Source organism: Ambystoma mexicanum, chromosome 1p (assembly GCF_040938575.1).
Source record: "Ambystoma mexicanum isolate Mex_15411 chromosome 1p, UKY_AmexF1_1, whole genome shotgun sequence".
NCBI classification, from domain to species: Eukaryota; Metazoa; Chordata; class Amphibia; order Caudata; family Ambystomatidae; genus Ambystoma; species Ambystoma mexicanum.
This window is the reverse complement of record NC_090921.1, coordinates 945,313,108-945,385,196: the sequence shown is the minus strand read 5'-3', so window position 1 is coordinate 945,385,196 and position 72,089 is coordinate 945,313,108.

Below are 72,089 nucleotides of genomic sequence, written 5' to 3'. Positions count from 1 at the left end.
GAAGTATTTTAGAGGGCAAGACGAGTCTTAAAGAGAAGATGGTAGAAGATTTTTTTTTTTTAATTGAACTTGATGGTTGTTTTTTAGCAAAATTAAAGTAAAAATTGTGATTGATGGGATTGGAGCTTGCGACAATTGGTGCTCGCTCATATTGTATTATTTTTTTAAACATACCTTTTCAATCTGTAATTAAAAACAAGCGAGTGTCAAACAGGTTGAGAGTAGATGAGTTGAGAATGGAGGATATTACTCCACTTATGCATCTCTGCAAGTAGTTGCCGAAACATGCACCTAAAATTAGACAGTACAGTGCGGAATGGGTCACAGGAACCGCAGATAAAATGTTTATGCTGTGGCTGCAAGGAGGGTCACTATCGGAGGCAGTCCTGCAGCATATGACGACATATTTGCAGGCAGCATACACAGGGAAAAAGCTAGACAAGTGCCTAGTGAGCTCAGAGCTCTGGAAAATGTACCAGGAGCAGCAAGATGAACTGCCTCCTGTAGATTGGATACTTAATGTATGCAAAGAGGGGGGTGAGGAGCCCTCTGCTCCCCCTGCCCTAGTTGAAATAGAAGACGAGAGAGCTTAAGGCAGCGACAGGGTATAGCAACCTGGCATATGAGTCACCTATGCAAAGCAGTGACATGGGTCCAGATAAAAATACTGAGAGAGATGTAATCTATAAAGTCCCAAGGGACAAGGAGAGATGCGATAAAGAGAGAAGTGATCGAGCAAGTACATCTGTAGATATAGGAAGAGAAATAAAGAGATGGAAGGGAGAAAGAGACAAAGCTGATGAGATACCGCTCTTACAGAACAAATGGCTGGGTGGTAAGATTTTGCTCAAACTTGATGGTAAAAGCATCGAGGACGTAAAACAAAGGGAAGACCAAAGCGAGCAAGATCAAAGAGATAAAGAAAGGGAGGAACGATTGAAAGACGAAGGAGCGAAAAGGAAGGATAGTCAAAGACGAGAGCAGTTATATCCAGAGGAGCAGTCAAGAAAACAAAATAGAGCAGAAGAGCAAAGAAAATGTGAAAACAGACAAAGAGAGATCGATGAGCAGGAAAGGCTAGAACAAAAAAGAATAGAAGAGGAGGAACAGAAGTTAATGGATAAGAGAATACAGAGACAGAAGGATGAGGAGATACGCAGGGTGAACGAGAGAAGGGATATGAAGAAAAATGAGGAAGACAGAGTCAGAGAGGAAGCAAGGCAACTAAGAGAATTTGACGATATGGAACGTAAAAGAAGGCAGAGAGCACATGATCTTGATTGCCTGGAAAAGGAGATAAGGGGCCCTGAACCACAAGTAGCATGAGAGGACATAGAGGAGTTCTTCCCAGAATACGAGTCATTACCAGGCTCGTCAAGAGCAAACCTAGAAGACGAATTTGACTCAAGGAGCATTGGGGAAGCGATCAATAAAGTATATTATGACATGAAAGCTCAGAAAGAGTTAAAGGGGAAGGGAAAGAATGATTGACTTGAGAGCACTCAGCTGTATGACACAGAGCCTCATGTAGTATGAGGCAAAAGTAGTTGTCTCTAGATAGACTGACTCTAAACAAAGATGATGAGGAGAGAAGTTGCACGAGTTGGGCACAAAAAATGTCAGACGAAGACAGAGATACCTTTCATAGTGTGGAGCGGGGGTTGAGGTGTCACCCACTCCCCATGTTCAGTATTTTGGTCTTGGGGATTGCATGGGTGTCCCCCGCTTCCTCAAAATTGGTGGTGGGGGACGAAAACAAAAACAAAAAAAACTAAAAAGGGACCCTGCAGCATCGGATCCGTCCTGCGTTAGAGTTGTAGGAGAAGCGGCAGCGACCAAGCAGTTAAGTAGGGGAGACAATTTGCACTACAGCTCAGCCCCATGGAAATGCGCAGGTCACCTTTCAGAATAAGGTGGCCTACTCATTTCCAAAAATGGGTTATCTAAAAATAGCATATCCTCAGCTTAAATTCCCTATTTTTTGAGGATCATGGTCAAAATCTACATTTTTCAAAAATGGTCACACTATGAAAGGGAAAGGAGAGAGAGGAAGAGTGATGGGTGAGATGTGTGATGTGATAGGCAAGAAAGCAGAGGGAGAGCAGTGGGCCAGAGGAGGAAGCAGTGCACAAGAGAGCAGAAGAAGCAGTAATGCGGTGGGCCAGAATTCAGAGACCGAGCGGAGGTACAGAAAGTAGAGCGAGCGTGTGGTCAGGGGGAGCAGTGAGCCAGAAAGCAGAGAGGAAGCGGTTGGCCAGAAAGAGGCAGTGAGCTGTAGCTGTGGAAAAAAGATGAGTGAAGAGTGCAATAGAATGGGAGAAAGGATGTGTGATGTAGCCGAGGAAGATCAGCTAGTTCAGAGACAATTGAATAATTAAAAGCAAATTAAATAATTAAATCCTTGAGTGAGCTGATGGAGTGATGTCATAGTGAGACTTGAAGGGAGGGCCTTCATTCTTCAAGACATGAGCTTAGACCAATGAGAGGTCACCTCTACGGACGTCGTCTCTGTAGGCCCCGCCCCCGCAACGGTGGGGGCTGGATTGAAGCTCTGCGGCTCCTCTCAGCTGGTCTTCACAGCTCCGATGGCCTGTGCTGCATCAGTTTCTTCGTCTGACGGAGGTGCCCGGATAAAAGAGTTGAGAATGAAGGTGCTTTTCTTTAATACTGGACTTTGATTTATGAGTGGGCCTATTGATAAAAGCTGAACCGAGAGATAGGCAGAGGTTCGCTCCTGTTGAGCACCTTGCGAAGATAAAGTTAATGTTGTTCGAGTTGAATTAAAAGTTGTTCTGAAGAGTCCAGTACAGAGGGGCCAGGAAGCCTTCAGAGGGTTAGGCGACTGGTGACAGATCCTGCCGGCAGTCAACGTGAAATGTACAACCCGACTCCAACTGTCGAAGGTTGTCAGATCAGTTGGGAGGTCTGGCAGAGCCCTGTATCCGGGCCCCTCCGTCAGACGAAGAAACTGATGCAGCACAGGCCATTGGAGCTGTGAAGACCAGCTGAGAGGAGCCGCGGAGCTTCAATCCAGCCCCCACCGTTGCGGGGGCGGGGCCTACAGAGACGACGTCCGTAGAGCCAGTGTAAGTGTGTCAACGAGGAGCCAATCCAGGCTCAGACCGGCGAGGGAAGCAAAATGCCGGGGAACAGCTGCTATAGTGGATGAGAGGAGGGGTTGACGCTCCACGGAAGCCGTCGCTGGGTCCAGGGAGCAAACAAAAGGGTGAGAAGAGACTTTATTTTCCTCAATGAAGATTTTGTTGGGAAGCTTAGACGCACAAAGACGATGCTGAGCGGGGTTGAGTGAAAATGAAAAGAGTGTATTACAAATAACTTCACCTTTGCTGCTTACGGCTGAGAACATTAAGAGCAGGTGAACTGGACGGCAAACATTTTAACCCCTCAGGTGCCATCTCTTTTAACATAAAATCCTGAAAAGGAGAAAATAATTGTACAAGAGAGGAAAAGTCAATATGTAGGCCCAAATTAACCGTGAAAGAACTGGAAGGGCGAAGATAGAGACTTTAAGAGTACTTCTTCCGCATCAAGCTTCCCACTCCTCAGCCATCCCCAAGTTAGAGAAAGACTGATGCTTAAACTACGAAGACAACGAGAGTCAAAGCTTTGTTAAGCAGCTGGTTATTGAGTTTCGACACAAAGTTTAATAAAGAAAGTTTAAGCCTAATTGAGTACTGAGTATTCTATTTCCATCTGCTCTATCACAGGATGCAAGATGCAGAAGCAGCACAAAAGAATGAAGGACTGTATATTGCGGGAGGAATTGTAGAGTGTAACGTGTGAGTTGGGAGTATGATTTGGAGTTTGGCAGGGGCGGGGGAGTGCAAATTGTGACTTGACAGTGTGACATAGCATGTTTATGTTTATGTTTATTATTTGATAATGCGCACAAAAAACCCAGGGGTAGCCAGGCGCAGCAGGTACAAGGTTACTTAAGCTTGGGTTGCATACAGGGAGAAGAAGCATGTCAATACAGTACATACATGTCAATACAAACAATTGGAGATGAATAGCTAACATGTTACAGTGTTGAAGGAGTATACAAAAAGGTAAAAGGGCAGAAAAGTCATGGACTAGGTTTCAGGAGTATCATGGTCGTATTAGTTGTCGTTGGACCAGAGCCCGTTTTTTACCTGTTAGTAGTTAGTATTTGTATGACATAGTGAGAGGTTCAGGAATGCAAGTTGTAATAGGGAGTTGGAGAGCCCTGTGATGTGTGTTGTTGAGAGAGGTGTGTGGGTGTTTGGAGGCTTGGAGAACATAGAAGGGGAAAAGTTTCAGCAGTACAGCTGATAATGATCAATTTAGTTAATACTATTAAATTAAAACAAAAATGTAGCCAAAACAAAAACTGTTCTGCCAAGCCAGAGACATCCGGGATTCTTCCTATTAAATTAATACAAAAGATACATAATAATGACACCCTGACTCTCTTGTAGCCTTGCATTCTGCCTCTTTCCTACAATGTGGCAATCTTACACCCTCCAGATAATACAAAATGTCCCACAAAAATGCGGCAATAAATAAAGGTTTGTGCTGCAAAATTTGCCATTTCATGCCGCAAAATTTGCCATTTCATGCCGCAATATCTTGGAAGGTCTGATATATTGTGCCAAGTGCTGCCAGACCCTGTACAGAAGCAGCTCAAGAGGTAAGTGGGTATAGAAGCCAAACCATGGACAGAGATTCGGCTGACCATGGTGCATTATTATAGACTCTTGCCGGAAAAGAATCACAAGAAAGACGATGCTCTGAAAAGCAAAGAGGCAAAGTTAGTGCATAAGAAATTATCTAAATATGCCACTGAAGGGGCAATGCTGACTAGTGTAGATGGATCGAATTCACAGCAAATGGCAAATATGTCACAGGTAAATAACCAAAGGCAGTTTGATCAGGGTAATTATGGGTTTACTCTGGGAGGAAGCGGAGGATTTCGAGGAAGAGGTTTTCAGAATAATCAAGGGAATTGGCAGAATAATCAGGGAAGCTTTCAGAACAATCAAGGTGGGTTTCAAAATATGCAGGATGACGGTCAAAACATGGAGGATGGGCAGATTAGGGGGCCACCTACATGTTGGACATGCAGGATGACAGGGCATTTTGCTCGTATGTGTAGAAGTCAAGGGTTTGTGCAAGACAGCCAGTTTCTAAGAGGGAGGACTTCAAACCCACCTGCGTATTCACAGCAGAGTGGTGACGGATTGCAGGCAGCAGTGGCACCGCCACAAGGGAAGTCACAGCACTCGCCCATGCAGATTCAGCAGAGTATAAGTACAGGACAGTTAATGACTCCTAGAATAGGGGTTGTCACTGTCGATGGAGGGAATCCTTTTACAGGTAACAGAATGAGGCTGTACCCACAATAGGACAGCTTACTGGGAGACTTGATGTGTTCAGTACTATCTGTGATGCCAAATCCTCATGAGGAACCGAGGGTAGACGGCAATACAGGAGGCAAAGGTTTTTCGTTTTTAGTAGACACAGGTGCAACACGCTCATGTATACGAGAGGGAAAGTTTTCAATATCTGGCAATGCCATGAATACTTAAGGTTGTTTTTCAGGAGCTACAAGTTGAGTTCCTTTTACTAATGAATTACCAGTCTCTACAGGAGAATGTGACATGAAAGTGCCTTTGCTATATTCAAGACAGACACCTGTCAATATATTGGGTCGAGATTTAATGACAAAGTTGAATATGACAATCTCGTTTACCGATGAAGGCATAGTGTATCCAACACCAGGAATGCATTATTTAAACGTGACCAAATTTATTATGGCATTTTCAGGACAGATCGCCATGAGAGCAACGCCTTTAGAACCAGAGGTTTTTCATTATGGAGTACGCATTCTATTGACATGGCTGCCAGGCCTAGTAGGCAGAACAATGAGAATACCTGATGAATTTCTGTTTAGGTCAAAGATACCTACGAGTGAAGAAAAGGGACAAGTTTTTCCCTTAGAACTGCATCCAGCCATAGTGCGAGGTGAAATGGCTTTGCTTGATGGGAATGATGACAAGGGAAGACGATGGTGTGCAGTAATTGCCATCGGGGAAGGTTATAGATTGACTGACATCACTGATTACGATCTATTTGGAGATCATCCATCTGATGACAAAGTGATATTTGACATGAGTATTACTTACTGGGTGAGAGCAATCAAACGAGAAGTGCCTCAGAAAATGATGTTAGCACAAAACCGTCCTGAGTATTTTGATGAATACATGGCAAAAGTGCCAACCTCTTTATGGACTACAGGTCCCTATGATGTAGGCCTGTTGAAGGGGGTCGGAGAAGTGAAAATAACATTCAAACCAGGAGCAATTTTACCTCTAGCACGACAGTATCCCATGTCTCGAGAGGTAGATGAAGGTATTTTTAAGACGATTTCTGCCATAATGGATCAGGGTATCTTAGTGACGTCAGAGTCACTGTGTAATACCGCAGTGTACCCTATCAAAAAATCTAAGGGGGGTTCTTGGAGACTAATTTAAGATTTAAGGCAGATCAAACAGATTGTAGAGGCCATGTTCCCTCTAGTTCCTAATCTGGCTACAATCTTATGTAATATACCTGTTACAGCACTATATTTCACTGTGATCGATTTGAAAAATGCATTTTTCTCAACCCCATTGCGCAAAGAGTTGAAAAGCATGAGTTTGCCTCAAGGGTTAGTCTCCATCAATTTTCAATAGAGTCCTGTAGATGGACTAGAGCAATATTGCTTTAGAAAGTGTTGTGTTGCAATATGTAATGGTATTTTAGTATACAGCACCTCAGAGGAAGAGTGCAGACGCGATTCTGTTCAGCTGATGATTACACTTGCTGACAAAGGATATAAAATTGACAAAGAGAAGTTACAGTATTGTCAACAAGAAATGTTGTACATTGGCCAATTGATTTCACATGAAGGAAAGAAGGTTACTGCTGAGAGAGTTGAGGCTATTTTAAAAACTACAAAGCCGCAGACGATAAAGCACATGCAGAGATTTCTGGGATTGTGTAACTATGTCAGAGCATGGGTCTTTGACTATAGCTCATATATAAGGCCTTTATTACAGGCTTTAAAGAAAGCACAAGCAAAGCAGGAAAAGAAACACGTGGACTGAGGAAATGGAAGGAGCATTTGACAAGTTGAAAAAAGCAATTTGCACAGCTACAGTTTTAGGGATTTCTAATAATGCTGAGAAATTATTTTTATTCTTGCATATAGATGGCACTGTTAAGACAGCAGTCTTTAAACAGAGAACTACATTGGGGTACAAGCCCCTTACATATTACAGTGGAATCTTAGACCCAGTAATGAGGTCATTTTCCATGCCAACAGTCTTTAGCTGCCGCCGCGTTTGCCATAGAGAAGGCTGCAAGCATAGTGATGAGATGTTCCATGACATTATTTGTTGAGCACGCACTATTTGCCATTTTAGAGAAACCAAAAATTATGTTGACTTCTCAAAGGGCTTCTGCCTACGAGGTAGTCATATCAAATCCGGCGATCAGAATAGTTTGATGCAAAATAGTGAATCTTGCCATGTTTGAAGCTGAACCACTGCCAGAGGATGAGCATGTGCATGATTGTTCAAATTATGAAGAGTTGCATGAAAAAATCCCTAGAATAAAAGAAAATGCCTTGACAGGTGGAGAAATTGTTTTTATTGCCGGTTCTTCAAGAATAGATCAAAACGATGGACAGATATACACAGGAACCGCTCTGGTAAAGCACACAGCCAATGGGGAGTTTCAGACATTGGTAAGTGCACGACTCCCGTCTCATTTTTCAGCACAGACTACACAGTTAGTGGCGTTGATAGTCGCGCTCGAGAATCATGCAGACCAGGAAGTAACAGTGTACAGCGACTCCGCCTATGTAACGTCAACGGTGCACACAGGGTTAGCACGTTGGAAAAGGAGGGGCTACCTCCGAGCGGATGGCACGCCAGTGCAGCACGCCACCTTATTGGACAAGCTTATTAAGGCACTGCAACTCCCAGTGGCCATTGCGGTCGTTAAATGCGCAGCACATACTAAAAGGGCAGACTTTATCTCACGTGGACTCCAAGCAGAAAACGATAAAGTGAAACTCACTGCATGTTCAGAAAATGCAATGACCTTTGAAACGCCTGAGGTAAATGAGAAAATAGTTGTGATGATGAATGTGTTTGAAAAATATAGTGTTTTGTCCAAAGCGCAGCTAATAGAGGTTCAGGGGAAGCACCTCCAGATGAGAAGGATTTTTAGATACGAAGAGGGTGCTCTTTAAACCCCTCTGAGACATTGTAGCGACGAAACAGCACTGGTAAACCGGTAATGCCTGTAGCCTTATTAAGGGTGTTGCTGGAACAGCTACACTACCCTGCGCACACAACTAGAGAGAACCTTGCTGCAACTATTGCAGAGGATTGGTTTGTACCAAATTTGTTAGAGCATGTTGCGTTCTATGTAGTGAATTGCATCGTGTGTCAAAAATATACGGCTGGACATACACTGCGCGCAGTTAGGGGAGTAATTCCGAGACCCACTGGCCCCTTTAAGCATTTGCATATCGACTATGTCGACATGCTGCAAGTATGTAACGGATATAGATACATGATTGTTGTAGTTTGTGCTTTTTCAAGATGGATTGAGGCTGGTCCGTGTACACACCCAGACTCTACCTGTGCAGCCAAATTCTTAGTGTGGGAAGTGTTTCTCAGATGGGGAGTATGTGACGTAATGAGGTCAGATAATGGCCGACATTTTGTCAATCAAAAGTTTGAGCAGATCAGCTTGTTGCTTGGTACAAAGCACAAGTTTTCTTCGGCCTGTCATCCACAAGTAAACGGGATCTGTGAACGGCACAACGGCTTGCTTAAAGAGAGGATAGCCAAGTTGAAGCTTACCTTGAAGAAAGGGTGGTTGCATTGCCTACCACTGGCATTATATGCATTGAGGAACCAACCAGGTTCGGACAACCATCTCACTCCCCATGAGATAGTGACAGGGAGGCGGATGAGGACACCCCTAACGCATCCATTCAGAGTTAGAAGTGATGCTCAGCCTACCGCAGAACGGTTAGGAATGGAGCTACGTGAGTATTTCATGTATATGACTCAAGTATCTCTGTCATTTCAGGTCAGCTATGGCGAAAAGGGTGTGGGGCAGTACAGAACACAGAAGGAGATGCTTCAACAAGTAGAGTTCAAAAACTTTGTGTACCCCAACTATTCCCTGGAGAAGCAGTCTTAATCCGTAACCCCAAAAGGAAGATGTGGGATGAACCCCGCTTCAACAGCCCTTTAATTGTGGAAGACGTCACGCCATCTGCAGTCAGAGTGCAAGGCAGATACGCTTGGACTTTCCTAGGCGACGTCATACTTTACACTGGAGAAACCCCTCTGCCCACACCCCCAACAGAAGCAAGCATCAGGGAGGAACCTCAGCAAATGCAGACAAGGTCCATGACAGGGAAGAAGGACACAGAGGCTGTTGAGTAAAAATAAATGATTTTATTGGACTGTGGCTTGGTTTGGGAAACTCTTTTAGCCATCTCTGAAAGGGTTAGGGGAAGCTGAGGCGAACACTCTGTGCTGGCATTTAAGGGTGAAAGAAAAATATTGTGTGCATTAAAGCCACAGGAGCTTGTTAAACTTTGGACTGAGGCATATTATAAGCCTTGATAAGAAGAGAAATATGGCAAATTCACAGTGCATTTTTGACAATTGGAAGAGGGTGCATTATCCAGATTCATTCCTCACTGAGTTCCTGTTCGGATGTTCCCATGGTGTTATCCAATGACAACGTTTCAAGGATCGTATTTGAAGTTCTTCTCTTTGTTCTGCGCTCTTATCCGGCTATTGTGGGGAGAACTTATGATATTCATGTTTTCCGGCAAGATCCTAAAAATGGTCCCATTGTTAGGAGACTACTCGCAGCAATCATCGAGCAAGTTTGCAGCTGCCAGAGTATAGTGGGGAAAGGACAAATGCCTGTATCCGCTGATGATGCTCACAGACTTGCCAGTAGGGTTTTCTATCGTCTGATTGAAGAGTGCCCGCAACTTGTTGAAAGACACACTGATGTGCACACGTTCCTAAGGGATCCGAGGAACAGTGCAGCGCTAAATGAAATCCTGAGAGGCGTCATACTGCAAGTGAAGGCTGATTCAGCGAGAAATCCGAGATCAGATTAAAACTTTCCTTCGAGGGACAGATCGAGAGGTTACTGATAAAGAAAGACTCTTGTTTCATGCTGAAATCATGTCATCATGTCGTTTGGTCTAAGGCAGATTCGAGGAGTAGACTGGGAACTGGTGTATGTCGTTGAGCTTATCTAGACATATTGAGAGCTGTTTTCTTCTTGCTGGAGAGGCACTTACATTTCGTCTGGTTAAGAACTGGTTCCAGGGAGACATCAAGAGTTTGTTCTTATTCTCCAGAGAGCAGACAGCAAATCGAGGACAAAATTTGTTGAGTCCAGACAGCAGCTTGCAGAAGCACTACATAATGCTGATGTATTAAAGATTACTTTTTCCTTCCTTAGGCAATAAAAATGGGTAGTGTCAACAGTAATATAATAATGCCAGATGCAGGGAGACGTCCACGTTATCCACGAAGTAGATGCTGTAAATTGACATAGCTTTGTGTTATTTACGCTTGCATTGTGTTCATAATCAAAATGCTTTCACTGACAGTACGGACATTGTAATACCTTCATGTACATGAAGCTAGGACTCCTGTGAATCTTCCTGAGAAGAAGGAAGGTGTAATTGTGGCAACTACTAGGCAGCCAAGACCCTATGTAGTCATTCCTGTTGCAAAGAAAGCAGCTGAGATAAGTGTCACTAATAATCATTCGCATGCAAAAAGTGTCTTAGAAACTCTGTTTGGACACAAGAAACAAGCTTGGCAAGACAGACAGAACAAGAGGTTGTTAGACGGTGAGCCTATACAAGTAATGAATGCAAGCACACCTGTTCCTGTGATAAATGACCCAAAGATGATCCCTAGAAGACAGATACACATGGAGATTTTGCAAGACGTTTTCACACCTAAATGGTATGTTGAGAGGATGAAACTTGCTGAACTTTCTCCTACTCAGGAAGCACTGATAGATGTTCCTGTAATAGATCCAGTCGGAAGGAGCTATGCTAACACACTCCATGATATGATCATAGACGGTCATATGAAGAGAATGAGACCTAAAAGAAGTACTAAAGAGGACGATTACAAATTTAATTATTACCTGGACAGTACAGCTCACCTGGGAAACAACATATGGTATCAGCATATGAAAGAAGTAGGAAGAAGTACGTCGAAGGAGGAATGCTTCGTATGTGCACTTCTGCCATACAGCATGGGGAAATCTAAGATTTTTATAGCCATTGAAATAGGTGTTCTGACTGCACACTGCATATTACATCTAGCATTCTGTAGCAGGAGAGGCCAGTTCATGAGTTGAGCAGCCTATCTCAAAAGGCCAACTGAATGGACAGATCCAGATGAAGATGACTATATCCAGGACACAAAGACAAGAAACAAAGCCCATACTAAGAATCATGTGATCAGATACGAAAAACCTGGGGTAAAAGGAGCTGGAATCAGATGGGAAGTAAATCAAAAACTGGAAGTTCCAGGAAAAACTGCAGAAGATATTTGTCAATGAAAGAACAGAGGCCAGATGCAGATTTGGGGAACTGTGTTATCACAAGATGGCTGGGAAGAGGGTGCAGAGACTGGGTGATAATGGGTCCCTACCAACCAACTATTGAGAATGCACAGATGTTGTATAAACCTCTATGGTCAAAACTTGCTAAGCTACTGACATGGGTCGAAGACAGAGGAGGACCCTTGTTTCAGAAACAATGGTACAAGAAAAGTTGGAGCGAACCAGAACTGCGGAAGAATATTTGAAGATCCAGGAATGAAAATTGGGACAGCAGTGAGCATGGACCATTATTGGGCTTGTGGATCAAAAGCATACATGAAGTTACCTAAGGATTGGGGAGGGATATGCACAGTGGTGATTACAAAGAGTGATCTAAGCCTTGACAGTTTTCCAAAAGCAGATGCTCACCCGAGGAAGAAGAGATCTGTAGAGCTGATAAAGAGGATAAAGAGGGAGAACTATTTCTCAGCCAAATCCATAGGGGCTTTTGACTCTATTTCTTATGAGCACAGGCTGTTCAGTCAGTGTTCACGTTGATCTTTATGCCGAGAATCCATGTTGGAGCAAATACAAAATGGCTTCAAATCACCAGATGGGAATTGCTACAGACAATTAACACAACTATAAAGGGATTTGTAGTATGGGTCTGTGAGCACGTGTCATACAACACGAGCAGTGACAACCCGTGCCTGGAATGCAGGTTATGAAAAGCTGGAACACAGAGGAATCCAGAGACGTTTGGCGGAGAGAGCAGGAGAAGGAGCCGTGCCGTGGGGCTTGATGTTTCTTACTTCTTTATATATGTATTGAACTATAATAGCAATAGCAGTGACACTAAAGCACACTTTGTACTTACACCCGCTGCCTCCTCAATCTTTTCAGGATTCAATGCTATCAGAGAAGAGATGAGAGCCATAAGATTGATGACTCTTCAGAACAGATATGTCAAGGACATGATTACAGCAATGGATGGAGGTGTTTGTGCAAAAATCGGAGAATCGTGTTGCACATTTATACCTTCTCATGATGACGAGAATGGCACCTTGACAGAGGCCATAGACATGCTGACAAAACTCCATGGTCAGATGATAGACGAAGTAGAAGACTTTGCTGATGACAGCTGGTTTGGAACACTCTTCTCTTGGGTTCCACAATGGATGGCAGATATGTTCAAGTTTCTTGGATCCCTGATCGTGTTGGTGTTGCTTGGATTCTGTGTGATCAGGATAATACTGTCACAATGTAAGAAGACAGCAAAGAAAGCCATAGGGATGAAAATCATGATCCATGTCAAATCAGGATGGAGGCTTGACAGATGAAGAAATCAGAGACTTTGTGAAGGCCACTATCCAAGCACCGGAGGGGGCGAAGTTCCTGTATCCAAAGAATCACAAGAAGTATGTAGGAAGATGGATCTACTGCAGTCCAAGTGGGCAATGTAGTCTCATGACATGGAACAAAGACGAGCATGTTAAATCAGCTGGATGCTTGAATGGAGTCATAAAGATATGGGTCCCTAACAAGCTCTTTTTCAGAAGAGGATGTCTAGATGTGAAGGATGATGAGAGAGTGGGCGATAAATCGCCCAGAGGGGGGAGTGTAGAGGAGGTGCCAAGTACCCCTACCTCAACCGTCCCGCCCCTTTTACCTGTATGCTGGAAACCAGAGTATGTGACAGAACAGTTGAATCGACAAAGGGCAAAGTATGGACTCTATGAAGTACCAGTGAAAGTACCAATACCTAAGAGAATCTGGGAGGCAAGGTACCATTGAGAAAACCATACCCACATACAAGAAAATATGATGACCATTTGAATGAAATCCCTGAAGAAGCAGAGCCAATAAATGGCAAGGATGAATGGTAAAGACGCCAACCGTTGCCAGTACACGTCATGCAGAGATGAGATGACGTACATAGAAGAGATGCAGAAAAGGCATCACAAAAGTATCAAGGATAAGTGACATCTTGGGATCAAGGTGAAGAAGCTTATGCCACAGAAACAGATGAAGACATCAAGTCATTTTATACATGTACAGATGCAAAAGAAACGCAAGCAGACAAAGTAACCTTAAGGCTGGCTTTATAGTGAATAGATTGTGGCAAGCGCCAATATATATATATGCATATGGACAAGTGAAGGATGGATGTTTCCACTACGCATTATAGCAGTACTGGACAGTAGCAAGAAGGCCTCATTTCGAGTGTGTCGAAGTTAAAAAGCAAACTGAATTACAAAGTGAATCTCAGCAGACGAGGCTGGACGAGTCAAGAAGCCAAGGTCTTATCATACTGGAGTGAACTGACATTGGATACAAAATCGTGTGAAAGAACAAAACTCCTGTTCAGAAGGCATGAACATAACAAAGAAGACATCAGAGGTTTATTAAAAAATAGTATTAAATGCACGAAAAGGCTTGATTCCATGTTCTCCAGTCACATGTAAGCATGAAGTTGAACGAACGAGATGGTCTCACCTACGCACAAGGGCAGACCATGCTTCTCACTCCCTAAATTTCTCAGAACACTTTCAAGGCCGAGCTTCAAAGGCCTAATTGACAGTAGACCACTGAGGTGATGATAGATTGATATGCTAATTGGTGGGAAGATAATGTTAAAGCGACCTCACCAGCACCTGGACGGCCAGCCTGCATGCTGCTAGACGTAGGTGGAAAAGTACTGATGGAGCTTAGAGTGGCAACCAATTGTAGACGACCGTGTAATTAGGGGTCCTATAGTTGTGTAAACCAATGGGACATTGTGTATTTAGTGACGTGCATAGTGGTCCTTTTTAGGGGAGGGATGAGTTGCCCCACCTGATGTTAAGCAACCAATCACATAGTCACACTTTTTTAGACTAGTATGGATCATATACTTAGATGTTCACTCAGAGCCAATCACCCATGAACATAGGTTTTTGTAGTTTACCACGTAGGATTACGTTAGTACACACGTAGGTTAATGTCATTGATGACGAGTATTGCTTATAAGATCTCAGTTTTTACTAAGTATGTTTGAGTAAGAGTATCGAGCGAGTTTGTTGATGTTCATTATGCTCCCTGTTTTAGATACTTGATATTAAAGCAGTCTTCCTTTTGCCAACTTCCTGAGTCGTCTCTATTATTGATGTATGTATAAAATCTGCATCCACATCCATCTCCAGGGTAATCGCTACTCATCAAAGGGGCTGGGATATCCAGTTCAGTTGGCTTAAACAGAAACTGCACATTTACAACAGTGAGAATAATCTAATTCGAGTATGCATGAAGGCAAACAGTGGCCCATATATCCAATACTATATGCTTTGGCTCTCTAGACGGAATTACATCTTGGCATACCCAGACAGTGGAGTCATTAGTCAATACTTACTGCTCAAATTTAATATTAGTGAAGTGCTGGAGTGTAGAGATGCAAAAATTGGTATCAATCGAGCGAACCATCTGTGTCGATTGTGCGGCAAAAATGTATTGGAAACACGGAAAAACATATTGGTCAACTGTAAAAGTCTGAACAAGATTAGATCTAATCATTTGAAAGCATATAACAAAGTAACTGACTGTGATGACAGCCCATTTGTATTGTCCAGATTCATGGAAGGGCATGACCTACATTTTATATATTTTATGGTAACATTTTATCTGAAATGTAGAGAAATGTTATATGACCTGTCCAAAGGAATTTTAGATTAATTGATTATACTAATGTTTTTATTTAGAATTAAACTGTAATTCTAATTTTAGAACTCATTTTTAACCATAGGTAGTATATTGCAACTTTGATCTTGGAGGGTGGATGTGTTGACATTGGAGAAGTTTGTATATTTTGTGTATTCATATATTGTTGTTTTTAATGTATATGCAAAGCCATATTGGCTATATATATTAAATAAATAAAATAATTAGGAAAGAAACAATTAGGTTAGCAACGACCATCACTACCTATGGCTGTACTTACCATTAAGACGAATACATTGAGACTACTATGAACAAGGAGCCAGGTTACAGGCTTCCATTGTGGTCTCAAGGGCCACAAAACACCATCAGGGACTCTCTTGGAGCCAGTCCTGGAGCCTTTGGCGCCAGGCTCATACTGTTATGTGAAGGACAACATTTGGATTGGGACTTCAGTTAAGATGGAGGCACTCACATAGCTCAGTTCAAAAGAACTGAGCTATGCGGTCTAGTGTTTCGGGTGTGGCCGGGCCTGGGACTACTTTACCTGGAACTACTTTACCTGGGCTAAGTAAGCCACACCCAAACAGCAGCACATGCTTCGCGTTTTTCTGCAGTTAGCAGTGTAACCCTCACCCTGTCCAGTTCTGATCTCCAGTGTTTCTTGCATCTTGCCACATGCTGAATCCTGTATCTGGAAGAACAACAACACCATTTTTCAGCGCTTACCTTTAAGTAGCAGCCTGGCTTTGGTCTTGAATCTTCCATCTTCAAACTACCACCAGCTGTTCACCTGAATACATGCGATCCGGGGATTCTTCATCACGACGCATCATCCATCTTCAGAACGCTGCAGCAACCTGAAAAAGACAAAAAGAGACATTATTAGTGAGCGCTCGCTTACGGCCATGCAAGGACACCGAAAACCACTTACCAGCTACAGTCTCTCCTTGATCGTCATCAAAGCGGCCCGGAACAACATAACGACCTGCAAAGGAAGCGGCGCAGGCACAGCTTAGCAAAAGAAAAGGCAAGAAAGCGCTGTGCACCGCGCATTCACTTACCTTGCTGGGATTCTCATCCTATACAGCACGGCAACGCCAAAACTCTCCAACTCATCTGAGGGAAAGAAACTAGAGACATTAATAACAACAAAAAGGCAAAAGAGGAAAAGGGGAAGATAAAAGACTGTAAAATAGTAGTACCTACCTCATCAAGCAAATCAGAGTCACAGCAGGCCTGGACCTGAACACGGGGCAATGCACCAGTGAAGCAACTAGGTCGCCAAACGCCCACACCTCTAACGCGCCCCTGCACAGAGACGCAGGACGGAAAGCACACCATACCTAAAATTAAGGTGAGGAGAGAGACTAGACTTAAGGGAGGAATTCGAGGCTGAGGGAGGTGGGAATCAAGCGAAGAGAGACATTTAAGCCTTATACCCAGTTCTCCTGTATTACAGGTGCTATCCACGTCCAACACACTATCAAGGGAGAGGGTTCGAGAGTGCTAATCTTCCAGCCAGGGCTGAGTGGCGTCCCCGTGTATATCAGGTGAGCGTAACAGAACGTGAAGCCTCATCTAACTATCCACCTGGATGTCATGGAAACATCAGAAACCGCCCAGTTATTGGGGCAGCTACGTGCTGAAGTACATTCAGCCAGGCAAGAAACCAATGCCCTTAGGAGAGAAATGATAGTTACTAAAGATCATACTGAGGAATTGAGTAGACAATTACTCCAATCACAGGCAGGACAGGCCCCCTTACATGGAAGCATTCCGCCAGTGACAACACCAGCCAGTCCGGTACAAATAACTCTTCCTGGGACAATTCCTTTAGCTCCACCAGAACGGTTTGGGGGGATCCAACGAAGAATGCAACGTTCATGAACCAATGTAGTCTTCATTTCCTCTGTAGACCCAAAGCTTTTCCTAACGACCAGTCATGAGTTGCTTTTGTTTTATCATATCTGAGTGGCAGTGCTGCAGATTGGTCTGTACCATTAGTAAGTCAGGATGATCCACTGCTACGTGACTTTAGAGGTTTTCAGCAGGAAATGGAAACTGTTTGCTCGACATACCCAAGGACAAGCATTGGATAATGAACTTTTGTCCCTCCATCAAGGAAACCAAGACTGGCTATCGTATATAGCGACCTTCAATAGGTTAGTTGTTGAAACGGGATGGTCTGAAGATGAAACGACCACATTATTCCACCGGGGTCTATGGGGAGAATTAAAGGACGTCCTAGCACAAGTGGTTAATCCACCAAGAGACTGTGCATAGTTCATCAATCTTGTTGTTCAGTTAGATCATAGGCTACAGGACCGAAAAGCTGATCGGATGAGATTGGACACACATGCCATGTATGTCCGGTCAAAGGACAATGTCTCACGTTCAGCGGAGAACACTGTAGAACCCATGCAAATCGGAGGGGTACGGGCTCCCTTAACTAAGGCTGAAAGAGACAAAAGAAGGCAACAGCTATTATGTCTATACTGCGGAAAGTCAGGCCATTTCCTCAAAGAACGTCCAATAAAGCCTCAGAGGAGAACTGTTGGAGCTACAGAAAAGGAAGACGACAACAAGGAGATGGAAAACTACCAAGCCCGGCAAGCGTAGAGGTCTGTTTGTCGAGCGAGGAGAATGAGCCACAGACCTCACACTTTGCATTACCTGTGATTTTGATCCATCAGCAACAACCATCACGGATGAATGCCGTAGAAGCATACATAGACAGCGGGGCAGTTGGAAACTACATAGACCAAGATCTGGCAGCAGAGATAGGGCTTCCCCATGCAAAAAGCCGACTACTGAAAAGGTCACCACTGTTGACGGTACTGAAATAGCTTCTGGTCCAGTAATCCAACGTACAGCAGTATTAACCCTTCTGTGCCAGGATGGACACTGATAATCTATTGCATTCAACCTCATCAAGGCTCCTCAGTTCCGGTTGATTTTAGGGATGCCATGGTTAGTAGCTCACGATCCTCAAATAGACTGGCGTGCAATGAAGTTGGCCTTTTCTGACGACTGTGCTCTCTCCTGCTACCACAGAGAATAGCAGAAAACTGATTCACAGACATCTGTTCGGGGAACAGCAACAGTAGTACTGGGGGTTACAGCTACTCTACCAAGCGAATACCAAGATTTTCAAGACTTTTTCAGAAAGACCAAGCCAATACCCTGCCGCCGCATAGGCCTTATGATTGTCAGATCGATCTCATACCCAGTGCACAAGTTCCTTGTGGTCGAATCTATGCACTCACGGAACCAGAAAACCTCCATTTGAAATCTTTTCTAGATCAGTACCTAGCTAATGGGATTATCCGCCCGTCCAAATCACCGGCAGCCAGTCCCTTATTCTTCATTCCAAAGAAGGAAGGGGACTTGAGAACTTGCATCGACTATCGCGCACTGAACCAAATCACTGTAAAGAAATCGCTATCCACTGCCTCTAATTCCGGAACTGCTAGATCAAGTTAAGGATGCCCAGATCTACACTAAATTGGACCGTAGGGGAGCATACCATCTCATTCGTGTTAAGGAAGGAGACGAATGGAAAACTGCCTTTCGTACCAAGTGTGGCCTGTATGAATATCAGGTAATGCCCTTTGGACTTTGCAATGCTCCCGCTGCATTCCAGTATGTTATGAATGATGTCTTACGGGAACTAATCGACGTGTGCGCTTTAGTTTATATTGATGATATCTTATTATACTTCTCTTCAAAACAAGATCATGTCAAACATGTTCGTTCAGTTCTGGCAAAACTCTGTCCACATCAACTGTATGCTAAACTTGAAAAATGTTCATTTCATGTTACCAAAGTTGAATTCCTCGGTTTTATCCACACTCCAAAAGGAATCAGGATGGATAAGCACAAAGTAGATGCCATTCTCAATTGGCCATCGCCAACTTCGTTCAAAGGAATCCATAACATGCTGGGCTTTGCAAACTTTTATCGCTGATTCATCCCAGGCTTTTCTCAGACAGTGCACCCAATCACGTCATTGTTACAAAAAAACAATGCCAATGGACAGAAGAAGCAGAAAGTGCTTTTCTAGAACTCAAGAAAAGATTTACTTCCTCCCCAATTCCCCGACACCCTCGCCCAGATCTCCCTTATGTGGTGGAAACGGACGACTCTAGCATGGCAATGGGAGCAGTTCTTTCACAAAGGGATCCCGATACCGGCCAGCTGCATCCTGTGGCCTTCTGGTCACGCAAATTCACGCCTCCAGAACTCAATTATGCTATCACGGACAAAGAACCTCTAGCTATCAAATCAGCTTTTAAGGCTTGGCAACATTATCTCCTAGGTGCCATACCATCACTGTGATTACTGATCATCGAAATCTTCAATACTTAAAAACTGCAAAAGCTCAATCTTCACGTCAGCTGCGATGGCCACTTTTCTTTGAAGAATATGACTACGTGATCACATATCGGCTGGGAGTCCGAAACGGAAAAGCTGACGCTTTACCCCGCATGGGTATTGATGAAAAAGTATACACAACCTCAGATCCAGTAGCTATCATTCCGAATGACAAATTATTAGGCCTGACAACAACACTAACCCAAAGTGAACTCCATAACAAGATCCAACTCTTAATGAATCTCGAGACCTTACAAAAATAGAGTACTCAAAACGAACATCACATAATTAAGGATCAACTACCATATTTCAAAGATCGTTTACATCTGCCAAGTAAAGAATTACAAGAGCAAGTCATCTCCGGTTATCATGACTGTTTGATGGAAGGTCATCCAGGAATTACCAAAACCTTAGCCAAAGTAAAAAGAAACTATTGGTGGCCAACATGGTGCAAAGACATTATTCACTTCATCCTTTCCTGTGGTGTGTGCGCATAAAATAAATCTCAAAAGCAAAAGCCAGCTGGTCTCCTACAACCCTTGGAAATTCTACCCGCACCTTGGCATACACTTTCTCTCGATTTCATCACAGATTTACCTCCCAGTCAAGGATTCAACACCATCCTAGTGGTTGTAGATTTATTTTCTAATATGGCACACTTCATTCCATTTAAAGGTCTTCCAAATGCATCCAGTCTGGGGAAGGTGTTTCTGGAACATATAGTACAAATACACGGTTTTCCTTCTGTCCTGATTTTAGATCGAGGTAGTCAATTTGTATCTAGCTTCTGGAAGAAGTGCTGTTCAATGGCCCAAATCGATATTCGATTATCCACCAGCCATCATCCCCAGACGGATGGCCAAATGGAAAGGACAAACCAGACACTCAAACAATACCTACGTTGTATGTTACACCAAGTTGAAGAAGGTTGGAAGGATTTACTATGGATAGCAGAATATGCCTATAATAATTCCCTGTATACCAGCACGGGACAAATTCCTTTCTAAACCCTATATGGTAGGCATCCACGCACCTCTGAATTAGATGCTCCCAGGGCTCTGGAGATGCCAGCGGTGAAAACCTTACATACAGCCATTCAACCATTACTCAAGCCTTCAAAGAGGCAACTGGACATTTACTTCAAGCTAAAGAAAGACAAAAGAAATTCTCTGATCAACATCCCAGAAAGGCTCCTGATTACCGAGTTGGACACGAAGTCTGCTTAGCGCCAAAACATGTGCCAATAAAAGGAACCCGGACCTTTCGTCCACGATATCATATCTAGGACCTTTCACCATTGAATCTATAATAAACCCAATAGCTGTTAAACTAACCCTGCCACCAAACATGAAGATCCATCCTGTATTCCATGCATCACTCCTAAAACCTGTGCAACCTGGAACTCGAGTTACAATACCACCAAAACCAGTACTGAAAGACGGAGAACCGGAGTTTGAAGTTAAAGACATCCTGGATTCAAAATACACTAGATCTAAACTATATTATTTAGTAGATTGGAAAAGATATGGCCCTCAGGACAGAACATGGGAACCAAGTGAGAACATCCACGCACCACGCTTGGTAAAACGTTTCCATCAAAATCATCCAACTAAACCAGGGCCAGGCAGAAGAACTACCGTGAGAGGGGCCTTGGGGGAGGAGTGCTGTCATGATTCATGCCCCTGGTCATCATGGCCAAACCAGCCTTTCGGCTGGAGCCAGGTTACAGGCTTCCATTGTGGCCTCAAAGGCCACAAAACACCATCAGGGACTCTCTTGGAGCCAGTCCTGGCGCCTTTGGCGCCAGGCTCAAACTGTTATGTGAAGGACAACATTTGGATTGGGACTTCAGTTAAGATGGAGGCACTCACATAGCTCAGTTCCCGAGAACTGAGCTATGCGGTCTAGTGTTTCGGGTGTGGCCGGGCCTGGGACTACTTTACCTGGAACTACTTTACCTGGGCTATATAAACCACACCCAAACAGCAGCATATGCTTTGCGTTATTCTGCAGTTAGCAGCGTAACGCTCACCGTGTCCAGTTCTGATCTCCAGTGTTTCTTGCATCCTGCCACATGCTGAATCCTGTATCTAGAAGACGAAGAAGAACACCATTATTCAGCGCTTACCTGTAAGTAGCAGCCTAGCTTTGGTCTTGAATCTTCCATCTTCAAACTACCACCAGCTGCTCACTTGAATACACACGATCCGGGGATTCTTCATCACAATGCCGCATCCATCTTCAGAACGCTGCAGCAACCTGAAAAAGACAAAGACATTATTAGTGAGCACTCACTCACGGCAATGCAAGGACACCGAAAACCTCTTACCAGGTACAGTCTCTCCTTGATCTCGGAACATCACAGCGTCCCGGTACATCATAACGCCCTTCAAAGGAAGCAGCGCAGGCACAGCTTAGCAAAAGAAAAGGCAAGAAAGCGCTGCGCACTGCGCGTTCACTTACCTTGCTGGGATTCTCATCCTATACAGCACGGCAACGCCAAAACTCTCCAACTCATCTAAGGGAAAGAAACTAGAGACATTAACAACATCAAAAAGGCAAAAGAGAAAAAGGGGAAGATAAAAGACTGTAAAATAGTAGTACCTACCTCATCAAGCTAATCGGAGTCACAGCAGGCCTGGACCCGAACATGGGGCAACGCACCAGTGAAGCAACTAGGTTGCCGAACGCCCACACCTCCAATGCGCCCCTGCACAGAGACGCAGGACGGAGAGCACACCATACCTAATATTAAGCTGAGGAGAGAGACTAGACTTAAGGGAGGAATTCGAGACTGAGGGAGGTGGGAATCAATCCAAGAGAGACATTTAAGCCTTATATCCAGTTCTCCTGTATTGCAGGCGCTATCCACGTCCAACACACTATCAAAGGAGACTGTTCGAGAGTGCTAATCTTCCAGCCAGGGCTGAGTGGCGTCCCAGTGGATATCAGGTGAGCGTAACACCCCCACATTTTTGTCTGTCTCTATAGGGGGAAGCAGCTGCACCCTTGAGAAGAAATTGGGCTAAACTAAGTACCCAGACTGGAAACAACCACCACAAAAAATCCCTATGGTACCTGCCCTATTTAAAGGTAGCACGTTTTAACTGCTAATCGGGCATTATGCCTATCATGATGATATTGTTTAGAAGAGTGATGTTTGATCATGTTTCGAAACTGATGTAATATTTCGTACTATAGAAAATGCGAGTAGTGGGGTTTTCAACTGACTCACCCTGAAATAGAATTATATGTATGTCCTGAAGATGGCTCTAACAACTGACTACGTGAACACGTGGGCACAAGTGTATCACAAGTAAAAGAGCCAAAACACGTGTCCACTTGAGAGAAAAACCTAACACTAAGGGCCTCATTACACGGAAGGCGGTAAGGGTTAACGGTCACCGGTAATGGTACCGGTGACCGTAAACCCTTACCGCCTTACTACGAGATCCCTTAGCAGGTTGGTACTTTAACGTCTGCTTTTAGCAGGCATTAAAAACCAACCCGCTAAGGGACCTTGGTGCTAATTACGGCACCGCAAATTTGCGGTACCGTAATTAGCACCTTCCCCATTCCCATTATGCCCTATGGGGCAAAAATGGGAATGGGGAAGGGCAATGGTGGAAGGGGGAATTACCGCCCCGCCAACCTTGGAATAGGGCGGTAATTCCCCTTTCCACCAAAGCGGTGCCAGTATTTTACCGCCATGGACCAAGGTGCTGTTAGCAACTTGGTCCACCGCCTACCGTGTAATGAGGCCCTATGTATTTTTTGGTGTTCCCACAAAGAATAAAGACACTGAACAAATAGTTAAGCCACTTAGACTTGCAAAAACAAAAAAACTGTTGCAGAGTCAATCGAATCAATGCAAAATAAACACTGCAGCATAGACTTTTTTTCCATTTAGTTTTTATTGAACATTTTGATAAAGACCAAACAGATGATTACATTACAAAATCAAAAATCAACCACGAAAACCCCTACAACCCCCAACCTCCCCTGCACAAATACTACCTGGTCGGAAATGGGATCATGAAAACAAAGGGAACAACATGAATAACAGGCAGGTCGAGGATCAGACGTTGGCTGACCCTCTGGGTCCAGAGATGAAATTCACTTAAAGGTGGTGGTCACAGGCGCAAATCCTGGGAGCACAGAGAGGAGGGGGGACACCCATGAAGGGAAACTGATCAAAGTCTCAACGCACCACAGCATAGACTTTTTTGTTCTCCTATTTCAGTGCTCTGTTACATGTCCAAAAGTATCGTGCAAAGTCACTGTACACTTACCCCCAGTCACATTTCATTGACCAAAGTGTTTTTGTAAAGAATTTTGTTTTGTATACTATGGTTTGTGATATAATTACTGTATATCTATGTGTTTTGGTTTGCTGACTAGCGGTTTTTAATTTTGTACGCTGAACAACAATCTTTCTGAATAAACGAGTAACATTAGATATTTTTTAATATTCTTTCTCTCTTTGGCTGTTGTGCAAATAGCGGCAAAAACAGCTGTGTAATTAAGACGGTGTAGGCTAACTAGTGCAGTTTGTAACTAAGGAAGGGGTAACTATTCTCCCACAGATAGATAGATGTTTATTCTCTTCCACATTTGAGTTTGGTCCCCTCTTAACAAAAAAAAAACAGTTTAAGTACCCAACAGAGTGACAGTTTGAAGCACCAAGCCAATGGGAAGGGGGAGAAACCACCAAAACAAGAGAACAAAGATATAAAAAGCCAGCAAGCAGCAGACAGAGGGAAAGGTGTTTGGTTAAGTTCAGGAGATTTTGTGATGGACCGAGAGACCAGGGAAAAGCAGAAGGTGAAACAAAGCACTAAGACGTTTGTGGAGCTATTGGATCCAAGTGCAGCTGAGGTATTAGATGTGCGAGAGAGTCGTACCTGGTGTGAAAGTTTACAATTGCGTTTGCAAGAGTGTATGTTAGAGTCGGTGGAAGTAGAGAGAGGGTGACAGAGATAGGAGAGGGTAAGAGCAGTTTGAGGAAGGTGAGATTTGCAGAGAGACAGAGAAGGAGTAAAAGGGAGGGAGGACGTGTGAGTGAAAGAGACGAGAGATAGGTGTACAGCATGGATATATATAAGGGAATAGAGGGGCAGAACAGAATTCTCCAATTTTGTAAATCTCTCAAAACATGTTTTTTTCAACAGCTGCTGGCCAAGGACTAATTCCAATGGATGCACAGACCGACGCACACACCACAACTCACTACTGTTAAAAGATACCAGCCTAAACACTGGCTACCCACACTCTGTATAGCATTTTTCGGCTCTTGAGCTAGATTTGCACTTCAAACAACAAATACATCCAATAAATACAGAGAGACAGAGAGAGACGGGGTAGTGGAACGAGGGAGAGAGAGAAAAAGAGAGAGGGAGACAGAGAGAGAGTGTGTATGAGAGAGGGAAAGGGTACTGTAATGCGACCAGACGGAGAGATGTGGACAGACGTGGAAGACAGGAAGGGTAGTAGGAGGGGGGAGTGTAGAGAGAGGGGGAAGAAGACCAGAGGGACAGAGCAGGAGGGAGATAGTAGAGAATAGTAGTTGGGAGAGTGGAGAAAAAGAAGAGGTAAGAGAGAGACAGGAAGGAGTGCGAGAGAAAGGCAGTAACAGGAGAGATAAGAAGAGAGAAGGAAGAACTAAGAAGTTTGCAAGTGGGGAAGGAGGAGAGAATAGAAGGAGAACAGAGGGGAGACATAAGAAAGGCAAGAGCAGGATCAGGAGGGAGAGAGAGAATGGGAGAGTGTGAGGGGGCAGGCACCCTCTTGAAAATCATTGATCACATCATGGGGAATTAGAAGTTTAGGGAACCCTTAGAAATCCCCAAAGGGGGAATGGCAGGTGAGCAAACATGGCAGCCACATGTTGAAAATGCACCATGGGGCTTCCTCTATTCCATGGATTAGACTAACCTTTCCATGACCGGTTTCATCTGTCATGGACAGACAGAGCGTGAGAACAGACCGTAAATCTAGGCATGAGCAAATATGTTGGGAAAGGCCAACGTGCAATCCGCCAAAGAAAGAATTGGCATGGTTGCAACCGACAGCCTTGGAAAGGCAAAGGGCTGTTTGAGCAGTGTTTTCAACCATTTATTCTCAATATCATCGATTTGTTTATGATATCTAGTGGCCCAAATTTTAGTTCTGTGTGTAATTTTTGGGAGGATCTTCGCATGATAAATTCTAATGATGGTATTAACTGTACACCCCCCCATTTTTGTAAGAGAAAGCTCTGGGCACACACATTAACTGTAGAGCTTTAAACTGTGTGTTTTGAAGTTGTGAGTGCCAATTTAGCCTATTATCAATTATTAGCACTAGATATTTAGGATCTATGTCATTACTGCGACCCCCAGAAGTCCGACGGTCGAAAATGCTGACTTTTAATTTTTTCCCCAAACCCCTTTACACCACACAGGGGGAGACCCCCACATTCCCCCCATACTTGTATTATATCCCATACCCCTCTCCCAGATATATATATGGTGTAAGGGGGGTCAAAAAAGAAAACCAAATCTGAATTTTCAGCAGTCGGAATTCCAGAGGTGACATTTTGGTATATTTTCGATATTTATATTCTTAGATAATTTCGACAGTGCTCTTGTTGAGAATCCACTTGAAACCTTTAAAGTTACAGTTACTGAGCGGAAAAATCATGATCTTAGATTTGTTTATAATATGTTTTAGCCCATTATGTAGCACATATCTGCTCAGTAGATCAGGTTAGGCTTGCAGACCATTTGTAGTATAATCCATGATTACAATGTCATCTGCATTACACCACCATTGTACTACAATTACACCTATTTTTGGGTGCAAGCTTTATTCAAGACAAGTGCAGCAGTGAGGTCTGCAAAATAAAGGTTGTAAAGAGTGGGGGCTAAATGCAACCCTGCTTTAATCCTGTGCATGTCTGCACCCAGTTGGTTCAAATGTATTCCAACTGTAATATTAGAGTGAAGGTCATGGTGAGCAAAACCCTAGGAATATTCCAGTTGTGCAATTTGGTCCACAGTTTGATCCTGACTACCGGATCAAATGCAGAACTGAAATCAATAAATACTGTATAAATGGGCTGATTGCAGATTTTCCATGCAGTCTCAACAACGGTTACCAAGGCTAACACATTATCAAGAGTGCTGGAGTTCTTGCGAAAGCCAGTTTGATTGTAGGGAATAATGCTCGATGCCTCAATCCAATTACTGAATTTGTTCGGAAGTACTTGTGCGTAGAATTTAGTGGCCACGATCAACATTGCAAGAATTCCATAATTACAGGGTTTGTATTTTTTATTTATTGTGTATTTATAATGAGTCTATACAAAATGGGTTTCGAGGCACAACAAGACAAGAGGGTGGGGGAACAGGGAGGACAAAAACAAAACACTATCCTACTAGGTCTTGTGACATTCGGATCATGCAAGTGCAGTAAAGACAAGTGCAGGGTAGAGAAGGGGAGGGGGAGTGCCAGTCAGGGCATCAGGTCCAGTGAGAAAAGCAAGTGCCAGGAGAGGCCAGGTGGACAGAGCCAGGGGAAAGCAGAGAGTGCAGGGGAAGAAAAGTCAACGAGCTAAGAGCGAGGTAAGGGGTTAGGTTGCAAGGGTGCAGATCCAGCCAGGCTAGGGCGGGGGAGAGGCCCAGAAGGGCAAGTGCAGGCTGGGTGGGGTGTGGGGGGGGTCAGGGGAGACCATGTGCAGGAGTACACTGGATTAGGGGACCTGGTGCTCTGTAAGACTCTGAAGGAACCAGGCAGCCAGTGAAGAAGGGTTGATTTTAGGGACCCTTTTAATAAACCAGCGCAATAGTACTTTCTGTCCAAGATCTAGGAAATATTCCTGTGTGACTAATCGATACAAATAGTCAATGTAAGGTATGCACCCATAACAGATTGCAAATACGACCAGGGACGTTAGCCTGGGATGGTTTGCAGCTTTTGAAAATAAGTTCAAGTTTGTCTACAGACATCAGGTAGTCCCATTTATAGTTATTTGTAGCAAAATAGCAATTTTCGCTGTTCTTTAGACATATTGTGCTGTTTATGTGGGTTATCCAGCTGGCCTGCTAGACCTCCCTAATTATAGTACTGCTGGTTTGATTGTTATTTATGATTGTCCAAAAGGCCCGATCATTTTCAAGTTTGCGCATGTTGCAAGGGAATGTCACAAATCTAAGTTGAGTTGGCGCAAATTAGCTCTCATCCCTTTCTGATATAAGGCTCTCCTGGACAGCATTTTCTGTGTGATTTCAGAGGCAGGCAATATGCCAGAGATAGTTCGTAAAATTGCCCATCAGATTTTGTTTTGCTAAATGTATACCCTTGTCAAACATGCGCATATGGCTAAGATTGCAGTTAGTAATGGGACGCCCGTTCCTCCTTTTCAGTTTGATTACGGAGTAGCTTGAAATCTGTGTGAATTCCTTTTCTCCTAGAATGGAATCAATGTTAGAAAATATTTGATGGCTATTTAAAATAAGTGCACCCAAACCCATTACAGTGCCGGTGTTTGCCCTATCCAGGTTATTATGGTTCCGGCCAATGCGGTTTAACCACATGCTAATAGTGACTGGTCCCTATCTCTGTATTCTGGGTACGGGAGTGTCCAGATGAAAGATTGCGTGGAGAGGAAAGTTGGCACTTTCCTCTCTGAACTGAACTGTCATATCCGCAATCAAGGGACGCGGGGTAGCACTTACAAAGACATAATCAATGGTTGAGGCCTGCTACTCTGGGTTAACTACTAGGGTAATCTCTGGTGCATTGACCATTTCAACATGGTAAACCCATGAAGATAAAGTTGATTGGCCCACTGTTGTTCTTTTTTGTGACAAGAGCACCCTGCAGGAGTGGATGTAATGCCACTTGGCAAGAAAAAGCATGATCTGTGGGTATTCTGGCATTAGAATTGCCACATAGCTACATTGGTGTTAGGTGGTAAAGATGAACAAGTTACTTACCAACTGTAAGGTTCTTTCGATTGGATGTTCCTCCCACGTATTCCTCCTCTTATGATAATTCGTATCCGAGCTTTGCTGCTTCGGAAAAAAAAATTCACCAGAGTGCACTGTGTTCGAGGCCGCGGAGTCGAAGTCCCTCGAGGGCCACCGTCGAGCGTTGACGTCCTCTGCTGTATGAAGGGCTCGAGCAGCGCCCGTTACCACAGTTCTGTTTTTACGGTGTTCATGGTCGCATCAGCTGATCAGGTCTTTAAGTCCTTAGGCTCTTAAGGAAGTTAGAGTGCAACTGGCGTAAACTGTACGGAGGGGTAGGTTGGGAGGGTCGATGAGGAATACGTGGGAGGAACATCCAATCGAAAGAACGTTACAGTTGGTAAGTAACCTGTTCTTCGAATGGATTGTGCCCTCCCATGTATTCCCCATTTTATGATAGACTCCCGTAGCAGTGGTCAATTTGGAGGTGGGAGTACTAGAAATTTTAGTTATGGACTGAATAAAAGACAGCCTTTTCAAATAGTCCTCCTTGATATGAAGTGGAGTCCAAGCAATAGTGCTTCACAAAGGTGTGCATTGACGACCAGGTGGCCGCAGCACAAATATCCTGCACCGGGACACCTCTCTGAAGAGCCGTGGAAGTTGCCATACCTCTAGTTGAATGAGCCCTTAATCCATCTGGAGACTCTTTTCCAGCCAATTTATAGCAGAGATTGCTAAAACTATCCATCTGGATTGAGTTTGTTTAGACACTCCAAGGCCTAATTTGTGTCCAGTATACCCAACAAATAGTCGGTCACATTGTCGAAGATTTGTCAATCTGGAAATGTAGAAACTGAGAGCCCTTTTTGGGTCCAGTCTATGCAATCCAGTCTATGCAATCTTTCCTCTTCCTTACTAGCGTGAGGAGGAGGACAGAATGAAGGCATGGTAATTTTTTGTGACAGATCAAAATCAGAAACTATTTTAGGCAAGAAAGATGGTTTGACTTTTAGAATAACTTTGTCCCTGTGGAAAATAGTGTGAGGAGGCTTACAAGACAGTGCCTGCCACTCACTTACCCTGCGGGCTGATGTAAGGAACAAGTTACTTACCTGTAACTGTTGTTCTCCAGCATGGGTCTGGCATGGATTCACATGCTCATATTCCCCGTCGTCAGGCTGGGAATCCTCGGTAAAGAAAAAACCAGTATCAGTTTCGTTTCTGATCTGTCTTTCGTAGTAATAACCAATCACTGGTCTCTGCGTCATACTGACCACAGCCAATGACTGCCCTCTACCTAAGCACCTCCTCCGGCAGCCATCTTCAGATTTGGAAGCACGTGAAGTGGCAGTATGACCAAGTGAAGAGCCGCAGAGGGGTAGGCGGGAGGGTTCGCATGTGAATCCATGCCAGACCCATGCTGGAGAACAACAGTTACAGGTAAGTAACTTGTTCCTTCTCCAGCATGGGGTCTGGCATGGATTCACATGCTCATGAATAAAGAATACATAGCAGTACACACATGCACAACCACGGGAGGTGGCAAAGGCTCAACATTAAGCATCACATTAACTCAACATTAAGCATCTTACCTCCTCACCAGGCTCACCTCAGGCGAACAGGTTGCGCAGCACTGCTTGGCCGACCCTGGACTCCTCCCTGGAATCCCGGTCGACGCAGTAGAATTTCGTGAAGGTGTGCGTCGACCTCCACGTAGCAGCCCTGCATATGTCCAGCAGGGGCACACCAGATAGGAACGCCGTGGTAGCTGCGATCGCTCTGGTGGAATGGGCTCTCGGACGGCCAGGCAGCGGTCGGTTTGCCAACCGGTGACAGTACATGATACAGCCGGAGAGCCATCTGGAGATGGAAGCCTTCGAGAGAGCCTTCCCCTGATTGACAGGTCCAAAGTTCACAAAGAGTTGTGACGTCTTCCGAAAACCTTTCGTGCGGTCCACGTAGAACTTCAGCGCTCTAGCTACATCCAGCGAGTGCAAAGTCCTCTCAGCCGGCGACGAAGGCGACGGGAAGAACACAGGTAACACCAAGGGTTCGTTGAGATGGAAGTCCGACGGTACCTTGGGCATGAAGGAGGGGTGCGTCCTGAGCACTACCCTCGTGTTGTGGAAAGTCAAGTACGGGGCCTTGCAGGAAAGGGCCTGGATCTCTCCCACTCGTCGTGCGGAGGTGATGGCCACGAGAAAAGCTGTTTTCCACGATAGAAACTTCAACGGGGCCGAGTGCAGAGGCTCGAACGGAGGTCCCATGAGCTTGGTCAGCACCACGTTGAGCTCCCACGCCGGGGCCGGAGCCTTCACCGGCGGGAACGATCTGAACAGTCCCTTCATGAACTCTTTCACCAGACGATGAGACCACAAGGACGTCCGGCCCGTGGTTCTGGTGTATCGGGAGATCGCAGCAAGATGAATCTTGATGGACGCGTGTGCCAGACCAGCTTTGGCCAGCGTCAGCAGGTACGGCAGTACTTGGGGAGCCGTAATCCGTAGAGGGTTAATCTTCTGTGCGTGGCACCAGACAGAGAACCTCTTCCATTTGTGTCCGTAGCATTTAAGAGTCGAGGATGCCCTGGCCTTTGCAAGAACCTCTCTGCAATCGGCCGGTATGTCGTATCCTCCAAACTCTAGCGCTGCAGGAGCCAGGCCTGCAAGTTCAGCGACTTCGGGTCGTGGTGGAGGATGGCGCCTCCTTCCCTGGAGAGTAGATGCGCGTCCGCCGGCAGCTTGATTGGCGGGGACGCTGACAAGTCCAGAAGGTCCGGGAACCATATCTGCCTCGGCCACGCAGGTGCGACGAGGATCATCCTGCACCGTGACCTCTTGAGCTGGTTGACGAGCCGGATTAGCAGAGGCAAGGGAGGGAACGCGTAGAGGAACAGGCCCTCCCAGGGGAACGAGAAAGCATCGCCCATGCTCCTTGTCTGGGGAAACCTGCTGGCGAACCTCCGGCACTTGGTGTTCGTCGCCGTCGCGAACAGGTCGATCTGGGGTGTGCCCCACCGTCGGAAGAGGCGATCCACCAGATCCTGCCGTAGTTCCCACTCGTGGCACGAGCGCAGCTCCCTGCTGAGTGAGTCGGCGGTGGTGTTTTTTATCCCTGCCAGATGAAACGGCACCAGAAGAATCCCTTGGGCGACGGCCCAATGCCACAGGTCCTGCGCCTCCTTGGACAGCGCTGGGGACCTGGTTCCGCCCTGTTTCCTGATGTAAAACATGGTGGTGGTGTTGTCGGTGAAGATCCTCACCACCTTGCCCTTGAGGGACGGAAGGAAGGACCTGAGGGCCCAAAACACTGCACGGAGCTCCAGGACGTTGATATGCAGGGACTTCTCCGTCGGGAGCCAGAGTCCCCTTGCGTGCAGATTTTCGGTGTGCGCTCCCCACCCTTCCAGGGAGGCATCCGTGGTCACAGTCTCCTGGTGGGCTGGGGTCTGGAAGTCCATGCCCGCCGTCAGATGCGCGCGGGTGCCCCACCACCGTATCGCTCGTCGGAAACTCTCGTCGAGCTTGATCCTTTCCTCGAAGCTGCCCGTCGTCTGGATCCAGCGCGCATCCAGGAATTCTTGCAACGGGCGCATCCGCAGCCTGCACATGGGAATGAGGTAGATGCAGGAAGACATCATCCCGAGGAGGGACTTGATGGACCTCACTTTGGCCGCGTCGGCCACCAACATCCGTTGCACCTTGCCCAAGATGGTCCTGGTCCTCTCCTCCGACGGGGAGGCCAGAAGGGACACTGTGTCGAGCCTCGCTCCCAGAAACAGTGCGACTTGCGCGGGCACCAGGTGGGATTTGGCGTAGTTCACGGAGAATCCCAGGTCCGTGAGGAGTTGGACGGTCCTTGCCGTGTGGACCACGGCGAGCTCCCTCGTCTTGGCGCGGATGAGCCAGTCGTCCAGGTAGGGGTAGACGTGAATCCCCTCGCGGCGCAGCTGCGCCGCCACCGGTGCGAGGCACTTGGTGAAAACCCTGGGTGCCGACCGTAGTCCGAAGGGAAGGGCTTTGAACTGGTAATGACGCCCTTGGACCACGAATCTGAGGAATTTTCGGTGCCCCTTTAGGATGGGAATGTGGAAGTAGGCATCCTCCAAATCCAACGACGATAGGAAGTCTCCTTCCTCCAGCTGACCCAGGACGTGCTGGAGGGTGACCATCCGGAACTTCTGCGCCTTGATGAACTTGTTCAGACGTCGCAGGTCCAGGATGGGGCGCCATCCTCCCGTCTTCTTCTTCACGAGGAAGTATCGCGAGTAGACTCCGGAGCCCCGAAGCCTCTTTGGGACGAGTTCGATGGCGCCCTTTCTGAGCATCGCCTTTACCTCCAGGAGAAGTTGAGGGACGTGAAGTTCTTTCCTGGCCACGGGGGGGACGCGCGGGCACCTTTTTTGAAATTCGAGCGCGTGGCCCCGGGCCAGGGCGTCCAGCACCCAACGGTCGGTGGAGATGGACTCCCACACGCTGACGAAGCCCGCCAGCCGGCCTCCCACCGGGGTGCTTCGGTGGGGGCCCGACCCCACGGCCGGTTCAATCCTGCTTGGACGCGGCCTTGCCGCCTTGACCTCCTTGGCGACGACGGCGGGGTCCGCTAGACTTGCCTCGTCCTCTGTAGGCCTCTTGCGACGACGAGCGGGCCGCTTGACGGTAGGAAGCGAAACCGCCGCCGGAACCTTTGGAGGCGCCCTTGCCTCCGCCGCTCCGAAAGGGCGTCCGTCGTTGCTGCAGGACTCCAAGGGCCCGGGCCGTCTCAGTATCCGCCTTGATGGCCTGAAGGGAATCGTCCACTGTCTTCCCAAGCAGGTTGTTCCCGTCGAAGGGCATGTCCAGGACTCTGGTCTGGACGTCCTGCCGAAAGTCCGTAGCTTTGAGCCATCCACGACGTCGAAGGCAAACGCCGTTGCCCAGCTGGCGGAACCCAGTGTCGGCGATGTCCGTCGCCACGGTGATGGCGTGGTCCGAAGCCACCTCACCTTCCTGCAGGATCTCAAGGGCCTCCGCCCTCTTGTCATCCGGCAGAAAATCCAGCAGGGGAGCTATCTTGTACCAGAGCTCCCTGTCGTAGCGGGCCACGATAGCCAAGGCGTTGGCCGCTTTAATCGTCGTCGCTGCCGACGAGATGACTCTACGTCCCATAGCATCCAATTTCTTTCCCTCGCCGTCCGGCGGGGAAGTCGACGTGGAGGCCGTACCCCCCGCTTTCTTCCTGGCTGCCGCGGAGACGACGGAGTCCGGGGTAGGCTGCGCCCGGAGGCATAGGGGGGCCGTGTCCGGGACCCGGTACTTTTTCTCGTACCGGTCTCTTCTCGCTGGCGTCGTGGAAGGGTTCTTGAGGAGGGAAAGGCCCTCATCCCAAATGTCGTCCAACAGAGGCACTGCGAGGACCGTCTTCCTCTTGGCCTCGCGCCGCTGGTAAAGGAAGCCTTCCTTTTTCTTCTCCTCAGGGCAGAGTTGGAAAAGCTCGGATGCCCTGGCGATCATTGAGTGGAACGATCCAATCTCGTCGGGCGGAGATGCCCTGGTGGGAGGCGACGACGGAAAATCCTCGTCGTATGCCTCGTCGTCCGTACCCGTCGCTGCCGTGTCAGTCCCCGTATCATCCCCTCGGGTGGACGGGGAGGAGGGCTGGACGGGGCGCGACGGTTGAAAAGGAGGTGGTGGATGGATCCTTCTTTTCTTGGTAGGGGGAACACCAGAAGGTCCCGGTTCTGGATCCCCCGAAGGGAGAGGTTCCTCCGTCGGTAACGGTAGCCTCGTCCTTATCTCGGAGCATAAGGACTGTATAGCCAACAAAATGGCTGCCGAGTTGTCTTGCGGCGCTGGCAGAGGGGAATCCGACGGGCGAGCAGGGGCCCCGTCGGTATCCTCGACGATGTCGTCGTCGTCACCTGCGTCGGGGTCCATTCCGACGGGCTGGCCTTCTTCCACGCCTAGGCCGTGGCTTAAGACCTCGATCAGTTCCTCTTCTGAGGTTGAGGCCGAATCTACGACGACGCCCTGCCCCCCCCTTCTTCCCCACGGAGGGTTTCACGGGGGTCCTATCGATGGGCACAAAGGAAGACTCCCTCCGAGGAGGCAGGGAGATTCTGGGCCCTGAGGTCGCCACCACTGGTGCAGCCACCACAGGCTGAGCCAGGGCCGCCGCGACCGTTTCGATAGAGGGCTTGGTCGGATGGATCAAGGCCTTCACCACCTTAGGTGCGCTCACCGCCTTATCCTTGAGGGAGGGGGCACTGCCACGCTCCTCCTCTGCCTTAGAGCTCGACCGGGGCCTCTCCAGGAGCTTCGCCGGGTGCTCGGCCTTCCTCTTACCCGACCCAGAGCGTTGGCTCGTGGTTGATGGTGCCGGGGAGGGTGCGCCCTGCCTGGCGCCCGTAGAGCCCGACCGTTCGGCGCTCCCGGTGCCAGCGGACTCGCGGTGCTTGGCCTTATGTTGGGCCCCCGTCGCCGGGGCGCCCTCAAAGGTCTTAGAAGACCGCTCGGATTTCTTCTTCTTCTCGCCAGACGGGCTCTTACCCTCCAGCCAGTTGGCGAGACGTTGATGGCGGTCCTTCATGGTCCGTTCCGACATGTTGCCGCAAAACGCACAGTCCTTCTCCACGTGCGTCTTGTCCTCATGAAGGCAGTAAAGGCAGAAAGAGTGTTCGTCCTCCTTGAAGACGTTCTGCAGCTGGCATCCAGGGCAGACCCTGAACAGCTTTCCGGGCGTCGAGCTTCCCTTCTCCTGGGCCATCTCCGAGATCGGGCCTGAGAAGCTTCTGGAGTCCTCCGAAGTGTAGCTCGACGAAATCTTCACCCTTGAGGGGCACAGATGAATCCGACACGGGTCCCCGCAGATCGGATGTAGGATCGGTGGAGCTTGAGGCTCTTTTGACCGAAAGAATCGAAGTTTTTTGTGAAAAAGCGCGAAAAAAAAGCACTAACGCTCAAGAGCAATAGCACGAGGATCCCAACACATGAACGTGCGGTAAAAATCTGAAGATGGCTGCCGGAGGAGGTGCTTAGGTAGAGGGCAGTCATTGGCTGTGGTCAGTATGACGCAGAGACCAGTGATTGGTTATTACTACGAAAGACAGATCAGAAACGAAACTGATACTGGTTTTTTCTTTACCGAGGATTCCCAGCCTGACGACGGGGAATATGAGCATGTGAATCCATGCCAGACCCCATGCTGGAGAATAGCCACCAACAGAATTGTTTTAAGAGTGAGAAGTCTTAATGGGCAAGAATTCAAATCCCAGATGGGAACCTGAAAAGGTGTCGGAGTGTACACATTTGTCAATCCTTTCAAGAATTGAATGACTAAGGGCATTTTAAAATAGGACACCTCTTCCGAGGAGCGCTTAAAGATAGACAGTGCTGCCAAATATCCTTTTATAGTACCAATTTGGAGCCCCAAATTGGCTAAGTGTAAGAGAAGAACAAGTTACTTTCTTACCTGGTAACGTTCTTTCGATGGGATGGTCCGACGACGTATTCCATAACTATGACAGGTAATGTCCACAGCTGTGCTGCTTCGGAAAATCTTTGGCGTCTGCGTCCTGCGTCGATGACGTCGATGCGCCGTCCCCGAGGACCTCCTCCGACGGCCAACGTCACCCGATGTGATAAGTAGGACGCACGACGCCCATAGCCTCAGTTTTTTCCCAGAACGTGTGCCACCAGTTTTCTGCCAGTCAGACACACAAGGCCTTGCGGAACGCAAGCTGCAATTGCAAAAGAAATTCTGCAGCGGGGAAGGCAGGGAGGGAGCGATATGGAATACGTCGTCGGACCATCCCATCGAAAGAACGTTACCAGGTAAGAAAGTAACTTGTTCTTCGAGGGGATTGGGTCCTCCGACGTATTCCATATCTATGACAGACTCCCAAAGCAGTACCAAGCAAGGAGGTGGGAAAGAATTTAGAATACAAATTTAGCATGCCCAATCAAATTGCGGAATAGAGAACTGCCTTGCCAAAGGCCAGATCTTGCCCCCTGATGGAATCGAGGGAATAGTGATGTACAAAAGTATGTACTGAAGCCCAGGTGGCTGCATCACAGATGTGACGAATAGGAACTCCCCTCTGCAGGGCAGTAGACGCAGCCACTCCTCTGGTAGAATGGGCCCGCAAGCCAGCCGGAGGGTCCTTACCCGCCAAGCGGTAACACTCGGAGATAGCTAAAATAATCCAACGAGACAAAGTCTGTTTCGTCACAGCTTGTCCCAAACGCTTTCCAGCGTAACCAATGAAAAGTTGATTGTCCACTCTGACCCGGGACATGCGCGAGATATAAAAGCTCAACGCTCTCCTAGGATCAAGCCTATGGAGCCTCTCCTCTTCCTTACCAGGATGTGGAGGAGGATAGAACGCCGGAAGAACAACCTTCTGGCTCAAATGAAATTCCGAAACCACCTTCGGAAGAAAAGAAGGACGAACTCTAAGGACAATCCTGTCCTTGTGAAATACAGTGAAGGGTGGCTTAACTGAAAGTGCCTGTAACTCACTCACTCTGCGAGCGGAAGTAACCGCAACTAAAAACACAGTTTTCAGAGTTAACAGCCTCAAAGGGCAAGAATGTAAAGGCTCAAACGGAGCACCCATAAGAAACTTAAGAACAAGGTTCAAATCCCAACCTGGCACCAAAAAAGGTGACGGAGGGAACACGTTAGTGAGCCCTTTCAAAAACTGCGACATTAAAGGAATCTTAAAAGAGGAACACTCTTCAGACGAGCGCTTAAATATGGACAGCGCCGCCAGGTAACCTTTAATGGTCCCCACTTGCAAGCCCCTGTGGGCCAAAGAAAGCAAAAAAGACAAAACCATGGGAATGTCGCATTCAAAAGGATCCACATTCTGAACTCTGCACCAGTCACAGAACTTTCTCCAACAGCAACGGTACAGAGACTTAGTTGCCGGCCGCCTGGCCGAGAGCAACACCTCCATCAAGTCTTCAGGGAGGTCCCAATCCTTATACCTCAACCTTTCAGAAGCCAAGCGTGAAGATTGAGGGATCTGACCTCTGGATGGAAAACCTGACCCCCCTCCCGTGAGAGCAGATCGTCTCGGTAGGGCAGATGGACAAGTCTAGAAGGTCCGGGTACCACGTCCTCCAGGCCCAGGCCGGAGCAATGAGGATCATCCGGGAACCGAACCTCCGTTACCTCTGCAACACTTGCGGGATGACAGGGACTGGAGGAAACGCGTACAGCAGTGGGAATGACCACTCCACCACAAACGCATCTCCTAAGGCTCCTTTTGGAGGAAATTCCCGCAAGCAAAACCTTTCGCACTTCCGGTTGACACTGGAGGCGAAGAGATCCACTTGAGGGGTCCCCCAAAGGGCGAAGATCTCCAGGAGAATCTCCTAAGCCAGCTCCCACTCGTGAGAGATCGTGCTCTGCCTTCTCAGAGCGTCCGCCGTCTCGTTGTTGTCTCCGGCCAGATGAACTGCCGAGATCGAAACTTCCTGCTGGATGGCCCAGAACTCGAGCTGCATTGCCTCCCTGCACAGCGGAAGTGACCCTGCCCCCCCTTTTTGTTGAGGTAGTGCATGGACACCGTGTTGTCCATCAGAATTAGGACACATTTCCCGCGCACAGTCGTCAGAAAAGCTTTCAGGGCTAGCCTGACGGCCCTCAGCTCCAACAGATTGATATGGAGTCTGGACTCCGACGGAGACCAACGACCGCTGACTGTCAGCTCGTTGGCATGAGCTCCCCATCCCGTGAGGGATGCATCCGTCACGATCGTCACCTCCGGCCAGGGCAGCCAAAATGGGGCAGCCTTCATCAGATTGCCCTCGACGGCCCACCACAGAAGGTCACGGGCTACCAAGGGCGGCACCTGAACTGGGTCCGACAGCCTGCCGGAGGACTGAGACCACTGGAGCTCGAGTGCCCACTGCAAAGATCTCATGCGCAGACAAGCCTCTGGCACCAGAAGAATGCAGGATGCCATGAGGCCGAGCAGTCTCAAGAACTCGGACGCTGGGAGAATCTGGGGAAATTGAAACTTGTGCACCATCTGCTGAATGTGAAGAGCCCTCACCTGAGGAGGAAAACACTGCCCCAGGGACGTGTCGAGCCCTGCTCCGATGTACTGGAGCCGCTGCGTTGGTGTCAAATTGGACTTCTTTAAATTGAGGGAGAAGCCCAGCCTGTGAAGGGCGTGGCAGGTGACGGACAGATGATCCAGGACTTGCTCGGGAGAGCTCCCCCTGATCAACCAATCGTCCAGGTAGGGGTAGACGTGAATCCCCCCTTTCCTGAGATGCGCTGCCACCACCACCATGAGCTTGGTGAAAACCCTCGGGCGGAGGTCAATCCGAACGGCAGGACCCGAAACTGAAGGTGCGAGTCGCCAACCGCGAACCTCAGGTACTTCTTGTGCTTGGGATGGATCGGCACATGGAAGTAAGCATCCTTGAGGTCGAGAGACACCAACCAGTCCTGAAGTTGAAGGGCCTGGAGGACTTGAGAAAGAGTCACCATCTTGAACTTGTCCTTCCTGAGGAGTTTGTTCAAACCTCGCAAGTCCATGATGGGTCTCAAACCCCCGTCTTTCTTTGAAATCAAAAGGGGAATACCATCCCTTGTGACTCTCCGCTATAGGCACCATTTCTATGGCGCCTTTCTCCAGCAGGGCTTGAATTTCCTGCGCAAGGAGCGGATCCGGACTCTTCAAAGAGAGGTTCCCTGGTGGATTGTCGTGAGGCCTCTGCCGAAAAGGAAGACAGTAGCCGTGGGTTATGATCTCCAGAACCCACACATCCGAAGTAATGGCTTGCCACTCTACAAGATGCTGCACCAGCCTTCCCCCAACCGGCGAACCATAGGACCTGGCCTCATGAGTGAGTGGTAGCGGCTGCGGCGTTGCCTGAGGGCAAAGAGGCAACTGCCCGAGCGGCCTTGGCACCTCAAGTACCTTTGTTTCCACCTCTGGCACTCTTACGATGGCCTCTTTAACTGCTAGCTCCTCTCGCTTTACTGAAGGACGAGTAATAGCGAAAGGAACCTCCCCTCCATTGCTGTCCCCTAGGACGAAAAGGCGGAGGATGGCGAACTGCAGCGCCCAACGACTTTGCTGCAGCTTTGGAGGTTTGCAACCTCTCAAAGCTCTCATCAGCCTTGCTGCCAAAAAGGTGTTCACCGTCAAAGGGCATGTTGAGGAGCCGAGGCTGCACATCAGGAGCGAACCCAGACTTCCTCAACCACGCAAACCTGCGCATTACGGTGCTCGCCGCCATGGACCGGCTGACACAATCCGCCAAGTCCTAACCCGACTGAACGGCCTCACACATGGCATCCTTGCCATCCTGAACCATAGCAAGGAAACCATCCCGTTCGTCCCCTTCGGGAATATGATCAGCCGCTAACGCAACACAGTTCCACAGAGTGTGTGTGAAACGAGACAAGGCACATATGGAGTTGGCCGCCTGAAGCGCCATACCCCCAGAAGAAAACACTTTCTTCGCCCAGCCGTCAAAAAGTTTGTCGTCCCTATCCGGAGGGATGGTAGGATACGACGCCTGCTTTGCCGGGGCCGTAGCCGCCTGCACCACCAAACTCTCCGGGGTGGGGTGCCTAGACAAGTCGCAGGGGTCCCTACTGGCTGGACGGTATTTTCGCGACAAAGACTTGCCCACTGCCGGGAGACTCTCCGGAGCAGTCCAAGCCGCCGCCACCCTTCTCTGCAAAGCCATATGAAAAGGCAAAACCGGGTCAGTGGGTGGACCGAGATCAAGGATGTCCATGAGATCATCCTGAACGAACTCCCCTGGGGGAGCCGACCAACCCAAGTGCTTGGTAACCCAAGACATAAGGCGCCGATATGACGAATCGGCATGAGTGCCAGGCTCCGGCCGACAAAACTCCACCTCTGGAGAGGTGTCCAATCCACTGGCATCATGCAGTGACTGCCTCAGGTCATCAAGCTGACTATGGCCTGAGATAAGTTAATCCGGAACCGTAACCGGAACCAGACCGCCATCTGAGCCTTCATCACCCTCTGAAATGTACTCCAGGCGGGGAGAGGAAGACCTCTGCGGATAAAAGCAGTGCCGGACCCTAGCCATAACCTTTTTAGGGGCAAACCCCGTGCCACGGGGCTCCTCCGACACCACCGCCTCGGAAAGGCTTCGAGGGCGCCGACCGAGTCGGCGCCGGCGTCGACAGAAAAGGCGTTGACGTCGAGCAAATCGGCGTCGACGTCAGCTGCAACGCCTCCAGCATCGGCGGCGTCGACACAGTCCTCGAAGCCGGAGCTCCGAGCGTGTCTCTCGACAGCCTGGGCGCCGACGGCGTCGACGACCCCCTCGAAGACGGAACCTCGAGAGTAATCGTCGACGACCTCGGCTCCACAGCGTCGACGTATTCTTCGAAGACGGCACAGGATCACGCGGTCTCGAGAGCGTCGAGGACCAGGACCTGGAACGGGCATGGCGAGAACGGCTACCCTTGTCTGAGCTGGACCTCTCCCGCAAACCGTGCGTACGGGCGGTGTCTCTCGACCGGTGCCGACCGACCCCACTCGGAGGCGCAGACGGACCGGTGCCCTGCGATTCCAGAATCGCTAGCATCTGCTTCCCGAAGGAAGCCCATTCCTCCGGTGTCGCTTGCATGGAGGGATAAGCGACCCACCAACGGGCGGAATACTCGGAAGAGGACGGGGAAGGTGACCTATGCCGGCGCTTCCTGGAATGCCTAGAAGAGGCGGAGGTCCTGGAAGGAGACCCACCGGACTTCCGACGACGATGCAGAGAGTCACCCCTCAAGTCATCGGTCGAAAGCCCCGCAGACCTCGACTTCCGGGGCGTAGACACCCGACCTACCGACAGATTCTTCTTGTGTTCTCGCAAGGCCTTCACAGTGAGCGACTGGCAGTCGACACAGTCGTCCGTATCGTGGGCCTCCCCGAGGCACCAGAGGCAGGTGTCGTGCGAGTCTGTGACCGACATCTTGGACCCACAGTCCCTGCAGTTCTTGAAGCCCGGATGCGGGGTCGAAGATGAGAAAGACATCGCCACAAACAAACTGAACAGGTTCAACGAACCGAGAAAGAAAACAGTAACTCCAACGAGTCGAGGCGTACCGAGATTCACGAAGCGAACACGTTCGCGGAAAAAATGGAACTGAGGCTATGGACGTCGTGCGTCCTACTTATCACATCGGGTGACGTCGGCCGTCGGAGGAGGTCCTCGGGGACGGCGCATCAACGTCATTGACGCAGGACGCAGACGCCAAAGATTTTCCGAAGCAGCACAGCTGTGGACATTAGCTGTCATAGATATGGAATACGTCGGAGGACCCAATCCCCTCGAAAAGAAAGTACTGTTGGAGTATTACAAAGGAATGGATCCACATTCTTATCCCTGCACTAGTTACTGAACTTGTTCCAACGACACCAGTACAGGGATATTGTTGCTGGCCTTCTCCATTACGATATTGTTGCTGGCAAAATCTCCATTACGTCATCCGGGAGGTCCCAATCCTTATATTTTAGCCTCTCAGAAACCATGCGTGAAGGCTGAGTGTCTTGACCTCTGGATGGAGAACACGACCTTCCTCTTGCGAGAGAAGATCCTCTCTTTGTGGAAGACGTATTGGAGGGCAGATGGACATGTCCAGAAGGTCCGGGTACCATGTCCTCCTGGTCCAATCCGAGGCAATTAGGATCATGGTTTTCCTGAACTTTTTCAATCTCCTCATCATTTGAGGAATCACGGGAACAGGAGGAAACCCGTAAAGGAGTGGAACTATCCAGTCCACTATTAACGCGTCCCCTAGAGCTCCTCTTGGAGGAAATTCCCTTGAGCAATACAGTTCGCACTTCCGGTTGGCACCGGTCACGAACAGATCCACTTGAGGGGTTCCTTAAAGGGCGAAGCTCTCTTGAAGGACTTCCTGAGCTAGTTCCCATTCGTGGGAGACTGTGCTCTGCCTACTCAGAGCGTCCGCCGCTGTGTTTAGATCTCCAGCTAGGTGAACTGCCGACAGAGAGATTCCTTCTTGCATTGCCCAGAACTAGAGCTGCATTGCCTATCTGCACAGTGGATGTGATCCTAAGCCTCCTCTTTTGTTGAGGTAGTACATGGCCACTATGTTGTCTGTCCTTATTAGGACATTCTTTCCCTGTACAGAGGGCAGAAAGGCCTTCAGTGCTAGTCTGATTGCCCTCAGCTCCAAAAGGTTGATGTGTAGCTTGGACTCCAATGGAGACCAACGACCGCTGATTGTCAGATCGTTGTTGTGGGCTCCCCACCCTGTGAGTGAGGCGTCCGTCATTACCGTTATCTCCGGCCACGGTTGCCAAAAAGGTTACCCCTTGAGGATATTCTCCTTGCAAGCCCACCATAGGAGATCTTGAGCCACCTTGGTCGAGACTTGTAGAAGAGTTGACATTTCTCCCGAAAATTGGGACCATTGACTCCGGAGGGCCCATTGAAGGGATCTCATCCTAAATCTGGCCTCACCAGAAAAATGCAGGATGCCACGAGGTCTAGCAACCTTAGAAAGTCGAATGCTGATAGATGTTGGGCATCTTGAAACTTCGTCACCATCTGCAGAATGTGGTGAGCTCTCTCCTCGGGAGGCGACGCTTTCCCTGAGGAAGTGTCCAGGACTGCTCTGATGAATTGAAGTTTTTGGCTTGGAATCATTTGTGACTTCTTGTAATTGAGGGAGAAGACTAGACTGTGTAAGAAGTGGCAGGTCAGGGCCAGATGTTCCTGGGCTTGTTCGGGTGAACTTGCCCTGATTAGCCAATCGTCCAGATAAGGGTAGACGTAAATCCCCCTTCTTCTGATACTCACTGCCACCAACGCCATCAGTTTGGTGAAAACCCTCGGGTCGGAGGTCAGCCCAAATGGTAGAACCCGAAACTGATAATGAGAACCACCAGTTGCGAACCTCAGGTACTTTCTGTGCTTGAGATGGATTGGCACATGAAAGTAAGCATCCTGAAGGTCCAATGAAACCAGGCAGTCCTGAAGCTGAAGAGCCTGAAGGATCTGAGAAAGGGTCGCAGTCTTGGACTTGTCCTTCCTGGGGAATTTGTTCAAATTTCTTAGGTCCAAGATCGGTCTCAATCCTCCATCCTTTTTGGGGATGAGAAAATAAGGGGAGTACCAGCCCTTGTTCCTCTCCGCTACAGGTACATGTTCTATTGCACCTTTCTCTAGCAGGGTTAAAATCTCCTACACAAGGAGCGGGTCTGGAATTTTTACAGAGTTGGCTCCTGGTGGATGATCTTGAGGTCTTTGATGAAAAGGAAGACAGTAACCATGGGTCACTATCTATAGTGCCCAGGCATCTGACATAATGCCCCGCCATTCGTCCAGATACTGAGTGATTCTGCCTCCCACCAGTGTCTTGTGGGTGAAGACCTCAAAGTGGCTTTGCAGCAGCAGTGGCTGAGGAGGTATTAGCCGCTGCTGTGGCTGATCTAGCACCTCTCACTTTTCAACCACAAAAGGGTTTTCTTTGTTGGCCTCTCTGACTAGCCTGCCCCATCCCTTTTCCAAAAGTGGAATAGAAGCGAAACGGGCGACTCTTCCAGGAAGATGAGCCCGCATAAGAGTGATGTTGAGGTTGCCTTATAGCGGCACTAAGTGATTTTGCTGCCGCTTTTGAGGTCTGCAGCTTCTCCAATCTCTCAAGCCGTCAAAGGGCATATTAAGTCATCTAGATTGCACATCAGGTGCAAAGCCAGATGTCCTTAGCCATGAAAACCTGCGTAGGACTGTGCTAGATGCCATGGACCTGCTTACACTATCCACAGTGTCCAGTCCTGACTGAAGGCATTCCTCCATAGCCTCTTTACCATCTTTCACTATAGCCAGGAAACTATCTCGTTCCTTACCTTCCAGGATGCGTTCATCCTCTGATGACATGCAGTCCCACAGGGTATAAGTAAATCTTGCTAATGTACAAGTGACATTAGTCGAATTAAGGGCCATGCTGCCCGAAGAAAAAACTTTCTGGGCCCAAGCATCAACTTTTTTATCATCCCTGTCTGGTGGTATTGATGGGTAAGCTAATTGCCTAGTGGAGGTTGCAGCTTGAACCACTAGACTTTCTGGGGAGGGATGTTTAGATAAATATTCTGGATCTGATAAAGATGGCCTATATTTCGGTACATGTTTTTTGTTTACTGCTGAAACAGAATCAGTAGTATTCCAATTTGCTATCACCCTTTTTTGTAGTGCCTTATGGAATGGCAGAACAGGATCTTTTAAAGGACCTTCACTGAGGATGTCTGTCATGTCATCCTGGTCGAAATCTGGCATAGCTGCCTTCCAACCCATAAAATCAATGACCCTTCCCATAAGATTCCTATAACTGGGATCAGCATGATCTGTAGGGTCTGGTCTTTCAAAATCCACTTCAGGAGAAGTGTCTAACCCACTGGCATTTTGAAGACAGTCATAAAGATCTGTAATTTTAGAATTTGGGTCCACTAGCTCTTCGGGGACCTCTCTGGCTCCAAACCTAACTCCAGCTGAAGTGACATCCTTATCAGAGGAGTGTTCTTCAAATATGGATGACATGGATCTGAAAAATTCCTGTCTAGGTTGAGGATGGAAACCTTTTTCAGGTAAAGAAGGTGGAATCGACCTAGGTATGGATAATGGCGTCGACTTAGGTCTTGGAATCAAAGAAGGCCTCGATAAAGGCATCGAAGGTGTCGGTAAAGAAGACGCTGCCTTCGACAATGTCGAAAGAGGCTTCGATGCTGTAGAAGACAGCTTCGATACAGCCAACGGTGTCAACGCCATTTTTTGTTGGCGGTTTCAACACTATGGTCGACGACTGCGTCGAGTCGAGTTTTGGCTTCGACTTCGACATTGATTCCACTAACCTCAATTTATGCACCAGAGGTTTAGACTTAATACGAGGCGTCAGGGAACTTTCCCGCGAAGACACTCTCGACTCCTTTTCAACTCTCGCGTGTTTAGATCTTGATTTTCCTCTGTCACTTTTAGAGTGGGTAGAGGCATGATCGCCACGCGGCAACTTCGAGGGGGTCTGGGCCGCTTTCTCGAATATTTTAAGCATCGACGCCCTGAAGGCCTCCCGTTTTTCTGGGGAATCGTGCTTTGATGGATAAGTTACTCTCCTCTCAGAAGAGGACGAGGAGGAAGAAGACCTGTGACGTCGCTTTTTTGACTTTTTAGTCGAAGACGAGGAGGACTTCCCCGAGCGACTCTTTGATCTCGACCTCCTCGACTCATGATGAAATTTTCGACTGGATTCGTCCGAATCCTTCTGTCTTTTAGAAGACTTGTATGTTTCCTCCCCCACCGCCAGCTTACCTCTACGTTCCCTAAGAGCCTTATTGGACATGGCCTGACAGGAACCGCATTAGTCAACCCGATGGTCTGGGCTGAGGCACCAGAGGCAATTCCGATGGGGGTCGGTTATTGACATTTTTCTACCACACTTCTGACATTTTTTTAACCCTGTCTTGGTTGTGGCAGGAGTAGATGATGAGGACATCGTCGAGGAAAAATCTGATGCGCCGTTCGTAACACAAAGCAGTTGCGTCGGAAAAATAGAACTAAGGTAACGGGTGCTGCTCGAGCCCTTTATACAGCGGATGACGTCAACACTGGACGGCGGCCCTCGAGGGACTTCGACTCTGCAGCCTCCAACACAGAGCCATATCAATATCCTTTGCGTCCCAGTCAGTTCCTCCCAACTTAATACTCCGGCCAATACGCTATTTGAGCCAATAACAGAGGATGTGATGGTGATGAAGTCGCAGACACTAATTACTAGACCTTCCCTGGGCCTCCCTATAGTACCCTTTATAGCAAGCAAATAAATGGTTTGTCTGTCATCTATCATAGGTAAATCAGTCAGCCCGGTTTTCTTAATGTAATGCAACCACACTGTAGTTCACTATATCATCCAATAAGCCACCTTCATCAGTGTAATGTGTAAAACCATGTGCGTTCCGGGAGAGCACAGAAAAAGGCTTTCTAGGGTCTTTTAAGGAGCCGGGTTTGTAATGCCATAGGACGTCAGCTACAGTTGGTAAACGTGGCAGCGTCTAAGTTTTTGGATTCTGATGAGGAAATGATCTGCCTCTTACTACCATTCATATAGGTTAATAGTGAGCTGTTGTATTTTATCCCTTCCTTCAGAAATTTCAATAGTTGAACAGTAATATCGTTTTTTGCATAAATCTAAAATGTCTGATAGTACACATTCTAAGGAAGAAAAGGAATGGAAATTCATGATTGAAGTAGAATAGTAAGATTCTTCTACGTGTTCTACAAAGCAATATCTTCGCTGAGTATGCTACGTAAAAGTATGATACTATGCAACATTTGCAATATAGCAGTCCAATTGAGATACTGCCGCACAGTCAAGCAAAAAAGGCTTTGTATTTTAAGTACACAGTTTTTGCAAAGTGCAAATTGGTATGAGTTGCAGATAATTTGGGATTCATATGTCCAGCCTCTGCAGTGTTCGAGTTTGTCATCCTAGTCTACTGGCCACATAACTGTGTAGTTCTTCCTGTGATGATTGACTTAACAGATCTCCTCTAGGTCCAAACACCATAAGAAAGAGCACACACCCAATCAGTTTCTGAGAGGACACTGAATCCCATTCCCGGGCTTCAGCCTCTATTTATTTACTCCACCCTGACCTCTCCACGACATGACACACCTCCTACCTCCACCTGACAACATCACATCCTTTCCCAAATTTGATGAAAAAGGACAACTGTTCAATTATGACACTAGCTTACAATGCGCTTGGTATACCCCGTGGAGGTCGAATCCTCTTAACTTGGTGGATGGTTGGGGGCAGCTCTGTAATGAGATTGACCCTCTCAGCTGGATGTTACTGTCCCTTATGGCAGGATATTCTCGGCTTCCTTGAGTAGTCTCTGAGGAGTCTCTGCCGGTCGGCTTTGTGTTGTGTCACTCTGATCTGCTCCTCTTCTCGCACTTCGCCAGGCTTTGCTGTTGTAAGTTTTGTAGTTTCTCTCCACATTAAGGGAGGTGCTTTCTTAAAATGGGAGGCATTCCGGGTCACTGTCTCTTTTCCACAGAACGCTGTTACTATTCTATTTCCTTCTCCACAATTGTCCATAGCTGGTACTCATACGATAGTGTAATTTTCTTCAGTGGTGACCTGTTCTTAACAAAAGCATTATCACCTATGTGCAGATCATTGTGTTGTGTGATGAGTCAGGCTATCTTTCTCAAAGTGAGCTGTTTTTGCTTGGTCTGCACACTTGTGGTTCACAGCTGGTACCATCCAGTTTTGATGAAGTGGAAGACCCACTTGTATCAGGACCCCAAACATCAGTGCTGCCGGCTTTACATAAGTCGACAAGTGGGGAGTTTGCCAAACAGAGGAACCAGCATGCTTTTGGAAGCCAAGGTTTTTTCTTGTCCTTTGCTAGCTGTACTACATTGTTTAGTGAGGGCATACATTGTTCTGCATCTCCATTAGCTTGAGGCCAGCATGATCCGATGATAGTCTAAATTTAAGTTGTTGAGGAACCCTTGTAATTCTCGCCCTTTGCATCAATAGAGAGCACTGGCTCAACCTCAGGTTATCGTTAAAACTCATTGGCTGCCACCAGTAGGTATGCTTCATTGGCAATTGTACAAAAGTCTATGCTGATGGCGTCCTACTGTCTGTCTGCGAGCTGGGTTGGATATTGGCTCCGACAGTCCAGGGCGTTGGGAGGACTGGCACGCCACACACAGCCCCACCAGGGCCACCACTTTCTTCTGGATGTGGGCTATCCAGACTCTGGACTTTAGGAATGCCTGTGTTTTAACAATGCCTTGATGTCCCTCGTGGGCTAAATGGAGGGTCTTTACTTCTAGGCTTTGTGGTATGACAATCCGATGTTCTTTGAGCACCAGTCCCTCGGGATATTGGAAATCGTGGTGGATACCAAACAAGCTTTGTAGCATCTCTTATGCAAGGGTTGTGGATGCGATAGAGCCCTTAGAAAGGTCTTCCATTCTCCTGTTGCTTTTTCTTCTTTGGCGAGTTTCAGGCAGGTGTCCCTTCCTATCTCTTCCACAATCTCTTGCAATCTCATTGCCTTCAGTCGGGTGCATGCCATTATGTGGCAGACATGTTCAGTAGTTTCTTGCGCAGCTTCGCATTCTCTCTGTGTTGCGGGCATGGGGTCTCGAGACAGGTAGTCTGCTGGATTGTCGGCTCCGGCTCTGTATAAAAACGCCAATATCATATGGTTGCATTTGGAGCATCCATCGCTCAATCCTCACAGGAGCTGACCCTTTAAAAATGTGTATGAGTGGTTTGTGGTCTGTGTATATCTTGGGGGATGTCCTATAAATACTTGGAAACGTCTGCACTCCCAGAGAATTGCTAGTGCCTCTTTTTCAATGTGGGCATAGTTCTGTTCTGGTTTTATTACAAATCGGCTAGCAAATGCGATGGGGTATACTGTTCCCTCTTTGTCACTTTGCGTTAATACAGCCATAGTCTTAAAGGACTGGCATCTAAAAGCATTTTGGTGCTCCTTGAGGTGTCAAAGAACGCCATTATTGTATACTATGATCAATCAGTGCACACCAATTCTATTTTACAATGATTCAATAACAGTGAACCAATACTTCAACAAATATATGGGTGCAGGGGAGGAATGCAAGCCGTAACACAAAAAGTAGTCAATAGTGTCCACACTGTGGACATGCATGTCCCCTGCACACCTTAATGCTGATAAAAACAGCCAAACACATAGAATCTTCTTACATACATTTTTAAATTTTTTTTTTTATTGATATAGCTGATATTTATCTACTTTTCAATATTGAGATACACAATTAGGTAAAATCTAACACACTACAATACAACACATTAAAATACTAGAAATCGATACAAATGATCCAGGAAAAGAACAGCAATAAGAGTAAAAGAAAGAAGAAAAAACAATTAAAAAAAGGATAAAGAAAAGACATCTCTTATAAATCATATGGTAACAATAAAATGTTTGTTCTTAATCCATTTTCATTGCCTCCTAAGCTTGTAGTGTTACATCAAACTTGTATTCATTTAGTTTTAACTCATGTAGAAATGCAATCGCTCTTATTGATACAGGCGTAGAAATAGCGGAATAAATTGTTCTCCACAGTGTATCAGATGTAGAGACATCAAATGGTTCCGTTATTTGTTCAAAATATTTCACTTGATGGGTAAGTAGTGCATCACACTCGGTCAACAGATGTTTTAATGTCTCTACTTTCTCTTGATGGTTACAAAATCGACAATTATTTTGATCCTTGTTAATGAGTTTTCGCCGAGCCATCACTTGTCTTGTTGGCCAAAGGTTGAATCGAAGTCGAAGCAGGTCATTCCGATATTGCATGGATGGGGACCTGATCAAGTAATGTTCTGGGTAAGTATGGTTTTTTGTTGTGATCATAGCTGGATCAAAATCACAATAACAAGAGCATTTCGCTCTTGTGTTTTCCCAATCCATTGCAAATATCCTAGTTTTTATCTGCGTTGGATTTTGAAAAAGTGTTATCAGACTTACATCGATCAACACTAGAGTATGGATGACTCGATTTCGCCATTTACATATAAATTTATCTTTGGATGCAAAAATGTAAGCGGCCAAGGTTCCCAATACTGTATCGGAATTCCATGCTAATAAACATTTTCTAAACATTGCTATTATCAACCATGTGTACCTCATATTAAGGGAAATCAGCCCCAACTCGTATCGAATGATGGGTAATGGGGTGGATACTGGTAAATACAGAACTCCCCGCCAGTTCTTCCCCTCAAGATTATCCCAAAAGATTGCATTTATAATAGGTCTTGTTTCTGAAGAGTACAACAAAACAGTTGATACTTTTTGGTAGTAAAATGTTAACGTTGGCACTACGGTGAACTTCCCATATTTTCTCTGTATGATCTTAGTTTGATGGATACATGTTAATACCCTGTCCTGTTGCTTTTGTTTAAAAGCAAGGTTTTGATTTTGTGTCAGAATTTGAGCCCCCAAATATGTATAATGTTGAACCACTCGGAGGTTCTGGCCCATAACATTTAATTTCTTTTGGGTCACATTTAACATCATAATTTTCGTTTTGTCAAGATTAATGCTTAGACAATTGGTGTTAGTATAGGTTACTACCGCATCCAGTGCCTTCTGTAGGCCCATTGGGGTTTTTGACATGATGACTAGATCATCCGCATACATTAGGAATGGAATGCCCGTATTTGATAATTTTAGCATATCTGTACAGATTATTTTGAACGCCTCTCCCACATCTGAAATGAAAACATTAAATAACGCTGACGCAAGTGTACAGCCCTGTCTCAGTCCCCTAAATGTCCCGATCGATTGAGTTAGTTTGCTTTCAATTGTTAATCTTATCTTTACAGTATTATCTGTAGGCAAGTCATCAATGAGATGTATAATGTATTTCGGGCAACCTTGACGTATTAGTTTTTTTATTAATAGCTCCCGTGGGAAAGAATCAAACGCTGCTTGCAGATCTATATAGGTCATGTATAGCGGCTGTTTGATTGCTTTATTATGTTCTATTACTGATGTTAACGTCAAGAGATTTACACATGTTCCCATCCCAGAAACAAATCCGGTTTGAAGAGGGTCTCTGGCTCCTGATTGTATTGTACATTGTGTAAAATCCCTGAGAATAAATCTCGAAAACAGCTTGCCTGACACATCAAGCAATGAAATCGGTCTGTAATTACTGGGCAGCTTCCTGTCCCCTTTTTTAAATATCAGGATTATTATCGCCGACTTCCATGTAGCTGGTATTGTGTTGGTGATTATGACCTGCTTAAAGATAAGGGTAGGGATCTTTGACCATTGAACTGGATTTTGTCTAAACACAAAATTGCTCATACTATCGGGACCTGGTGCGCGTCAATTGGAGAGTTTGTTTATATAATATAAGACATCCTCTCCTTCAATTTTAAGTCCTTCATAGTTTTAACATTCTCTTGGCACTGGACTCAATTGGGACTCTTCCTTCTGATACATTTTACTAAAGTATGTCACCCAATCCGTTTCGTTGACCCCATTAAGTTGTACTACTTTTTGAGTGGCATGGTTACTAGTATTAATCAGTACCCATATCTGTCCCATATTTTTATTGAGACTACTCCTTAGCATGGACTCTCCATCTTTTTGTAGCATGTACATACAGTGAGCTCTTAGCCAGTTTTTATATTGGCAATTTAATGTTTTTAGTTTCTGACTTTTATCTAAGCAATGTGTCTGCAGAATCAATCTTCTGTTTTTTCTTAATGATGTTTTTTTTGCTTTTACCATAGCATCATATTCGTGACATGGTTTAGAGAAATCTAAATTGTGCTCCCTGTATGATACACGATAAAGATGGAGAAACGATGTATAGTCAATTGGTGTCTGTTGACTATCATGCACACTAAATTCTATATTGTTATGGAAATCAGACAGAGTATGTATGTTCCACTTCAGTCTTGTTGGGGCATTGTTTACTGTTAGCAAATTTGAGAAGGTTAGACTCTTCTCCTGAACAACTGGATCTACCAAATACCATTTTAGGTTCAAGATATTGTGGTCACTATATGGCTGTGGCAAAATATGGAAACTCACGGCTCTAATAAATGTATCAGGATCACGAAAGACATAGGCCCTCATTACAACACTCGCGCTAAACCATGGCGCTATTAGCACCAAGGTTGGTGGCGGTGTTGTAACGGGTCCGCCATGGTTCAATGGGGAATTACCACCCCATTCCAAGGTTGGCGGGGCGGTAATTCCCCATTGAACCATGGCCCTTCCCCATTCCCATTATCGCCCCATAGGGCTCTATGGGAATGGGGAAGGCGCTAAGTACGGTACCGCAAATTGCGGTAGCGTACTTAGCACCAAGGTCCCTTTGCGGGTCCCTACTTTAACGGCTGGTGTAGACCAGCCGTTAAGGTCGGGTCCCGCAAAGGGACCTCGTAGGAAGGCGCTAAGTGTTTAACGGCGCCGCAGCCTTTTACGGCGGCATTAAACACTTATTGCCAGGGTCGTAATGAGGCCGGAAGTCAATTATTGAGGTAACTTCCCCTCTTCCCCAAGTTGAACCATTGCACATAACTAGTTTCCGATCCTTAACCAGGCGCATCCACCTAAAACAGGTTAAATTAAATTTCTTGTTATGAGCTGGTAAGAGTTGCAAATGTATGTCCCCTGCCACAATCACTGTCGTAATCTCCGGGGAATCCACAATGATATTTAGTAACAGTTCTAGCTCTAGAAAAAAAACATCATCAGGAATACCTTTTGGGTTTCTGTATACATTAAGTATAGTCATTATTCCCCCCTGGAAATTCCAACTTAACCAGTTGCAAGAAAGGATTTGGAGTCAGCCAGGGAGAAAGGTGCCACCTCCTATGATTTTTAATTATCACCATTAGGCCAGATGATGGTCTCCCGCGATTCGCTGATTTAGCTGGATTTAACAGAATAGTATGGTCTTCCCATGTTGGACTGTTTAATAGCCATGTTTCTTGCAGATCATGATGTTGTGGAAGGCTAAAACTTTTGCACTGGGACCCAGCAAATGAGAATGGCCACAGAAGTTCCAACTAATCAAGGAGATGGCATCCCTCTCTCGCTTGCTGAATGGCTATGACTTAGGGACCCACTCTCTCTCTTGATTCTGTGAGTGAGATATCATTGATCTGATTGAATTGTCAATTGTGTTGGCATTATATTCGTGTCCCTGCTTGTCAAGATAACTGTCCTTATTTTCCATCCTGATATTTCCTTCCGCATCCATTCACAGAGGATCTCTGGCCAGTATGAATCCCAACGCAAATATCTCCATTCTCGCTTGCCATAAAGCATTTCTAGTTACACTGGATTGAATCCAAATCCTTACTATGGAGTGATCATTTTCTTTAAAGAATTCAACCTGTTCAATGTCAGTGGTGGATATATCTTGTAGAGTGTCCACTTCTTCACAGATCGCCAGTATGCTTGTGCGATTTAGCACATACTCTGGAAATGGAGCTGGGCGACATTTTAAGATTAGCCTATGGTACATGTTCCACTTTTTCCTTAGGTTGTTGCCCATAGCGTTGCCTTGCGAAGGCCGTTTGTTGTTGTTCTATTGCTTTTTGTCTTTCTACTGTGGTATGATAGAGATGTTGGATCTATTTTGTGAACATAATGCTGGTTCACAATTTCCCTTTGCGATGTCTTTGTTTTGTTGACTTTGCTTGGACATAGTGAGTTTGAAGTAATTCTCAATTGCCCTGTCAACTTGGTCTTCAATTCCACCAGATTCTGGTTGTTGTGTTGGTGTATACAAATCACTTCCTTTCTCTTTGGTTTGATGACAATAACTAGCACCTCTTAACAGTTCCATATGACCCAAAGTCTCCTGCTGTGGTTGACTATCGACAGTCATCAGTCTTGGCTGGATATTCTGTACATATTCTTTAGATGGGGGCGGGTGATTTTGTTGCATTCGTAGTACCTCTTGTTCGTATAGTGCTACCTGCACCTTATTGTTATTTTGAGGTTGTAATTTTTGTGTTGTACTTTTTTCATTATTGGTCTGTATTTGTATGACTATCGCTGACTGCAGCAATATTTCGAGTCTGTAGGGTGGCATCTTGGCAAGTTGTTGTAATTCAAGATACTTCTTTATCGAATTCTCGATCTGGGCTCTGATATCTGCCAAAATCGAAAATTCATCCTCATTTTGTTTTAGCGTTGACTTCTCTATGTTGATATCACTCGTGCTAACTGATTGAAGATCCGATTTTTCAGCCAACATATTAATTACATCGCCAGTAGGTTTCACCGTCTCTACCCCCCCTGTTTTTGAACTGGTTTTATGTGTGGCATCTTCCTGTCGTGTTTCCAGTTGATCAACAATGTGGCACATTAGTCTGGAGTCTATTGGGCTTGGGTTGTTGATTGGAGCCTCTGCTACTTCAATCGTTTCAATTAGTTGATTTAGTGGAGGGTAGTCATCAATGGTGGGTTTGTTGATCTATACTGTTGATGTAGACATTTTTTTCCCTATTTTTATTATTTTCTTTTGCGTTAGACTTAATTTATTAGCCACTTTTAGTTTAGGCATCAACCGTTTTATTAAGTGCTTGATGTTAGCCCTTGATCGTAAAGGTAGGGCATCTTGATTTTTAGGCTTTTTCTTGTTTGTATCGATCAGTTTGATGCCGTTTATCTTGCACAGAGTTGTCCGCACCACTATCAGGAGGGATTTCCTCAATTATATGACTTATTTCTGGAACATTTGCGAAGTCTCTTTCCCTAGTACAACCTTCAGCTAGTGCCATTCCATTGCAACAGTTGAGCTTGTAATGTTATTTTATGGTCTAGGATTTCAAACAATTTTGTTAATGTAATCACCGTCATATGCATAGAGTTCAAGGTGAGTTCTAGTAATTTGCATTGTGATTGGGTTTTGTCGGCTGCATCAATGTTTTGCATTGGTATTTCGCTTTGTCTGCGTGACGATTGGCCTTCTGTTACTAGGCCCGCCAGTGACATGTGTGCAGTATGGGCAGAATTGTCAAAGAGGCTTGGTGAGTGATATAAACTGTTGTTCCTCGATGAGATCATGGAAGAGGATGCTATGAACGATATTTTTTCTAAATTGATGCTTGAGCCCACACTTCGGTGTTCTAGGTCAATAGCTATAGGCGAGGGTGGAATCTCTTGGACTTCATCTACTGGTTGTTTCAGAGCAGGTTCAGATCCTGAATCTTCGGCTGATAAGGTTTGTTTTTTTCCGAGCTTTTCAGCTTTGTTAAATTTGGAATTTCCGGGCTTGGTTGCACCTCTGGTGTGGTTAAGTCTTCAATTTGTGTTTCCGAACTTATTGCACTATTCATTTTAGACTGGCCTTCAACTGAGAGCAACTGAGTATCCGTTATTGAGTTGTTAATTAGATTAATATCCTTTTTAGCAGTTGATTCAACCGTCACATTTTCACCGCTTTTAGCTATCGGGACATTGCTACATAGTTTAGCTTTGCAGAAATCATGGATATCACCTTCACAGGTTTTTTTCCCACAGTAGTCCAGTGATTGATTCCGTATTTTTCTTTTCAGAGTGGTGACCGACGGACGTCTGATAGGTGTTGGTTTTAATGTCAATGAAGTGCTAGAAGTTTTAAGATTATTTGCCATCTTCGATCTTAAATGGTATCCTCCGTGTTGCATGAATAACGTCCTTCAGAGGGTTTTATTGTGAGTTCCTACGAAGAACTACACAAAGGGGATAACCCCGCTGTTGCAACTACCTCACAAGGGTGATATTCAATTGCAATTCGTTTAGCTGCTCAAAGGGCTTGGCCCCGCAGTCGCAGCTACCTCACAGTGGTTGAGTTCAATTTCACTTTGTTGTGCTGCTCAAAGGGCTTAGCCCCGCAGTCGCAGCTACCTCACAGTGGTTGTGTTCAATTTCAATTCGTTTAGCTGCTCAAAGGACTTGGCCCCGCAGTCGCAGCTACCCCACGTGAATTATGTTTTAATTTGGTGTCATCGGATTGTTCAAGGGGTCTATGCCCTCGGTCGCATTCACCACACACATTAAGTTGCAGTCAATGGAAGTGGACAGCTGAATACAAGTTCATAACATCAAAACAGCCTGTGAGCTCTTCAGAAAGCAGTGTACGGCTACTCGCTTACCTATAGTCAAGGTTATGAAATAAGGCGACTTCTCGCCGTACGCCGGACACTGCTAGCACACCGTGCAGCGCTCTGCACATGCGCGGTGTTGATGTAGGTCGCAGGTGAAATTCTGGCAAAATAGAAAGTGGACCGTAGTGCTGTTTCCAAAAGTTCCAATGGTTCCAATGGGTAAGAAGAGGAAAAACAAAGCCACAGCAAGCCGCACAGGATCAGCGTGTTCTCTCAGCCTCAGCACATGACACACTGCTAGCACACCGCGCCACTTACATACATTACAAAGTTTTAATATATAAACAGTTCAAAACCAAAACAACATGTTTTTGCATTCCATAATATTCTTCCAATCTTTTTTAAATGCAGTGTTCTTTTACATGTTCAAATAAAAGCCCTTCGTGCTCTACGTGTTTTGGGTTAATGAGCCCCTTCTCCAGGAGTGGACTTCTGCAGATACAAAATAAATATGAGGTCCAGTTTCTAAATAGTCCGGTTTATACACTTCTGTACAAGATGTACAGTACACTATCAATTTAAACCAGAAACTGTGCCACTGGGTTTACAGACTACATATTATTCAAACTTGTACACTGTACCAATCCCAGGTGCATATATGTAACCGTGGCATCCCTAAACATCGTTGACACCAATGTGATAGTTGCAAATAATATAATTCGTGATCACCCCCAAAAAAGGTGGTATATCGATAAGTTAATAAATGCCTACCTTACTGCTTCAAACATGATTATTGCCCCAGTATTCCTTGTTGGGGAAATCTAACTACAAGAACGCCTTTATTGTGCCAGTTAGAAGAGAGACTTTGATCTTATTGAAGACTCCTTCTTGTTTCGCTCCCCATTCCCATGAGATGTTTTTCTTGGTTAGGTCTCTGAATGGGGCTGCTACAGTGGCTAGGTCTGGGATGAATTGGCCACAGTATATCACCATGCCCAGGAAGCTCTGCACTTCTTAAGCTGTTGTAGGAGGGTTGGAGCTTTTAACGTCAGCGACTTTCAGTGGATCTGGCGACACTCCGCTCTCGTTGAAGAGAGATCGGAAGAATGTTAGTTCCCTGCTGCCAAATTCACACTTCTCCGTGTGAAGGGTCATCCCAGAGTCTTATATGCGCTGTAGTGCCGGCGCTAGGCGGGTGTTGTGTTCTTTATTGTTTTTCCCGTAAACGAGTATGTCATTGCTGACATTTGTAACTCCGGTTAAGTCTTGGAGAACTTTCCTGATCTCATTCTGAAAGACTTTAGCTGCAGACGAGATCTCAAAGTTTAGCTTGCGGTATCTCCCAAGTCCTAAGTGTGATGAGAGAGTTGTGATTTAGCGCAACTCTTTGGCACGTTCAATTTAGTGGTACCCACAGGATAAGTCCAGCTTGCTAAATTTCGTAGCTCCCGTTAGATCTACAATTAGCTCATCGATCGTCATTCTCTAGAAATCTCCACATGAGGCAGGTGCAAGCCAATGCATATTCTTACTGCGTTTGGTTGTTTGGATTTGGCCGTGACCGTCATTGGGGATACCCTTGGGGTGGGACCAGATGTTTTCTCGATGATATGGATGACCTCCAGCAGGGACGTCATTTGGGGTCGCTAGATTGTCAACCTTGCTACCCATGGCATGCCCTCTGTGACGCCTATTGCAAACAATTGGAAAAAATTTTAAAAAATAAAGCAAACCATAAGCTCCATGGCTGCAAGCGCCACTGGGTCTCGTCTCGTGTTTTTAACCCAGCCTGCTGCCTGACTCGTTAGGACCTCTATAAACTCATTAGACAAGGCCTCCCTCTGATCAGTTTATTATTCTCTGCAAGATGCCGAATACACTGCCTTAAAGTCGACCTTATTTCTTTAAGTCCGCATTCCTGTAGGTTGGTTTACTATCGAATATATTTTTTGTGTTATTTTTACATATGTCATTATTATTAGATCATTAACATGTAGTTGATTTTAGAAATTTTGCGTGATACATTTATATGTATTTTTGCCATGTGTGTTGTCTTGTTTAACCTTTATCTCCGTTCTAATGATCGTATTGTAAAGTTGCATATCGTGTGACCTTCGTTGATGTGATTCTCCATCTCACACGGGTTATAGACCGTTACATCATGGCCGCCCTATTGGTCACCAGAGAAGTTAGTCATGCTTCCCGCTCCGGGTTGTTTACAATGGGATCAGATTGAGAGTAAGGCTATGAGCGTTGTCTGTGTAGACTTCACTCAAGCTTGACCAGTTGAGGATTTTGATCGCACAATAAGGGAATAGTTTCTTACCTGTAACTCCATTTCTCCAGCATTGGTATCTTTCATGGATTCACATGCTTAGAATATTCCCCGTCGTCAGGCTGGGAATCCCCGGTACATTATATAGACCCTTTCCCGTAGGAAAACTTTTTCGACGCTTATGCGTCCTATCCACCTCGTTTTGTATCATGCGTGCCCGCGCCGTCAGGACGCCATGATATAAATACAGGACCCGCCCCCGCGCTCCCTCAGATTTCGGCCCCCAAAGTAGTGGGGGAACCAGTTTGCATGGCCAGGGGAGGCAGGCGGGCGCATGTGAATCCATGAAAGATACCAATGCTGGAGAAATGGAGTTACAGGTAAGAAACTATTCCCTTCTCCAGCATTGGATCTTTCATGGATTCACATGCTTAGAATAGATTACATAGCAGTACCGTCCCGAAAAGAGGAGGCGTGTATGCAAACTCACATACTTTCCTCACAATGCCAGTTCTCTATGGTCGTGTACCCATCGGCAATAGTTAACATAGAGAACGAACAATATTCAATCATAATTGCAACCAGAACTAACCCCTCAAGCGGGGCTTACCTTATTGGAATAGGTGTCGAAGCACCGCCTGTCCCATCCGAGTATCTTCGGCATGTTGTTGTGACAGGCAGTAATGGCGGGTAAAAGTGTGTGTAGCCGCCCAGGTAGCCGCCGTGCAGATGTCCCCCAGAGGGACTCCAGACCACAGCGCCGTCGATGATGCCGCCGCTCTAGTGGAATGAGCTCTTGGGCGTCGCAGAAGAGGCTTCCCAGCCTTGGAATGGCAGTACGAAATGGTAGACGATACCCATCTTGACAGTCCTTGCTTTGAAATGGCTTTGCCTTTAGCACCCAGACCATAGGCCACGAACAATTGTCTCGTTTCCCTGAAAGGTTGCGTGCGATGAAGATAAAACTTGAGAGCCCTCTTCACGTCTAATGTGTGTAACATGCGCTCCGCTCCCGAGCATGGCTCTGGAAAAAACATAGGTAAGACAATAGAGGAATGTTTATGGAACACTGAAGGCGCTTTCGGTATGAACTGTGGGTTAGTGGCAAGGACCACCTTGTTCTTAAAAAATCTTAAGTATGGTGGGTCTACCATTAGAGCTTGGATTTCCGAAATACGTCGGGCTGAAGTGATGGCCACCAGGAAGGCCAATTTCCAGGACAAAAACTTTAGAGACGACGATGACATTGGTTCAAAAGGAGGTTTCATAAGAGACGCTAACACCAGATTGAGGCTCCACACCGGAGGAAATCTCTTCTCGGGAGGGAAACTCCTGAACAACCCTTTAAGGAAGTGCTTAATCAGGCAGTCGCTGAATAATGGTGCGGAATGTCGTTGACGTGTAAACCTGGAGATGGCGGCCAGGTGTACTTTTATCGACGACACTGATAAGCCCTTTTGAGCTAAGAACAGCAAGTATGGAAGGAGCTGTTCCGGCATAATCGACTGCGGAACCAAACCTGGTTGATCCCCACACCACTGACAGAAACTCCTCCATTTGTACGAGTATGAAGTGTTTGTGGAAGGTGCTCTTGCCGCTTGCAGAATACGGCGACACTCCTCCGGAATCGTTAGCTGGCCAAATTCGGCGAAGTCAGGAGCCAGGCCGTCAACTTGAGGCTGTCCGGGTCGTGATGCCAGACGATACCCTCCTGTCGAGACAGAAGGTTGGGGATCTTCCTGAACCTCATTGGCTCCGCCGCAGCCAAGTGCAGCAGGTCTGAGAACCACACCTGTCTGGCCCATGGGTACTTGAGGATCCATTGCAACGTCCTCCGGATAAGAGGAAAAGGAGGGAATGCGTACAGGAATTTGTTCGTCCATGGGAAGGAGAACGCATCTCCCAGTGAGCCCTGCTGAGGCCATCTGCTTGCATACTGCGGGCATTTTCTGTTGTCCTTCGTCGCGAACAGATCGATGGCAGGATGTCCCCACTTCTTGAATGCATGTTGTAGTTGCTGGTCGTTCAGCACCCATTCGTGAACCTCGTTCATTTCCCTGCTGAGGGCATCTGCCTCCACATTTCTCGCGCCTGGTAGGTGGAACGCCAAGATTAGCATGTTGTGTTGCAGGGCCCAATGCCAGATTTTCTGTGCCTCCGTCGACAGGGACCTGGAACGTGTTCCTCCTTGTTTCCTTAAGTAAAACATTGTAGTCGTGTTGTCCGTCATGACACGCACCACAGAGTCTCTCAGTTGAGGAAGAAAAGATTTTAGAGCCCACCGCACTGCTCTCAGTTCTAGCAGGTTGATATGCAGGGAGGACTCTTGTAACGACCACCTGCCTTGTACTTGTAACGTCTCCAGATGAGCTCCCCATCCGCTCAGCGATGCATCCGTCACCACCGTCTTCTGGAACTCCGGTTCCACCAGAGGCATTCCTTTCGTTAGATGAGTAGAAACTCTCCACCAGCGGAGTGCTTGTACCAGTTGTTCGTCGATAACCAGTCTGTATTCTTTCGCTGGATGGTCTTACAAGGCTTGTGTGCGTATGAAACTCCGCTCCTAGAAAGACCAAGGTCCTCGAGGGCTCTACGGAGGACTTGCTGAAGTTTATCGCGAAGCCCAGTTCCTGTAAAAGGGACATCGTGGCCCCCAGACTGTTTCGTGTTTGTTCCATGGACGAGCCTCTGACCAGCCAGTCGTCTAAATATGGATAGACATGGTGACCGTCCTTCCTTAAATGGGCCGCTATGGGAGCCAAGCACTTGGTGAACGTCCTGGGGGAGGACTTGAGACCGAACGGGAGGACCTTGAACTGAAAATGCTTTTGCCCGACGACGTACCTTAAATATCTCCTGTGTCGTGGACGTATTGGGATATGAAAATATGCGTCCTGAAGATCTAGCGACGACAGATAATCCATGGGTTGCACTGACCTGATAACCTCCTGGAGCTTTAGCATTTTGAATTTTGAGCTCTTTAGCCATTTGTTGAGTACCCTCAGGTCGAGAATGGGCCTCCATTTTCCATTTGGCTTCTTGACGACGAAGAACCGGGAATAAACCCCTTGTCCTTCCTGTGCCACAGGAACCCGTTCTACCGCTCCTTTTTGTAGCATAAGCGCCACCTCTTGTCTTAGAACTCGAAGGTGGGGCTGGGCCGAAAACACTGGCGGAAGACTTGGAGGCTTGTTTTTGAATTGCAGCGCATGACCCATGCGAACCGTGTCCAGAACCCATCGATCTGTGGTGATGCATTCCCATTGGTCGATATGATGAGAGACTCGACCCCCCAGGACGTTCGGAAGGCCGTCATTGGTTGCTGGTTTGCTTGTCCTTCGTCGACGAGGGACCCGAGCCTCGTCGTCTGGAGGCTTGATAATCTCTGCCTCTACGTGCCGACTGGGATGCCCGTCTGTAGCCTTGTGAGGAGTATGAGGGCCTGTTAAATCCACGGTCCCTAGAGGCTCCAAAGCGGGAGTTTCCGGAGGCGCCCCTGAAGGGGCGAAAAGAGCGAAAACTTCTACCTGTCTGGAGGGCGCCAAGAGACCTAGCGGTATCCGTGTCTTCCTTCATCCCCTTCAAGGCTTCATCAACCTTGTCTCCAAACAGATGTTCTCCTTCACATGGCATGTCTAGAACTTTGTACTGGACTTCAGGTCTAAAAGTAGTACATTTGAGCCACGCTTGTCGACGAAGTACTACGCCATGATTGATTTGTTTGAACCCCGACTCTGCTAGGTCCACAGCAATATTAATTGCATGGTTCGAGGCCTCCTCACCATCCCGTACTAGTAACATGGCTGCTTTGCGATGTTCTTCCGGCAGGTGTTCTAGGATAGGGGCTATTTTATGCCACATCTCCCTATCGTAACGCGATACAATCGCCAAGGAGTTGGCTGCTCTTACCGTCGTGGCGCCGACTGAGAGCACCTTTTTCCCGAAGGCGTCCTGTCTCCTTGCCTCGCTTTCTGGAGGGGTTGAACATTTTTGCTGTACTCTGGCCTTCCTAGCCGCTGCCGCCGATACCACAGAGTCTGACAGTGGCTGTGATGTTAGACATTTTGGAGTGGACTCCGGAGCTTTAAACTTTTTCTCAATACGCCCCTAATAGCCGGTTCCGAGAACGGATGACGCATCGTCTTGAGGCCTTCTTGCCATACGTGGTCCAGAATTGGGATGGCAAATACCGATTTCCTCCTTTGACCCATGTGATCAAAAAGAAAACAATCTTTCTTTTGCTCCTCAGGAATTAAGCCGAACTCGGAACACGCTTTCCCCATCATTGCATGGAAGGCTCCCACATCATCCGGAGGAGATGGTTGTGCCTGGCTCCTCGTAGACTCTACCTCTACATCCGAATTCCATGTTGGGTCTCTCGACGGTGACAGGGAGATGTCCGACCCTGAGTCACCTCGTATAGAATCGGACTCCGATAGCTCGCCCTCCTCCTGCACTCGAGGACGATCCTTCACCACCTGGGAGGTCGAAGGGCTTTTGGTCGTCGTGCGAGCTGCTTGAGCTTGTTCGTCGACGGAAGGTGCAGAAAATATCGACGATGAAGTGCCAGGCTGAGGGATCTGCGTATCCAGACGCTGCAGGAGCTTCTGAAGTGTATTAAGCACATCCAGAGACAAAACCGTCTGGGGGGTCAGCAACGTCGAGGATAGAGGGACCACACCCCCACTCGCACTCGTCGTCGACGTATTGGAAGGCCGTAGGCCCAAGTCCGACGGCTGCATAACCATGTCACCTTCTCCTTCCACCGACGACCCCGGCAAGGCCGTGTCTTGCAGCAGGACCTCAGGGGGGGCCGGTTCACAAACCTCTGGCTGCCAGGCCATAAATTGTGTCCCCGTCGACGAAGGAATCCCCACTGCTGCTGCCTGAATAGTAATCGGCATTGTCAGCGATACCGGGGTCGACGAGCCAGTCGCCGGCACCGAGCCTTTAGACTTCGTAGCCGATTTCGTTGCCGACTTCCCTGCTGAAGCGTCTCGACTCACGGAAGACCTAGGACGGTCCCCTGAGGAGGATTTTGATGCCGCTTGCCTCTCCGTCTTAGAGGATGAGGAGGAGGAGGACTTTTTGTGTGATGAGGAAGACCCAGCATGCTTCCCCGCATGCTTGTCCGCAGGACATTTTTCGACAGGCCTCACCTTCTTCGAGGGAGGTTCCGACTTGCTCCTGGAGGCCGTGGAGCCAACTTCTGATGCCGGATAGGCACCCGCTCCGTCGTTAAGCCAGTCGACCAACCTTCTTTTCCGGTCTTTAAGGGTTTTTTGGGAGAAACCCTGGCAAATCTCGCATGTATCCGCCGTGTGGTGCGGGTGGAGACAGTAGATACAATCCATGTGGGCATCACCTTCATAGACTTTTTTGAGTCCACATGTCGCACAAGGACGGAATAAAGCTTTTCCGGACATATTTTCTTCAGAACGTAACTTCGCCGAAGCGAAAACACAACCTAACTTCAATTAGCAGTAACCGCGAGGATCCCACTACTTTGAAAGACGGTTGAAATCTGAGGGAGCGCGGGGGCGGGTCCTGTATTTATATCATGGCGTCCTGACGGCGTGGGCACGCATGATACAAAACGAGGTGGATAGGACGCATAAGCGTCGAAAAAGTTTTCCTACGGGAAAGGGTCTATATAATGTACCGGGGATTCCCAGCCTGACGACGGGGAATATTCTAAGCATGTAAATCCATGAAAGATCCAATGCTGGAGAATTAATGTATCCATTAGGTCGGGACTTAAATCTTGGAGTTGTGATGCAGTGAAAGTTTATCTATCTGTGGACCACAGCCGATGCCGCAGCGACAGATCCAGTGCTCGGACTGCAGTATGAGACCTCCCGCCCCATCGTCCATAGCTTCTGCCAGGCTTACATCATCCAGAGCTGGCGAGGTCTTCAGTACAACTTCCAAGGCCCGCACTGTCACAGAGTGTCCCACTGGAAGGAATTGTGTCCCAACTGGCAGTTGGCAAACATGGCAGAGCTGGCCAAGCAGCTGGTTCGCAGGGAGGTGGCCCGTTGCCTGAAGCACCACTGTTACCTTCTCTGGTACTGCTCTCTCTTTTGGTTCTTTTGAGGTTGATGCAAGTACACTGGCCTACAGACTTGCCTAAGAGACTGGCCTAACAGCTGAAACACCCATGTCAGGTGAGGTTGCAGTACTGTGGAATGTGTGATGCCTCAGGCCAGAGCCCCTCCTGAGAAGTACATAGTGATGCATTTGCTGGCTCAAATCCGAAGGCTGCCAGAGCCTGCCTCGAAGAAAACAGCCTGAACTTGAAATGACCTGTTTGTTATCATACGTGCATTATACGTGCTGGTTTATAGGTAGAGAATAGATTTAGCTACTCCATTGTACATAAGGATGAGCCTGGCCCGGGAGATGCAGAGCAGTGAGCACCCTCCCATGCACTGGTGAGTGTTTGCATTACAGCCCATGTCTCTCTAATTCTGGTCTCCTGTGTATTAAGTGTGTTTGAATACCTGAAATGCCTGAGGTGTTGTAGCAGGGCTAGATGAGCACTGGTATCGTGGGGAGAAGGACGAGCCTGTGACAGCCATGAGCCACTAAAGCTGTACTTTGAGGAGGACCGGCAGGCCCTGTGCCTTGTGTGCCATGAGTCCTGGAGTCACTGGAATCACACTGTAGTGCCCGTGGAGGAGAGCACTGATGAGTACAAGGTAACAACTATTTACATCTTATGTTGCCCCATTTGGGCCTCATCAAGATGCTTTGTCTTGCAAGATAGGGGGACTGATTATTAGGGAAAGAAAGTTGCAAAATTTGAACTGCTGGTGTGTGCTCTTCAGACGGGCCACACAGTTTTCCCTCACCACTAGCAATTTGTGCTATTGACGAGTAAGAAATGAGAACTGGCAGTCATGCCACGCGATGAATGGTCTGTATGCTTTGCTAGTTGATTACAGTTTTTACTGGCTGTTGTGTTTAAGTGTAAGGGGCAAAGATGGGGGTATGAGCAAGGTCCTATGTCATGTTAAAGGGCTTTTATACCATGCCAAATCACCACCACAGCAGTCTATGAGCGACAGGCTTGCCTGGAAAAATGTGGGTGTTGTGCCTTCATCCAGGCTATCCAGACTTTACATGAGGTAGAAAAAGAAAGACCTGGGCAAGACAGGGTGAAGATACGGTTATAGCCGCACAGCTGTCATGGCTGTCTAACTGGTGAAGGTGCAGCCTGGCCCATTGATAGAGGGACTGGGTCCTGTGTTGGCAGCTCATGCCCAACCAAACCTTACCAGTAGTCTAACAAGAAATGTGCCTGTCTTGTGTGTTTCAAGTGTCATCCTAACAGAAGTAATTATCGTGTGACCTAAAGTGCCTGTGCAAAGCTGTGGATGGCCCCTATTCTGGAAGTACCCGCCCACGGGCTGTGGTTTTACTGTGTCTTGAAGCACCACTCTTCCGGCTGTGTTTCATGTGTGGGTTGATGCCTACGGTCCACCCTCAGCTTGAAGTGCTTGTCTCCTGGCTGTGTTTCCCCCTCTCCTCTGTGCTTGAAGTGCTTTCTTCCTTATGGCATTGCATTTTTAATTGCAAAGCCAGCAGGAGCATGCTATACAGGGCTACTGGCATCAAGCAAAGTCAGCTTTTACATGTTTTCTCATAGTATCATTACTAGCATTAAAGCCAGCAGGAGTATGTTCTTATATGGGAATACAGCACATATCCATGCAGCCACCATGTACCACATACAACTGCAAGTGAGGAATATGGGCTTCTGGCAGACGCGGGGGGGAACCAAATGACGGTCTCGCTCTCTGCGTTCCTTGCCACACTCAATATGTGGGAGCTATCTAACAAATGAGAATGCTTCTGAAAACTTCCAGCACCTCTACATATATATAACTTGCTGCAATCTTTTTCTTTTTTTTGTTGCATATCCAGACAGGGGATAACTGTAGATTTGCTTGGTTCTGGCTCAGTTTCTAATGGTCGAATTTGCTGATACCCTTCTTTCATTTCATGCAACAGCCACATGTATTTTCTTTCCATTGCATGGCATCATCTGACCTGGCACCTCTGCTTACATTCACAGTAATTTGGTAAAATGGGCCTACACACTGATATTAATGCTATATATGGTGATTCATTCTTGTATGAAATGCATATCATATTACAGTGATATCATCACCATATTGTTCTTAGTGTACTGAGGACCAATGCTATGTGATGCCACTTCCTGTTTTGTAAAGAGGTGAAGGTTTGTGTGTGATCACTTCCTCTGATGTCACTTGGGGTGGGGTCTAGTGACATCAGATTGTGTGATGTCATCAGGGGGTCAATGGTTGTGTGATATCTCTTCCGCTACCCCTGACATTTTGGTGAAATGACGTCCCTGCCCTCCAGCTTTTTTAACTCTTCCCTCGTGTAAAATGGTACCTGTGTCGTACTGCTCGAGGCTCCAACATGGGGTCAATGTGGAGTTTGACTGTTCGGTTCTTTAGGTATCCTATTACTTGGAAGAGTTTGGAGTGTTACTCTATCAAGATTTTGATCTCTGGGGTGTGTAGGCTAAATGTGAAGTGTATCAATTCTAGCATTCCGCAGTTTTGCAGCTGAGCAGTGTTTCAATGCCTGCATTTATTGCATGGATGCAGCTGCAGCACATTTCCCTGTTTTATGTCAGCTGCGACTTGAACAACCCTCTCACTGGCAAGGGCTTTTTACACCCATACGTAAATAGCCGTAAGGTCTTTTGCTGCTGTTGGGGGCCTGTGGATAGTTTTCGAAAGGAGTTACTGCACAACGTTTTTTGTGACCCATGTGTTGATCACTCTTTACGTTGGTGCTCCGTCTGCCAGAACCATGCAGGTCGGCTGAGACCGTTGTCCGGTCGTTTTTCTCACTTTTTCAGGGTTTGATGGCTGAGATTAAATGTACTCTTTCAATCCTTTTCTTGCGATGTCCTGACAGTCGTTCTGGGGACGAGTCATCTTCCGACCATTCATCATCTTTGCTATCGCTCTGATTAGGACCATGTCCTGTTGCTACAGTTCATGCTCTACCTTTATCATGCTTCTGGTAGTTCTTAGTGGGGTGGTTGCCTGTGCCTTTGTTCTCCGGTTCTCTGTGTGGAGTTGAGCTGAGGCAAACTGATGGCAAGTTGTTTAGTCAGCCAGACCTCCGGAACATAACTCCTAGTGCTGGGCAGGATTCTTCCTTGTGCCATGCACCTCCACACCATTTGCATGAACCATGATACTCTTGCGAGGGGACCCCTCTGCCGTGACCTTTGTTCCTTATGCTCTCAGCAGCCAGCATTGCTTTTGGTTTCTCTGTATCCTGGATGGTTGCTCATCGCTGTTTCCATGGCGCGCAATTTGGGCGTCCATCCTTTCTCTTTGGCGCCCCATCGTTAGGATCCATTCTAGAGCAAGATCCCTATCTGACAAGATGGCTCCGCGTAGTTTCTCTGAAGAGATCTGCGTAGTTTCTCTGAAGAGATCCTGTGTATTATCTGTTGGCGTACAGCAAATTCCTCATTCGCAAAATCGCATCTTTTTGCCATCTCCCTCCATGGAGCGTGAAATGAATCAATTTTTTTTTCATTGACGCCTAGGCTCCTTTGGAATCGTTTGTAGTCCAGATTCAGTTGGGGTTTGAACTCCTTGTTGTTTAGGGCTGTTTTCGCCATTTGTTAGTCATCTTTGAGCCCCCTGTTCTGCAGTGTGTTGAAGAGTTTAATCGCCATCGTCCCTAAGTTAAGCATAGGAAAGTCCTTGTCTTTTTGCTGTGCGATTTTCCAGGATTTGATATGCAGTTCGAACTGTTGTAGCCAGAGTTGCTACCTGAGAGTTGCTCCTGGGCCCTAAGGTTCGAATGGTATGATGAATGTCCCTTGGGACGAGACCAGCCATGTGTCAGCATCAGAAGGTAGTTCTTAGGCTTCTCGCGCGCCTTGGACTCCCGCTACTTGAGAGATGGAAACTTATTTTATGTGGAAGGTCAAGAGTTGTGTTAGTTCTCAATGGCTGCACTTACTTTTGCTGGCTGACGGGTGTTTCAGGCATGTATGTGTGCCCATAAGTCGGACATGCCGTGTGGAACTGTTGACATGTAGGCTGTGCCTGCTGGCAGTCTGTTTGTTTTTGGCGCTACCTCCTCTGTTTAATCCTCAGCAGATATGGCTTACCTGCGCTTTGTCTATGCTGTCTCTGGTAATTGTTGAGGCGTTGATGGTCAATATACAGCTACAGCCTTGCAGCACTGCCTATAGCCCACATGCACAGCTCTGAGATATCAATGTTTGGTTGCATGTTTACTTGTTGTATTGAGCGATAATGAGTGGGTCAAGTAGCGTAGCTCTGGTCACACAATCTGAGGCGTGTCTATGTTATTGCTGTTATTTTTATGTTGTTCTCTGCTTACCTATGCCACCGAGCACTGGTGTCGAGGGCTCAGCGGTTTGCACACTGTCGGGCCCGGGGTGCGTGTTGCTAGGGCGCACGCGGTTGTCGAGTGGTGGCTGGCGTGAGTCAACAGCCACCTTCGTCATCAGTGTGATGATTAAACTAGCGGATCCCAGTTAGACCCAAGCGCTGTAAGAAAGAGCACACACGCAATCAGTTTCTCTGAGGTCACTGAATCCTGTTCCTTGGCATCAGCCTCTATGTATTTACTCCGCCCTGAACTCTCCACGTCATGATGCATTTGTCATGACTCCTGTTTCCTCCACATGACAATATCACACTTCTGATCCTGAAAGTAAACTTCTGGAATGTCTCTTTGCTTCTAACAGGCTCAATATCATCTGCAAGAGTTGTGCTACACCTTCCTTAGAACAGGAATCATCTGTTGTGTTGTAATTACCATAAGGAACCACAGTAGCATCAGTTGTTTAAATTGTCTTCAGCTGTTTTATACGGATATTTCCGTATATCAGTGGAGAGTAGTATGTTGCTATCATTATATGTAGATAAGGCAACTGATTCGTGAGTCGTAGAGGAGCTGAGGTTTTTGTTTCTGTTAATCTTTCTTTTGTTTTTAGTATTCTTTGTTTGTTTGGTTTTGGGGCCTTAAGGTTATAGCTTAATTTTCAACTTTGCACAACTGTCAATATCATCTCTGCGCAGATCATTAGTTATTAGGAAGCGTGTCTGAACACCAGTTGCAATAATTCCACGCTTTTTGTTTCTTTTGATATTTTTGAACACAGGCTCTGTGCTCTGAATGGCCCTCCTTTCATTTTTTTTTCTTACAATTTTTTTCTTACCATCAGTGGTTAAAACTTAAATCACGCTCCCATCCTGAACGGACTCACTGAAACAAGTGGCGCCTCCTACTTGAGAATCAACCACCTCAATAGTGGAGCTATTCATATTGCACGCCACATTAAGTAAGGTTGTGTGGCTTGCAGCCATACGTTCTAGGCTTTCATATTTATTGACCAACATGGTTAGTAAACGATCAAGAGTTTGAAACTGTGTTGTGGAACAGAGACCCTCATACACTGATGATTCTATTCTCAAGGTATTAGCAATGGTGAGTGTTTTTGGGGAACCATGGCCCTCAGATAGATCATCTTCACAAAAGGTGGAATTAATCTGAAACAGTTGTGGAGTAAGAGGCTTGTGTCCTGCAAGTTAGTATTGCGATAGTGAATGTTAATACCCTCAACAATTACCTCAAAAGACTCCAAGGGTTCAGAGAAGTCTTTATTTGGGGTAGGTCGTGGGTATGCAAATTAGCTGACATATTTGAAGATATAATTCCTTCCGGTCCTGCAGTATTTTTAATACCGATTGCCAAGTTGTTAGATAGATTAAGAGCTGATTGATTTCCAGTGGGTGGACATACAGATTTAGCAATTTCATGTGTCAGCTTGCTAACCAAGCAAGCCAGTTTGGTGCTACTACTGGATGCTAAAAGGTAGATAGTCAGCCCCTGTACTTTGTCTCTTGATTGGAAGTCATTAGTGGTTTGGCAGAGCAAGCAGTAGGGGTTCTTTTGGCACTTAACGTTGCCGGTACTTTAATCCCTTTCGGGATGCATTGTATGGGTTGGCTTAAATTGTACTTACAGGTATTTTCAGTAAGGTATTTTCCTCCTTCTCCCAATGTTTCGCCATCGATCATGGAGCTACTCGGTTGCGTGTGTACCATCCAACTCGAGCACCCGATAACCGGATGACGGCAAAGCACTTTATGGCCGGGGCGCTGGCTATTGCTGTTATGGGGGTGGAGGACAGTTCAAAGGGCTCACTTGCCCAACAGTCATTGCCCCTAAGGATTATGGAGACAGTGGTCCAAAAAAAAGTGAGGGATCCAGATTTGCTGTATAGTCGCAGAAAAAGCAGGTAAATTCAATGGAAAAGCACTGCTTCAGCACTGGCTGCTGCGTTTATAGGGGTGGAGGGCAGCTCAAAGGGCTCACCAGCCCACCAGTCACTGCACCCAAGGATTATGGTTAACGTGATCCAACAAAGCAGCCAGGGGACCAGATTTGCTGTACAGCTGCCGAAAAAGCAAGTAAGTAAGCAATGGAAAAGCTTGCTTCAATTCTGGCTGTTATAAGAGCTGATGGGCAGCTCAAAGGACTCGGTAAGGAAGGCATGGTATCAAGAATAGACAAACACAAGTGATCACAGTTCAAGGGTGTTTATTAAACTGTAGAAATGGGTGAGAAAAACACATAATCTAAACCTAAATCTAAGATGGGAGCAAGCTACGATCATCAAATAATAAATAATACGGTAGTCCTAGTGGCGTCTTGCCAAAGCAAAAGGGCCGATAGTAAAAGAAAAAATATTGCCAATCCTTACCGCTAAATTACAAAATAGTGTGAGATAATGTTCACCAGAAAAGAAAGAAGGGTTCACAAAATGATAAATCAGGGTGGTATAGCTAGAGTCTCCCTTTCCCATGTTTTTAGCACAGGACAAGGAGGGACCCCTGAGCACAGCACACTCCTGGGCCTAGCCAGCATAAGGTTACAGTTTATTTCCAATATTAGGGCCTTCTGTGAACAAGTCTCTTTCACACAAAGTCTCTTCCCTCAGAGGACCTGATGTGTCACAACCAACCAAAACAAAAGTTCCTTCAATAAATCTTCACAGGGCGATTACACTTCGCCTTAGGATCCCCCTCTGCTGGGCTCTGATCCTTCGTACAATGTGGGACTCTCTAGATCCGTTCACTACGGCCTTCTACTCAAAACATAACATTCAAGAGTCTCAATATCTTTCCAAACAATCAGTCACTATGGACATCCCTCAATCAGGTTCACACGTGTCGACACAATGTTCACAGGTGTATTATGCTTCACCCCAAATTCACAGGTATCCCTTTGCTGGGTTCACGTTTGCCAAATACACAGTTCACTTTGCTTTCACATAATGGGGGATTCACTCTCCTTTACTTTCCTTTGCGTCAGAGACTTTCGATTGTACAAGGGGTTTAACTCGACCCTTGTATGACTGCTCGGACTCCTCACGCCGGCCTCTCCTAGGGCCCCCTGGTACTTGTAGTTTCAACAAAGGG